A 60,948-nucleotide genomic window follows, 5' to 3' on the forward strand; every position below is an offset into this window, starting at 1 on the left:
GATTGTCAGACTGAGTATGAGCATCCAGAGTGATCAACCCATCTTCTATGGGACCATCCTGAGGGTCAGTTGTTTGAACAAGGCAAAATTCATTAGCTGATGATATTTCCTTTGTCCTCTGCCTTGTCATTCTGGCTGGTTGGTCTTGCTCCTGAAGTGCCATCACACACTTTGATGCTCTTGGTCCTCTTGGTAAATTCTTGCTAAGTTCAGAGCCCTGCATGATACAAGAAATTAAATCATGAAAAAAACTCTTGCATACTGAACACAATGAGTAATAATAGTGCAACATTGCATATATACCTTTTCAACTACTCCTTGTTCAAAGTCCCTGTCTCCAGGTTCAGTGTCCTTTCCAGGTTCATACAATGGGTCGCGCGCCGCTAGGATGTCGTCGCCCTGCCGCACAGATGCCCGCTCGCCATCACACGCCGCTCAGATGCCGCCAACCCGCCCACCCGCCATTGCGCCTCCACTCAGATCGGGTACGGGTTACCCATGGCTAAAATTTAAAACCCGGCTGCTGAAGAATCTGACCCACTTTTTAGCCGATAAATCTAACAGAATGAATAGTAGTGTCGGACAGAACACTAAGAAAATCAAATACACGATGATATGAGGAATTTTGAAGTTTTCAGCGCCATGAAATAAATATGCGAGGGGACATTTGATTCAGCGCCACAATTCGCCTAGATGTTCATTTAGTGGACCATAGACAATTTGCAGCATGTCAAACATTGAATTGAATTATATATGATGTGTTTCCATACGAAGCATGAAAAATGCAGCTAATGTGGAAAAGAATACAGATACGACCATACATGTGCCTAATCTACACAAGACACTTTAGCTGGAGCATCTTTTAAAGAGCTCTTACACAACTGCACTATTACTAGTTGATATGAGACAATCAGCTCATCGTTGTTTTTAGCAGCATTGTGTCAACTAGGGCCAACCGATGTTGTTTACTGCCTTAATTTTTTTCCTGCAAGGTCATGGTAATTCATTGAATTCAGCAACAAGGCCAAGTGATCAACGCAGTTAAGGCAGCAACAAGTAAAACTAACTCTTTCCTGAAGCAGAACAGAATCAACATTTTATTTTTCACATCCTGTAGAAATGATACCAGCAGCCAATTGCAAAGTATCATTAGAATCATCTATTCTCAAGCAAAGTCATTCTAATTTTATCAGAACACCAAACTGATCAGCCAAAGACTCAAAAGTCCTAAAACAACACTATAGTGTGAAGATACAGTCCTGGTATAGGATACTCTCGCTGCAACCATGCGTGCACACTTAAAACAGCAAAACCCTTCCAAATAAAAACCGTTCCAGTATAGCCTGTGTTCAATTTTAACCAAGAAACACAATGGCCAATGAATGAAGTTGATAGTGATCCAAGAAAATTTTATCTTGACATAAAAATGTACTGTATATAACTAGAAATTATGAAGGTGCTAGAATGGAAGGGACTGAACAAACTTCTGGCCCATTACAGAGGTTTACATGCAAAGCTCTCAGAGTCGTAATCTAATATTGCTCTATACATTGGCACCACATAGCACCACCATATACTTAGATAACATAACTATTTTCATTTTACATGACAAAGAAAGATAAGCATGGGTAGTTCAGTTACCTTGGATTTGCATTGGTTACTCGTAATCACTATCATCGTCATCATCTTTGGAAGGGTTTGTTGGAAATTCATTATCACTCAAATATTGCCATCTAGTTTCATCGTCCTCATCACTTGACTCATTTTGTTGAATTTTCTCTTCTCTTTGTCTACGGAGGTCATCAACTATGGTAACATCAACAGTATGACAATCTTCATTGATCGGTTGTTCATTTTCCATAGTACCCTCATTAAGTGACACTTGAACACCACATTCACACTCCTCGTCTTGGTAGGACAATGTCATAACATTGGGTATATCATCTTTGTCATTTTCAGCCACATTCCACAAGTGTCTATGTGAAAACTTCTGAACCACTCGCCACTTTTCATGGTACTTGGTGTCTTCTAGGTAGAATACATTTTTTTGCCATGGTTGCTAGAATGAAAGGATCATTTTTATACCAGAAACTGCTCTGGTTTATGCTTCTAAATATCCCATCATCCTTCATCCTAAACTTCTTTCCATGGGTGTCAAACAAGTCACATCGAAATAGAACCACTGTTCGGTCATCATTATAATCTGAGTTGTACCTTAGTTCAATTATTTCCTTCAAGCAACCATAAAAGTCAATATCCTCGCCATCATGTGTACCCTCGGCAAAAATTCCACTATTTTGTGTTCTCCTATTTTTCTCACGATCTATGTTGTGGAATCGCACACCATTAACAAGGCATGCTGAAAAAAATCCGTACTCGCAAATTTGGCTCACATGATAGTGCAAATAACTCATCATTTACGTCTTCTTTATCCACATAACAAAGTCTTGCAATCTGCCAAGAAAAAAGTAAACCAAGTTGACTAAAACCAAAACAATGGACAACACATAAATGGATAGGAAACCCACATGCTTCTTGAACCATGAAGAAAAATTCTTCTCAAGGGTTTTTTGAACATCAGGATAATAGTTAGGTCCAAGCTAATAATATAGTTATATGAAACAACTAAAATTGTAAATGGGATGACATACTCAATATATGGCTCAACTTCCTCATAGTTGTTTAGCACAAACCAAACCATTTTGTCATAATCACGTTCAAGATATGTAATCGTCGATGCTCTAAGAACCTCGACTCCATGGTTGAAAACAGAAATGTCACCTTTTCTCATATCAACACGTTCTCTGTTCCTTCCCGCCCGATTGTGTCGTGTCTCAACATCATCACCAAAGTACCTCGAGCAAATAGTCAAGCACTCAGCAGCGACATATGCTTCTGCAATGGACCCTTCAGGCCTTGCCATGTTCCTCACAAATCGTTTCAATGTCAACAACCTTCTTTCAACAGGGTACATCCACCCATACTGTACTGGACCTCTAAGAATTGCCTCTTCAGGTAAATGAATAGTTAAATGTAGCATCACATCAAAGAAAGAGGGAGGAAATATTTTTTCTAATTTGCACAAAATGACCGGAATTTCAGCTTTCATTCTTTCCAACACATCTAACTTCCAAGTTTTTGCACAAAGTTGTTGAAAAAAGTTACCTAATTTAGCAAGTGCTTCATATATGTCCTTGTGCATAATTCCTCGGACAGCAACAGGTAAAATCCTTTGAAGAAGAATATGGCAGTCATGTGTTTTCAGTCCTTGGAGGTTGGAGCCATCAGCAGTAACACATGTTGCTAAGTTCGAAGCATATCCATCTGGAAATTTCACACTTCTCAAAAACTCACAAAAATCTTCCTTTTGGGTTTTAGTCATCGTGTAGGGTGCATGAGGAATAGTGTATGAATTTCCATCCCGAATCAAGTGTAAATGCTTCCTAATACCCATGTCCTCCAAATCAAGCCTAGAATTTAAATTGTCCTTTGACTTCCTAGGAATGCCTAGAAAAGTACCAAGGATGTACTCATATATATTTTTTTCGATGTGCATGACATCGAGATTATGACGCAACTTTAAACTTGACCAATACGGTAAACGGTAAATCCCACAAACATGACCTTCGCTTCCAACATTGGCCTTCTTCATCCATTTTTCTCTTTTTGCTTCCAGGATGCTTTCCTGTTCTAACATCCTTGACCCTCTCGAGTTGCTCCATCAGCTCATCTGTAGTAAATTTCTCTGGCTTCTCACGGGTTTCAACTTTACCATCAAACACCTTTCTCTTCCTCCATGCATGCTCACTACCAAGAAAACGTCGATGGCCAATATAACATATCTTATTTCTTATTCTTTTGGAGCAAGGATTTTTGTCACAATAGACACAAGCATAATAACCCTTAGTGACTCTACCTGACAATGTGCTCAAAGCAGGATAATCATGAATGCACCATATTATAGCATCATGTAGATTAAACTTCTTCCCAGTAAGTGCATCCAAAGTAGAGACACCTTTCCAAAGCTCTAGTAACTCCTCAATAAGTGGTGCCAAGAAGACATCAATATCCTTTCCTGGGCATTCTCGACCAGGGATAAGTAGACCCATGATGAAGTTGGATTGTTCCACACATTCCCATGGAGGGAAGTTGTATGTGATAAGAAACACTGGCCACATGCTGTATGAGGAGCTCATTTTGCCGAATGGGTTGAAACCATCGGTAGCAAGGCCAAGTCTAATGTTTCTTGCATCTGCAAACCACCCATAATTTCTATCAAAGTCTTTCCATGCCTCGCCATCGGCTGGATGGCTAAGCTCATTATCCACTGGTTTCCTCTTCAACTTGTGCCATTGTGCCTCCTCTGACATTTTCTTGGAACAAAAGATCCTCTTCAGCCTAGGAATCAATGGAAAATGTCGCAATACCTTCTCAGGAATCTTTTTTCTTCCATCACCGTCTTTCCATCTTGATGCATCACAAACTGGACAAACATATTTTTTTGCTAACTCCTTTCGAAACAAAACACAATTATTCGGGCACACGTGGATTGAATTGTATCCTAACCCCAATGCACGAATAAGCCTCTTTGCTTCTTCATATGTTGCTGTAATAGAGCAATTTGGGAATTTTGATGATAACAACTTCAATAGTGTTGTGAATGCAACATTCGAAATTCGGTAAAATGACTTGATATGAAGTAACTTCACCACAAAAGAAAACCTTGTACTTTGAGCACCAGGGTAGAGTTTCTGCTTCATCTCTTCCAATATAATTACAAACAAAGATTTTTTTTCCTTTACCTTCATCTTAAGTCGTATACAACTCCTCTACCATATCACGAATTCCCTCATCAAGGTCATCTTCTTTATCAACATTCATGCCAAAATCCTCATTAAGACTAGTATGTTCATCAACATGGTTCTCATTTTCATGTAGTATAACCGGCAATGGTTCTCCATGATGTATCCATGTAGTGTAAGTGCTAGCCATTCCATGAATATACAAGTGATCCTTCACTTGTCCTTGAGGTCTATAAACTCGATTCAAACACTGTCGACATGGACAAAACATCTCTTCATTGTCATTAAATCTCTCGGAAACAAAGGTCATGAACTCCTTCACCCCATCCACATGTTCCTTGCTAAACATCCTACTATTAATCCAAGATCTGTCCATCTACACCAAATCATGAGATACATTGATTCAAAATATTTGACATGTAATAATTGACCAAAGTTATCTAACATTTTGACATATGCCATGTATTTCTAGCAAATCTGTCAATAGTAGGAATTATGCAAAATATGTTGGCCTACTCATTTATGCTATTGTCTAGGAATCATCTCGAATTATATTAATCTCAGTTAAACATGGGAAATATATTAATCTTTAAAATGTTCTGAACCATGTTTCATTCTTTGGTATATCGACATCTAATTTTTTATTGATGGACATTTCACGAGTATTTTTTGGTATTATATTTTGTAGTCCTCCTGTATTTTTATGTAAGGCATAGTACTATTCTTATTGTAAACATGCTACCATGTGTTAATTGCATTGTAAAATTTATGCCTTCTCATCATTGGTCTCTAATTTTTTGCTCAAGAAGTAACAAACCATGCCCCATAGCTACTGAGAAAATGGCACATTCTAGTATGTAAATTTGAAGTTTCAGAATAAATTTATAGAGAGTTGCTCACATCACGATACAGAGTTTTAGATTACAGAGAGTTGATTACCTTGCAATCGTGCAACCAGTTTGCCACACTTCCAGAGTTGCTACTCCTTGCCTGGCTCCTCCCTAGCCACTGCCGTCTGTTCACGGCAGAGGTGGCCCGTGCCCAGGATAAGGCAGCAGCGGCACTGAGCACATCAATAGATGGAGCACCAGAGTTGTCGATCGGAAAGCCGTATTGGGACCGTGGAGGTGACGGGAGGGTGATGAGAGAGGCTGAGAGGGAGCCGTCGCTGCGCCACCGGAGGCCAGATCCACCGGTGTAGGATCAGGGAGGCTACCGGGAGGGAGATGGGAGAGGCTGAGAGGCCACCAGGAGAGCGGGAGCTGCTGCAGCTCCACCGAAGGCTAGATCTGGCCGATGCAAGCAGCCACACGCCACGAGCGCGACTGCGAGGAGCTGCCACAGGGCGAATCGCGCCGCCGCAACGACTCCGTGAATGAGGAGCAAAAGACTGCCCCCGTAGATGATTCTTTTACATCTACACACTCCTAAAGAAAAAAAAACGTAAATTGTATAGATATTCACGACAGCAGCTATAGTCCAGTGGTTTGGCAAACATGAACTTCCACTCAAAAAAAGTAGCAGGCTACGTGGCATAAAACAAATTGGGACCTTCCACTCAAAAAAAGTAGCAGGCAAAAAAAAAGTTGGTCCAGTAAAAGAACTTATTATGACACACATCTTTGTCATATAAAACACACTTTGACACATCATCCATTTTATAAACTTATGACGACTGTAATTGATGTTTTTGACGCCATAGATATTGTCACAATATGAAATTGCACTACCTTTAAGACATTTTTTGTGACATTCATTTGGTTATATCACTAAGTTGAAATGCTACCAAAGCAAACGTCATAAACAAGTCACTTTAATGACATTTTGATTAGATATCATGGCATAAACGTCATAAACCAACACATTTCTTGTAGTGACACCCCTGAACCATCTAGCTGCCCTTCCTTCCAAATGGGCTAAGGCTAAATTCACCCACTGTTCAGGTGGAGTTCCAGTAATCTCAAAAAATTTCTCACACTGTTTAATCCAGTTCATGACATCCTCCCCACCGAACAAAGGAATTTCCAGTCTAGGCCGCCCCTTGATCACAGCTTCTGCATACACCCCACTCTCAACACCTCCCACAAGAATGTTCCTCTGATTGCCTGCGAACCCAGAGTACCCTTCTCCCCTTGCATGGTTCTCCTGGTTGTCTTGCCGACCAGATGGTACAGTGTTGTGCTCAAAGGTGAACACCGTACCCGATCCTCCTGGAATGTCATGGCTCGGTCCAGCCCGACCAGCATCCTCGGTTCTCTTCCCTGCTCCATCTTCTTCATGCCTTTTACACAGCTCCCTTAGCAAGTTTTTGATCTCACTCACCTCCGACCTCAGCCCCTTCAAGGAGTCCAGTTCCTTCCTGAATCCAGCCAGCTCTGTCCTCACCTCCACTATTTCGCCCGTTTCTTCCATGGAACCTTGTGATCTCGTCTTGCTCACCATAGATCTCACCGGGAAGACAGATCAGAAGTTGTTCCCTTATGCCTCGTCGGTCTGGTCTACCCCCGCCTCCAGATCGTCACAGCTTGGGATTTTACAACAGCGAGTTGCGTTCGCGGCCAACCTGACCGTGATCAATCTTCTCGCCGAGAAACAACCTGGCTCTGATACCTATGTCAGATCCCTGAGTAGAACGAAATGAACTTGGAAATATTTCGTGGACGCCGCAAGACTCAGAGATGATAACCTAAGAGCTAAATTACCCTAAGACAAATAAATTGGTGTGTGATCATGCGTTCATTCATCCAGCTCATGGGCTTAAGTAGTTTGTTACAAAATTTGGAGGCTAGCTCCGGATACAACCAAGAGTTCACAAACAAAGCTGAAAAGAAATGAAAACGGCAAAAGACAGCTATAGTGGTCCTTGCCCCGTTCAGCTGTAATCCGTCTTCACCGCTTCAGAGACGGCTTCTCGGGAATACGCCTTCATCCATAACCCGTTTTTCTTCAGAACGACAGAAACTTCAGAAAAATTCAAATAGGTTCAGGCTTCTTCTGATTCAGCCTTCCATTTCTGCCACCCCAAAGTCTGACACCGTCGGCGTCGTCGATGCGGCGGAAGCCAGTCCGGAGGTGGGACATCTCCCGCCGGACCTTCTCCAGCAGCGCGCCTGCCTCGGCCCTTGCGTTCCTCTCTTCTTCTGTGGCGGCGCGAGACGATGCCGGCGCGGTCGCTGTCCCATCTCGGCGATCAAGATCAGGGCCGGGCGCGGCGTTGAGGACGGCGCGAATGGTGGTGAGGCGGGCGAGGAAGTGTGGCTGCTCGCCACCACCAACCCACTCGGGTCAATCCATTCCTACCACTCCTGTGCTCCCCTCTCGCCGCCAAGCACAGCGAGCTCTAGCTGGCTAGCTGCCATAGACGGCGTCCAGCCTCTTCGTTTTCGACATCATCTTCCGGATCCACCACCGTGGCACTAGCAAATCGAGGTAAGGTAGCTGTTGTTCTACTAGTCTATTCCTATTGAAAAAAAAGGAAAAAAGGATAAATTTTAGTAGAATTTTATGATTTCAGCATCCTGTGGAACAAAACGAAATGTTGCATCCATCCATTACTAGGAACTAGCCGCCAAGATGGTTAATTTTTCTCAGCAAGTACACACAGAACACATCATGCATTGTTCCAGGTTGCAGCACCATCAGTATTTCCCAGCAGGCAGACCATGTAGTGCCAATCTTTTAGTAAGAAAGAACAGCAATTATAGGAGCATATTGGTTACATTAGTCTATTAATTTGAGTTTGTTTGACAACATAATCAAATATCATTAGAAGTGTTAATTACCTGTTATTTGATTCATTTGCAACCCATTGAAGTTTCAATATAATTTTTGTTCATAAAAGACATGTGCACAAAAGAACGAGTGAAGCTGCTGTAACAATCAGTCAAGTTCTAGCGCTTATTAAAAGAAGAAATGGCATACATCATTCTATTAGAAGAATCGTTAGAAAGACTTCCATTAAGCAAAGGATTATATGTAAAAACCTCACTAATCTCTTTATCTTGCTTTCACACAAGGTCTAGGACTAGATCCATTGACCCCTTTGCTCTCGAAATTGAGCACCCTTCGGTTGTTCATAAAGCAAGCTGCCATGAAAAAGTGTACACCAAGGAGGGCTCCAGTTGAAGTGGCCAACCCATCCAGTCCAGCTTCTAAAACCAGAAGCAAGAAGAAACTTTAGCTTGAATAAATTATATGGAAGAACTACTACTTTTGATATAATTTAAGACATGTATCGTTTGGTGTGATGAAAACTAGTGAACTACTACTTTTTATGTGTGGACTTAGTGTGGTGAACTACAACTTTAAATGTTGATGATCTTTTTATGTGTGGACTTAGGGTGTTGAACTACTACTTTAAATGTTACTCATATAAACTTGTTGCTATGGATCCAATTTAGTACTAATGTCATGTATTTTTTTTCTATTGTAGTCCCATGTTTTTCATAATTTACTGATTAATTTGGGCATTTTTCTGATTTTTTTTCTAAATTATCCTGATTTTATGTGAATTTTTGGATTTATTTACGAATTTTCCTGTATTTTTTAGAATTATCCGGATTTATGAGCCATTTTTTCTGAAGTTTTGTGAATTTATAGACATTTTATAATTTAATTACGAATTTTCATACTTATTTCCTGATTTAAATTAATTTTGTCATTTTTTAAATTATTTACTGATTTTCTATATTTATTTACTGATTTAAATTTGTTTCTGTCATTTAATTACTAAGATGGGCAAAAAGGTCTTTTTACATCTCCATTTGATACCGTTAAGCCTCCATCCATCCAAAATGGCGTATAGGTAAAAGAAAATTGGGTGGATGGCATACAAGTGCCTACAAACTTTTTAGTGGCACACAGGTAACCACCATCTTTTTTTAATGGCACGTAGGTAAAGGACTCCCTTGTCGAAGATGGTGGCTTAGGCGGCTTCGGCGTGGGCGAAGGAAACGTCTGAAGCGGCGTCCGGCGTGGGCGACCGAGGAAGCGATGGAGGCGGGGGCCGAGGCGGCTTCCAGGAGAGGAGGCGGCCGAGGTGGGGACGGTTGGTTGGCAGCGGCCGAGGCGGGATGGTGTAGGCGGCGTTCGGGAGAGGAGGCGGCCGACGGAGGCAACGGTCGTGGCTAGGATGGCTGGAGACGGCGGAGGCGGCGAGTGGCGACGTAGGCGGCATACGTGGTGACGGAGGCGGAGATGGAGGAGGTGCATGCAGGGAATAGATTGGAGGATGTCGGGCTGAGTAGATTGCAGGCAGAAGGAGGATCTGAGTCGTTCGTTAGATGCAGATGATATTAGCCGTTGGATCACTCCAATGAGTAAATCATGTTGGTATACTATAGGGTAGATGAGGACAAATGAGGAAACAGTGCATTCATGGCAGCATGCATGAAATACGAGCGGTTAGGTGCACAACAACAATCATGATAGAATTGGAGACCCTAACCAAAATTCATATGATTTGTTTTATTTAATAAGAAATTACTTCTCCACCACGTTCTTTCTACTAATCAAACTACAATGTCAGTACATTCATTCAAAGGTAACTCAAAAATATCCTCTCGAGGTGTAGTGGATGTGGAGATGCAATCAATTTGGAGATTTAAATTACCTTTGAAGATCAAACATTTCATTTTTTATTAGGAACATGAAAATGAGCAGTGAATACACAAAAAATGAGCAGTGGCGGACCCATCCCTGTTGGGCGACTGCCCAGACTCCGTCACCAGTGGATTTATGTCATAGCACATTTAAAAAATTATACATTGCTAGCACACCTACTGGTTGTCCAAGTTACAAGAGTCACTGGCTCGACCACTCAAAATGAGTGCTCCCCGTGTGCTAAAAATCCATCTCCAAAGGTACCTCCTCCAATGCAGATCGCAAGCTGCAGGGTTCCATGGTTGTCAGCTTTAGAGCAGGCGTCGCCATTGGAGCAGCACGAGAACTTCATGTTTGTCGGGCGGCAGGAGAAGTAGGTTGCTGATGGCCCGGCCGTCATGGGCGGTGATCAGCTCCGACCCCCCGTAGCTTGCCATTGATGGAAGAGAGAGCAGATGAAATGGGTACGAACTGCGCCGTCATGGGGCCTGTTTGGGGAGCTTTAAATTTTAAGAAATCGCTGCTTGGTAGCTAGCTTCTGAGAATCTGGAACCAGCTTCTGGATTCTTAGTTCATTTTCCAGAATATGTAACTATAGATTCTCAGAAACTGTGGACCGTTTGGAGCAGCTTCTAGTAGAAACAGCTTTTGGAAAAAGCTACAGCTGGAAGAAACTCTCCAAACAGGCCCATGGTCTGCACCAGCTCGTCGATCGGGCGCGATGTGGAGTGGTTGATCCTGAGGGAGGTCCTCATCTTGCCGCTGTCGGGGAGCAAGAATGGTGTCGTGGTCGGGGGAGACGCACGGCGGTCATGGTGCACGAGCTTGATGGTCTTCGTGAAGGCCGTGCGGCCATTGAAGAAGAAGCAGGTCCTATCTTCCTAGGCGGCGATGGCGGCGGCGGCGGGTGCTCTTCCTCCGGGCGATGTTGGTGATGGGGTTGGCAGAGGCCAAAGCAGTACCCGTGCGACCTCGCCGGTTCGCCGGGGCTGTTGATGAGCTCCGGCATCTCCTCGAGGGGTAACCGGGCCGCGACCTCGCGGCAGCACCCGGTGAGATTGTGAGATCAAGGTGTATCGGAAGTTCGGAACACTAAATTGGTTCATTTTCTGTTTGGTAGTATTATGAATTGGGATAGTATCGAATTTTATAATGAACATATTTTATATAAAATATGTAATATGTTGTGTAAATTGAAATATAATCCCTTTGTTTTAATAGATGACGTCGCAGGTTTTTTTCTACACGTTTGATCATTCATATTATTTTAAAAACTTATGCAATTATTATTTATTTTGTTGTGATGAGATTTATTACTAAATATATTATAACTATAACTTAAATTTTTACATATTTATACAAATTTTTTGAATGAAACGAATAGTCAAGTGTATGAAAAAAGTCAATGGCAGTATCTATTATAATACGTAGGGAGTATTATATGGTTTTTTTGTAAATTTATGTTTTTAACTTGTGCACATATATTCACATTGTTTTTAGTCCACTTTATTTTAAATTATGAATTTTTAAGGATAATGAAATAGTAGAATTGAGATATATACTACCTAAGATTCAATATCATGTGCAAGTGAACAGTAAGATTGGAGAATAGTATGAAGAGTCTTGGTGAGTTGCATAGGGATACATACACACATAGTGCTATTTCATGCGTTGCGTGTGGAATAGCTATGTAGCACGTCTCGGGATCCCCCCACACCCCGGTTTTCTTGCTTTCTGTCGCCCAACAAGTTCTGAGTAAAAATATTACTCACCTTCGAGGGTGGTGCTGACAAATTAACACTAGGTTCATGCGGTAAATAAAAAGATCACTTATCCGATTCCTTATTGCATCCAGAGTAATCAAATTACTACACTCATACAAAGGAAACAATGTACTCTTCGGTAGTAATACTTGGAGTAGTTTTATTACTAAGATTATGTTATGCTCCCAAACGTAATTATTTTACAATACATAAGAACATGGTGTGCATGCCGTAAAAATGTTTCACCATAAGAAAGTAAGAAACTACTAATTTGATTATACCTAAGTTGAATGTTAAAATAAAAATTTTACACACAAAAAACACATGGTCCCAAGGAGATGGTGCCACATATACTGTAAAATGTAAAAAGATTAGTTGAGGTGCATGGCATTAATTTGAGCATTATGAGGAGCGTAGTATAAGGAAACAACGTGCTATGCACATTATAGTATTATTATTATAATGCGCGTAACACGTTATTTTCTAATACCGCGCTCCATATGTTGGACGTTTCTACCAAAAAATGGTACCACCTAAAATAAACCAATATTCAATTTATTCAAGATATTGGTGCGACATAGTGGATACAATAATACAATTACTATGATAATATGATTACCTAGATATAACGTATGTTGTGAGATAAATGGTCCGAAGAGAGGTCTAGCATAGACATATCTCATGCAACTAAATTACTCATAGAGAAAAACCAATAACATGAGCTCTGACACGCCCGCCCGCTTTCATACATATTGTAAAAAAGTTACTTTTGGAGCACTATGTAATCTCAGTAATAAAATTACTCCAATTACTACCACTGAAGAGTAGTTTGTTTACTTTGAAAGAGAGTTGTTGACAATTTAGCTTAGTACTTTTCTCTGTCGGAGAGTAATTGTGTGTGTAGTAATCAAATTACTCCCCATAGAGAAAGTCACATCACTAAGTTGTCAACAACTCTCTTTCAGAGTAAACAAATAAATCATAGTACTTGGAGTAATTTAATTAATGAGATTATGTGGTGCTTCCCAAAGTATATTTTTACAATACGTAGGAACATGGGCGTGCATGTCAGAGCCCGTGTCATTGGTTTTTCTCTACGAGTAATTTAGTTACAATATGATGTTTCTACATAGCAATTTATTTACTATCTGTTTCTACAAGTATTTTTCTACTATATATTTTTGGTCACTAGGATGGATCAAAATAGGTATGATTGTTATGGCGCGGTAATCGAATATAAATATGTGGGCATATTTGCAGTAAATATATTACGATGAAAAAATGACGAGGGCACCATTTGCAATAGAATCATGAGGGAGATATGCGAGGCACATGTAAAATCAAAGTAGAAAAATTAAGCGGGAAAGTTTTGCTAGGATTACTGCCATGACCACAATACTTAACACCACTATTTCCCGTAGGGACAATGGCCCATTTGATCCTTTTTTAAAGCCTAACTACCAATTCGATCCTACTTTTTTTTAGGTTTGCTCATTTGACATCACTTTTCAAAATCAAAGATCAAGGCTGACCATGTTCCGTGAAGGGAATCCGTGCTAACTAAGGGACAAATTGTCCATTTTGTTACTCATATGACCTTGTTGCATATCTAATAAGAAAATCAATTCACTAATATATCCTTCACCCAATCGACCTAGGTTGCCAATATCAGGGGTGGTACTAAGCCTAGGGAAGTTAGGGCTTGAGCACTAGGCCTAGGTCCATAAACCTATTAAAATTATGTGAAATAACCTACAAATATTAAAAATAGTTAAGACTACATTAACTTAGCCCTCCTTTTGAAATTTTTTTGGTTCCTCCCCTACCCATGGCAGCAATTAGGGAGTTGGGGACACGTTGACCCTGCTCGCGTGGCTCCTCGCCTCTAGGCACCACCGCCTTAGCTCTCCACCTCCTCGTGTCGCTCCCTAACTCTGGTCGCCGCTGCCTCAACTAGGCAAGTCATTGCCTCAACTCCCTGCTTCATCGTGCCCATGTGCAACCCTCACCTAGCGAGGTGACGAGACTCAGCCATGGCTCCGCTGCCAAGCCTTCCTTCCCTGCCTTTGTCTGTCACACCTCCGTCTACACTGACCAAGATTGTGGCCTTAGAAGTTGAACGGTAACGCCGCTAATGGGACTGGTCCGGTTGGGTTGGGGTCCAGTTGGTCTGGATTGGATTCATGTGTACTTAGTGACATTTTGGTCACTTCGCAAACATAAAAAATATTTTTGGTGTTTCCTAAATGAAACCCTAATGTTACCTCAAAATTGGATCAAATGATAACTTCAATTTTGAAAAGTGAGGTCAGGTGAGCAAACCTAAAAAAGTAGGGTTAGATTAGTAGTTAGGCTTCAAAGAAGGGTCAAATGAGCAAGTTTCCCATTTCCACTATGAGAGAAGCTATATGTTTCTGATGATGTGCACCTATGTATAGATGATAATTTTTGCTTTTATACTACAACAATTTTTACAAAAAATGGAAATTACATGTGTATTTACAAAACATGGGTTTAAGTTAAAGTATGGTAAAAAGCTAAAGTATGGTAACAATCAAGTCCATAAAGAACTCTAAGCATGTATTGACTAGTTGCCAACTGCCAAACCAACAAAAACTAAAAAATAATAATTACAAACTTTTTTAGTCAAATATAGCAATACACTGACATGTATAAAGTGTACTCTATAACACAAACTAGCACACAATTGACACAACCTACGTTCAATTAAAGACAAAATATTTTCCAATTCAAATATTCATTTTGCATCACTTACCTTTAGCCTTGAATATAAACTAATCTATGGATAAGTTCAACGTTGGAATGCCAGTGAAGAAAAGATATGATGGATAGCCAGAACTGCACCATATTATTGATGTTCTTTCACCTTTTGATCACTGACAATTGGGTGCAAAGACTAGATTCTCCAAGTAACTACGACATTCCAAATGTGTTAAACCAGTTGAGCACTCTACAAGGCCATATATGGTGTAGTTGCAGCCATTTGTTTTAAGCTTCACCGATCTCGTGGGAAACTTTGTAGATAAGTTTGCTACTTGTTTATCATGGTAGAAGTAAGTGACAGAACAACTTTGTTATATGATTGGTTCTGAAGAGAAGATTGATCACAGAGTATTGCTATCTTGTCCGTGCCATAAAAAATATTGAATTAAATATTTTGTTTAGAAATTCTAAGGCTATATAATTCATAAAAGATGTTAGCTTACCTCTTTGAAGCACAAACAACATGCATATTACATAATGTCTTGGCAATACAACTCTTGCAGGTAGTACTATTAATGTTATCACAACACAATACAATTGCACACATCTTCTCTTTTGACTGGTTGACCATTAGCCTAGCAAAAATAATCTCGGTTCAGGAGACCTTAAGTGGCAATGTCCTGACAAAAGAATTCATGTTTCCTTTGTATATGTTCTTCGCCGTGTAGTTTTTGTCTTCATATTGAAAATTTCAAAAATCATCCGATAATCTTGTGCCATATTCAACTAATAGTAGAAATCCAAGCATAACCAATGTAGTTACTATTTTGTTCTTGATGAGATTTTTTTTTGGGGGGGGGGGGTGGGGGGCTCAAGCCCCCTACCCACGTTTTGTAGGGCGGAGGAGTCACATGCCCCCTAACTGCTGGAATGGGGAGGGGGATGATCCCCATAGAAAATAATAGGGAGGCAGTGGAGAAAAAGAGAATGGAGAACGGCAAGGAGGTGTGGGCTGAAGGCAAATAGCCCTATTCTTAAACTAGTTGGATCCGCTCTTCCAATGACTTCTACTGAATGCAAGCCTATATCACAGATAAATGTTTTCTAGTTTATTTGTTAGGACAGATTGATGCTGACAATATTTCTGAATAGACATTTTGGTAGAGCAATTGGCGAGGAATATGGTTATCTAGTAATTTACACGTGTGATAACAAAATAGAGGTAAGAGCCATTTATAGGGAATATATTTTTGAAGCATGATGGAAAATACGTTGAGGTAGTTAACAAATGGGACAATTTTGTTCTTGCCCTTGTTTTGATCTCTATATTGATTTTACCCCTATTTTTTAGGGTTTTCATTTTTACCCCTGTTTTTTAACTCAATCTAAAGTCTGTCGGTCTTTTGGATGGAGGGTACTAACGTTGTTAAGTTAGCCGTTAAATACCATTTTACCCTTAGTCGAAAAGAGGGGTAAAAATAAAAACCCTAAAATAAAACCCTAAGACTAGGCTGCCAGCGTGCGCTGCACCATGCCTTCCACATGTATGTATATAGAACATATCAAATTGAGTGTACAAGCATGCACGAGAATCCAATCATACAGTTTGGAGAAGTAGTTGTCGGCTAGCATGAAACTTCACATGACATACGTACTTCTCCATCGCCTCCCTCTCCATCCGTGGCCTTGACGCCTTCACCTTGTCATCGCTATTAACGCCACCGTGCGCACTGATAGCGGCACCAACAAGAAGACCAACGTCGACTACTGTGACGGCGATAAGGTCATTGTCTCCTACTCTGGTGAGCAGCTCACTACTCACGGATGGCTCGTGGCATCCGTTCTACCAGGTGCTGAGGAACTTGACGGTGTTCTCGACGGTATTGACCAGAAAAGGAGTGAGCTTCACAAATGAACAAAGGAAGCGACTCTTCTTTGAGTAGGCTGCTTGCACGGTGCCGCTGATGGCGAATGCGATGCTGCTGGTGGGAGTGAAATTCGAGAAGATGCTAAAGACGTGGACAGTGGATATGAAGGCAAGGTGACGGTGGACAAGTGTTAACGCCAGATTTTGGCCAATCGTCGTTATGGGTTGAAACACAGCTAAAAACCGAGTCGGGCAAGAAAGGCCGAATCGGCTGGAGATAGGAGATTGGATACGACATGGATGCAGCCGATAGAGTCCGAATCAGACAGAAACTGGAGTCCGATTGGGCCCGAGGCTTGGAGATAGATTCGGTATTAGTTGTGAATCCGTGTCGAATAAGTAAGCTTTAGCTTAGAATTTGTTTAGGATTTTATGATTAATTAAAGTCCGGACATTACAAGTTAGTTAGGGACGGGTTATTATCCAATTAGGTTAGTTAATGCCCGGGGCTATAAATATGAGTGCCCGGGGTCTTTGTAAATTATCTCTAGATCAATCTAACTTGGCGCATTGCCTCAATCCTTCGACTTGCTTGAGTTCTCGGCGCGGGGTTTGTCAGCTTCGTAATGTGAGTTCCTGCTCGTCAAAACCCATCGATCAACTAGAAAAGGACTGTCTTGGTTAAGTCCGATCTCCTGTCTAGTTGATCGGTGGGCTAAGTTCTATTATTGCTTTAATCTGTTTTAGCTTGAAGTAGTATTAGTTCTCGATCAAGTCCTCATGAGTTCTTTATTCAATCTGTTAAACGTGGTTTCTGGTTAGCTTGATGCTGTCTCGGTTCGGTCCGATCAATTTGGCTTGCCGGATTCACGTTACTAGATTGGATCGAAGGCTCGTGAGGGCTTATCGCTGGGGTTTTAGCCAACATTATCCTAAGTAATCCGTTGATTGGCTCATTAAGCTCGTCGATCTTCGCATTTCTATGATTATATCATACTAGATTGCATACTGTCTTGGTTAGATCTGACCTATGTACATTTGGTATGATATACTCATAGAAGTTTGTTCCGATCGCCTGGGTTTAATAAATTGGTTGACAGATTACGCTGGTCTGTTATCTTATTATTCTCATGTTATAATTATTAGTTGATCTCGTGTGTGATTATGCCTATATCTGTACTGTCTCGATTATGTTCGATCTTCTAGATCTGGTGTGAGAATGCATGCCATTAATTATTATTGTTTTATACTGGTAATTAGAATAGAATTCTAGTCTGCGTTTAATTCCGTACTTAGTCTCGTATCGGCTATCAATTTTACGTGCGATAAGTACTAATATGTTCCGATCGACTGATTAATCTTAAGGCTGTCTCGGTTGAGTCCGATCTTTTAAGATTAATTAGCTGGTTGGTCTATTGAGTGTTTATACTGCTTCTGACTCAACCGATTGGGCATATTTACGATTATTATCCTGAAATTCCTGTAAAGCCGATCGTTTAGTCCATCGGCTAGGGTCCTGAGGCGATATCGGCTATCCGGCCGGTAGCGGTTTTGAGGTTAACTGTTTTTCATGCCATATCTTGTTAGTTATAAGATCAAACTGACTGGCACGCCCAGTATTTCTAAGAATTAGGTCCTGCACTGGAATGGTCTAAGATTGATTCCCAAGCCTATGGGTGTGACCGTTGATTGTCATTTTCAGCGTCAACAACAAGCTGGCTAAGAAGGCGACAATGGTGAATAAAGGTCGCAGAGTCGAGGTTAGACCGTTTTGGTGGCAGTGGCACTAACGATCAGATGGAGAGTGCATTAATGACCACCGTATACTATAGCTAGATATGATGAAGATGAAGGGGTATATAGATAGAGATGGAGGGGTAGCTAGGATGTCCTCGATCAAAAAACCATCTCCATCGTATATGTGCACTATATATATCATCCACCTACCATGTAACAATGTTATTCTTATGTAAACTCATAGCAACACACCGTTATTTTTCTAGTATAAATATAAAAAGGACACCAACCATCCCACGACACATCCTTTATAAATGGCCATAAGGCCCACCCGGCCTAGCACAACCACACTCGTGCCTAATCCCGTCGAGCCGACATGACCTGATGTGCTATTCTGCCGTGCCGTGCCAGCCTACGGGCTACACCTTCCGCCTAGGCAAAGCCCAATAACACTCGGCCGTGTCGGGCCGGCCCGAAGGCGCGATGGCACATCGTGCTTATTTAGTAAATAAATCTACAATTCCTCCCTCACATCTTTGAGTTGCATAAAAAAGTCTATTTTCCTTCCCTCTTCTTTGGGCTGTATCTTGTATGGCTAGAATAAGTCTATTTTACATCTCTCCTTTTGGGCTAAGGCTTATATAACTAAATTAAATCTATTTTAAGTCCTTTAAATTTCTTTTTCATCTACCGAGCCGTGACAGACAGGCCCATCGTGCCAGGCATCGGCCCAACTATCAGGCCATCGGGCGTCGGGCCTTATGGCCATCGTCGCCCTCCGTGCGGCCCATCTCAGCATGGGCCTGCCGCGTCCCGTCGGCTCGGTTGGTGTAGGAATCCACGCTATGGACCGTGTTCACGCAGACCACTCGACCACGCTGTCGCACCGAGCCGCCTCCGTCCCCCTCCCTCCGCGTGCGCCGCCGACTCGATTGCTCGTCTCCTCCAATCTCCGACGGCGGCGACTACCAAACCCTAGCCCAACTCCCAGCCTCCACGAAAGCCCCCGCGCCCACCCCCCTCACCCCACTGCACCGCCCGCCCGCGCGCGCATCTCGCCGCGAGATCGATCGACCGATCGATCAATCGAATCCTCGCGCCGCCGCCGCAGCGAGGTACGGGACGCGATCCTCCTTGCCCCCATGCCCGCTGTGGGTGCTGCTGGTTGGTGGAGTTGCTTAGTTCTGATCGATCTGGGAGTAGATTGGTCGCTTAGTATTGGGTGGGTTGATGGTACGATACTGTGTGATTGACCCAGAGTGACTGGGTTGCGGCGCCGCTAACTAGTTTTATTGCTAGCTTCTAGCTAAGTTTGATCACGCACTATTTCGAAGGCATGTGCTTGGAAAACAAACAGCAGGGAAGAAATTGTGAAAATCTATTTGCAGGCACTTGTAGTTCTATACCGGACAAGTAAACCTACATATCAAGTGTAACATTGGCTTGCATATGTACTTATTTAATGAACAAGTTAACTTACATAGAAAACAAAGATGATTAAAGTTGCATATGGATGTTTGGAGGAGAAAAAAAATAGATGATCCAACAGATACATCAATACATCATCGGTGTGCCACTCCTGCAATACCTTGGCATTGTCATGCCTAGAATAGTTTCATGGAGCTGACAATGTGGCTTGGCCCAGACTTTTTTGCCCAATAAGAATTTGACAATTCGATGAACATAATCATATGCTGCTCATTAAGTAGAAAACTCCATTTAATTTGTCTTGTACCAAGTTTATACAGAAACAGATGATGAATATCCTTGATATGGTTTGATGCTGCAGTTAGCTTCAAAACTTACATGGATAAGGACACATTAATAAGTTGGAATTTCCAAATGTAGCCTTTTTCTGCTTTGATGTAAGGACAAGAGTGAAATTTAGTGTCTACTGTAACGAGTTGGATTTTTATTCTTCTTGCCCACTTTTCTCTGTAATATAACTGATATGGTATTCCTCTATAAGCACAATATAATATTTGTTCATTTATATTTTTCGTTATTCCTTAAGAAATTGTCCTAATTTTTGTGTGCCTTACCTGAGTATCCTTAATTATATTGTACTCATCAAGTGCAGCTAAAATCACTCTACTATTTGGAACTGCAGCTGCTTATTAGTTATTACACTGATGTAAGATGATTTTTCTCTCCCTCTGCTTTATTAGGTGCCAGCTTCAAAAGTTTAGCTGGAGTATCCTGAATGGATTTAAATGCTTCACCATGTCCTGAAGAAGATGACCAGTCTTATGAAGAGCATGTTGATTTTTCACAGAATGAGCATGCTGAGTCTGCTGTTGAGATAATGCGAAGGGTACATAAAATACTTTCTTTGTTTAAACCATGTCAACTTCTTGTGTACATGCATCTTATAGTATTGGACTCTTGGGTATATAATATGGAGTAATATACTACAATTTGGTATGATTACCATGTAACTGAGAGTTTTTAGCAGCATTAGATGAGCGTTCCCCTTGAGATGAGGACATGAAGTGTGTTAGAATATAATACTCTGCACTAAACGGCCCTGGCTTTGCGACATTTTAACATAACAATTTTCTTCTGGTTACTCTTATCTAGTCTCTGTACCAATTGGTCATTATGTGCTATCTTCTTTTGTTTGATCTTGTTTTGTGTCATACAGCCAACAGCATTTGGTTTCATCCATTCTGTTTATTTTATTACTACTTAAGTAGCTGACGCTCTTTTAAGAACAGCAATGGTGCAAAGTGATTTTAATTATTATTTAACCATTTTCTTTGTGAGTTATGGTTCATCATTGTTACCTGTATTTATGTTTCATAGGAACGTGAAGAGCGACGGAGGAAGTTAAAGAGGGAGCAGCATGATGATGGACCAAAGCCATATCGACCACAGATTAGGAATGATCATATGAATCAAAACAAAATCAGTAGACATGGACGGATTAAAGAGCCACCTCAGGGTATGTATTGTTTGTTATTGGTTTTTTTTACCTTGAATGCCCCAATGGTAATTTTTAATTGATATATTACATAGGCTAAATATATTTTAAAGTTACGTGTCATTACATTTAAATTGTCATTGCTTTCAGGCTGGTTGGATTGCCCTGGATCTGGTGAGCCAATAGATAGGATTGTACCTTCTAAAGTTCCCCTGGATGAAACCTTCAACGAGTCTGTGCCTGCTGGGAAAAGATATTCTTCCAAGCAAGTCGTTAATAAACAAAGAAAAGCTGGCAGAGATGTAAGTAATGCATGCTACCTAATATGGACGTGATAATAATGCACATGATATTAGTTGTGTCCTGTGGTCCTGCCATTTGTTTTCTCCCTTGTTATCTAGCCACACTCTGTACACAGTGGTTGCTGATTTGAAGCAAGTTTTGTGGCAAAAAACATGCATTTTTCTCAATTTCAATTCTTACAAAATGTTATTTATACAGTATTCACAGATTTAAAGCAAGTTTTGTGGCAAAAAACATGCTTGTTTCTCAGTTTCAATTCTTACAAAATGCTATTTATACAGTAATGCAGAGGCCTCACATTAATACTGACAACAGGGACATAGCTCTACTTAGATTTTAGATAATTATTGTTTATTGAATGCAATTTACAGTGCAAGAATGAGTTAAGGAGCAATAGTTGTTTGTAATAAATATCTGAAACTGAAATAATATTTATTCTGCTAAGTGCTAGTGCACTTCTTTCAATCCTTCATACCTTCTTTCTATTTATTATTGAAGGAATGAAGGGAACATCACAAACCCTAGTCTGTACTTTATTTAAATTAGTTTAAATACATTGCAGCTAATTGCCTGTGATAACATATTCTCTGCCATTTATTTATCAGATCGGTTTAGTGATTGACTTGACAAATACCACTCGGTACTATTCACCAACTGAATGGACAAGACAGGGTACTAAACATGTCAAGGTGAGAAAGAAATAGGTACTTAGGCAGTTAAGGATTAATGCAAAATAAAAGGTCTTTTTTTACCCTTTAAGGCGTATTTTCATTCAGATTGCCTGCAAGGGAAGAGATGCTGTTCCAGACAATGAATCTGTTAACACATTTGTGTATGAGGTAATCCAAATATTGATTCTTTGATCTTGACATAATATTTTTTTTGTCAGCTATGCTGTTCTGCACATTTTTTTTGTTAGACATCAATATTCAGTGTCTCTTCATTGTTCTACATTTGAAGCAATTTACTATTGTTTGAGATTTGGTTAAAACTATGAACTTGTTGGCATTGATTAAAGCTATGCGCTGTCTATGTTATGCATTATGAACTTGTTGGCATTGATTAAAGCTATGCTGTCTATGTTATGCATTCTAGATAAAAGTCTTGTGTTTGTTGCCTCCTTACCTGAAAATGTTGCTGATATGTCACCTGAAAGTGAAGAGAGTTATTACATAGGTAGCTTATGAGTTATGAGTTATGACCTTGTGTGTCTTATTACCCATAGAAATACCCTCCTCAATTAGCCCTTCTAGATTAACTCCTTGCCTCTGCTAGTTGTCACTGCTATGGATTGCTAGATGATAAATTTGCTCTAGGTTGACATAGGTTATTTAGCCTCTGAATTCTGCAGTAAATAATTGTTTGCCGACTGAGCTATCCTCAAGTTGTCGTGGTTGTTATTTTTTGTTGATTTCAATTTTGTTGTTAAGTTGGTGCAAATGTATATGAATTGCAAATATGCAATGAGTTGCATGCTGTTGTCTTGTCCTATCGATATATACTTATATACATCCATCTCAAACTTGGAAAAACCCTTTATTTGTAGGATATGACAATCTTATGTAATAAATCTGTTGATCAAACTTTGACATGCTAACTTTTAGGTGATGGCATTTCTTGATCGTCAAAAGCAATCAAGGAATCCCAAGTATATTCTTGTTCACTGTACCCATGGGCATAATCGTACAGGTTTTATGATTGTTAATTACCTACTGCGCACTCAACTATCTAGTGTTACCGAGGTAAGAAAAATATCCATGTTTCAATTAGTTTTTGTTGGAAATAATTTTTGACATTTCTTGAGCTAAAGTTTTTCTTTGCTAGGCACTGAACATATTTGCACAACGGCGACCTCCTGGAATATATAAAAGTGACTATATTCAAGCTCTCTATTCATTTTATCACGAAATTCCTGAAAATATTGTATGCCCTCCAACACCAGAATGGAAGAGACCCTCTGATCTTGATTTGAACGGTGAAGCTAAGCAGGATGATGATGATGGCAATGGAGATCTTGCGCCATCACCTGTAGGTTTTCATATAGTTCTATTTATAACTCCCGCTGTTGATTCTACCTAGATGTGTAAATATCTGACTTCAATTCAATAGTACACTATGATTTGACAACACTAACAGTTAATTTGAAAAATAAGTGACTGCATATTGAGGTATACTTCGTTTAAGCTAGATATTTGGTGTAAAATTAGTAGAACTTACCTCACAGTTGCAGATTGCCCAAAATTCCCAACCTAATGGTTGATATAAAGGAACAGATATTTAATGCCCCTGCAATTTTTTATGATCAAATTTATATTTGTTTGGGAGAAATAAAATTTCTGTTTTTTCCATATACATGTGAGTTTGGCCATGAAAGTTTTGCACTGTCACTAACACATTTCTGATATAGATCTACACCCCACCAAAATTTGAATATTTCATGGTACTGGGTGCAAACTAATGAATCTAATACTTATCAAGAGTAAGCATCACCTAGACAATACCATATGGCTTTGGCCAGGGTAGGGAAGAAAATAGCAACCGAGAGGAGTCAAAAGGGGACAGAGACATATACAGTTTATCTTCTTCTGTTTTCCTTCAATGGATGATCTGAATGCCCTCTATTAGGTCCAACTCCTACAATGCTATCTTTCTTTTGTTAGTTAAAAGGGACAAACAGATCTTGGTAACTATGTTCTCTAAGCCTGACATGTTACTGTTGCCTTGTGCGGGCAGTGGCTGGTTGTACACTTGTAGGGTCTCATGCTTCCCTTCATAGGCTGATCTAGGCAGCTCACTATGACAATAAATGTCCCTACCGGGTCAAATAGCATTATGATGTTATGGTTTAGAGTGGCGTTTTACTATTATATTGCTTTGGAGTTGCATATACAATTCTCTCTCTGGATAGGAGTCAGGAGTATATCATGATCACTGTTCTCCTAGGCTTGTAATACCGTCCTGCTCTCCCTCACCCATGAAAGGGTTCTTTCTACTTTGTCTGATATGTGATGGCAATATGGCGTGTGTCCATATATCATTTCCTCCATGTCTTTCCATGCCATGTTGACATTTTGCTAGCAGTTAAATATTGAATCCTGTCATCCATTCATCATTGTCACTTTTATCAGTTGATTGATGCCTGGAGATTGTAGGGAGTTACAGGGTATTTTTATCGTTCTCAGTTATCAAAGGCCAAAATCTTGAAAAGATTATATACATATTTTTAATGCTGTTTAATTTTCATTTAAAGCATCCGTTCTTATTGCAGACCCATGAAGATGATAAAGTCATTACTAATGATGATATCTTAGGGGATGCTGTACCTAATGACCAGCAAGATTTCCTGCGCAGTATATGTTTTCGGTTACTTGAATTAGTGCCTAGTGTAAGTTTACAATGCGTTGTTGGTTACTTTGCTACCTTGTTGTTGAGTCACATATTTCCCCCATTGATTACCACATCTTAATTTGCGGTAACACTTTGAAAATATATTTCCAAAGTTTTGTTTCAGTGTTCACTACAGTATGAACTCATAACTTGCTTTCTTGATTACAAATTCGCTGTTTCATTATTTTTTTGTAGTTTAGAACGTTGTATCTATCTTGCTTCAAATAGTTTCAGGAATCTTTTGTTCCATCAAGACTAAAACTTAGATTAATGTGTCATAATTTGGTGCAAATGCTAACTTCTTTCAAATAATTGGAAGCTGATGCAGCTGTATGCAACTATGCAGCACATTATGTTGTTACTGAATGGAAATGTAGAGTATAATTTTGAACCAACCTTTTTTTTGTGAAAACAACAATAGCCATATGAATTGATTAGTATCAAAATTTCAGCTAACCCTTGCACTCACCAGGGTAGAGCTAATGCTCAGTTTCCCGGATCTCATCCAGTGTCTCTTAACAGGTATGGCTTTCTGTTCAATTTTGATTCTTTTGGCAAAATCACAAATTATATTAGTGACTGCAAGTGCTGATTTAATAATTAATACTATTACTATGACTGTTTATATCAAATGTCATGCCAACCAACTACCTTATTTCAGTCATGTGCAAAACATAAAGTATATCACATGCCACTATGCAAATCCTTATGTAACCGTAATTGAATCCTGTGTATGTGGTTTACTTTTTTAGCCTGTGATGTTCTAGCCAACAAAGCATCGAAGGATGAAAATAAACCACAAAAATTTGAGGGTAAAGTATGAATAATATAAGTGAGAAATTAACTTCAACTCTTTGCAGGAATTTGAGCACTAACCTTGTGTACTTGTCTGTAATCTGCTTAGAATTCTAACCTTCCTTTACAGATTATTCACAGCACTCAACTTATTCACCTACCTATCCCATAACACTGTCATAATTCCCTTACTTCTTTTTCACCGCCCTTGTTCTATGCTGATGCTGGCCTCCTTTGTCTTAAATGTCCCGCTCTTCACCACATTAGGCGTGCCTCAAGTCCCTTTGTAACCCAGAATGGGCTTTCTGTGGCATTGGGAAGGATCCTGCTTTTGCTGTTTTGCGCCTGGCACATATAATTCATTCTTTAACAGTTGATTCTACTTTTTCTGGTACATGCTCATCATAGAGGAAATCCTTCTTTTTTAAAAGTGGTTGAACTATCTGATGAGATCATGAGAGGGCATACATAATGCTGCGTGTCTTTCTTATTATAGACTCTATGGGACTTATGAACATCATTCGTCCATACTTTGTATTGCAATTGTCTTCTTTCCCTCACCTTGTCCATTATATTGTAGTTTCTGCTGTTGGGCTTCTGGTCCTTTCCTCTAACTCATTTCCTTTATATTTTTTATATACAGCGAGAATCTGCAAATTCTGAGACAGCGATATTATTATGCAACATGGAAAGCCGATGGAACGCGATACATGATGCTTATAACACGTGATGGTTGCTTTCTAGTTGATAGGAACTTCTGCTTTAGAAGAGTTCAGATGCGTTTTCCTCTTCGAAATCCGAATGAAGTAACGTTCCCATTGTGATGCATAGTTCGTTTTTTTCTTTCTCCTCGTCAATTTGTAAACTTTGAACTTCCTTTTGCTATCTGAAGGGTTTCCACCACTATACATTGATTGACGGAGAAATGATTGTTGACACTGTACCGGGTTTGGGGTTGAAGAGGAGATACTTGGCATATGATCTAATGGCACTTAATTCCCAGTCTGTAGTCAAGGTAGATATGCTTCAAATACATTATTCTTAATTGGCGATTCAATTTTGTGGCCTTTTCAGTTCACACTATTCATCTAAGAGGTTGTTTTGTGTACATAGTGACATTTTTTTTCTCAAACACTCCAATTCAAATAGTGATAACAGAGCACTACAAATATTATTGGAGATGACTCAAGGATTTATGTGCTATTTTTATACATGTACTGCATTTTATATTTTAGACCTCTAGTATAATTTGTTGGGATCTTTTGCAATGCACTGTTATGATGCTACTAATTTTAAGTTCTAATGAATGACATTGCTGAAGAATTGAATAGCTTAAGAAAAACACATAATTTCATTACTTGCCACGTTTGTTATTTTGTGTTCCATATGTGTATACTTATTTTAGTTTGATTTCTGAATGCAGTTGCCTTTTTCTGAGAGGTGGAAATTACTTGATGATGAGATAACACGCCCACGCTTTCATGATAAAGGACATTTTGATAGTGGTGCAAAAGGCAGTCCATCATACAAATATGACATGGAACTATTTTCGGTACTGACATATGGAATATGGAATTTTGAACTTATTTCTTGTTTCATACTATGTTTGGTGAACTACAATTAAATTTTATCTGGCCTTTATCAGGTAAGGAGAAAGGATTTCTGGCAACTTTCTGCAGTGAACAAGATACTGAAGGAGTTTATTCCGAAGCTTTGTCATGAATCTGATGGGCTTATATTACAGGTATGGTTCTTATGTCCTATTTGTGCCTTCCAAAACTAGTGAAGCAATTACAAAGAAGTTCATCTTTTTCTCCTGATTCTGATGGGTTTATATTATTGGCATGGTTGTCTTGGGTCTTATTTGCCACTTTGCACTATACAAAAGCAATACTGTGATGATTTTGCATTGTAGTCTCTTATGCAGCATTGGAACTCCTGTCATGTAGCCATGCACAATCAACTCTATATTTCGTTGATTTTATGCATGTTTTGGAAACCGACAGTTCACAAAACATAACTTTCACCATGTATATCTACTACTACAGCCCTATTCTTTTTGGCTTTTTTAATTAGCCAATTAGCCTCATGCAAAACAGTAAATGTGATTAATATATGATTAATTGAGAATAAATATTTAAAAAGTTGAAAAATGTATTTATTTGATTTTTTAAAGAAACTTCTATATACTTTTTTTTTTGCACGAAACACACCATTTAGTAATTTGAAAAGTGTGCTAACGGGTATCGAGGGAGTGGCTAATGTTCTTGGGTAGAAAGAATGAGGCCTACCTCTATTGAACTACATGGTTGCAGTTATTATGGGACAGAGGTAATACAATATATTTGTAAAACCTCATTACATTTTGTGGTAAAATACTTAAGATCGTACAGTTTAACTGCATGTATTTCCAAAACCTACATGTATTTGTGACTGAAGGGAGCAATAAGCATTTTTTAGCTCAACTGTTACTATTAGGCTCATGGTCATCGTCCAGTTGCTCTTGCTGTGTATTTGAAAGAGATGTACCACTAATTTCTGTTTTCACATGGGTGGATTCTTACTGTTGAACTGATTCTGAAAGTGGTTTGCTCTATGTTATATGCCTCCTACCTAATAATTACAATGAGTCAAGCTTTACTAAGGGCAATAATCCTTGATAAGTCTAGGAATGTTTCATGTTTGTGTGAGGAAATTCAAGTATGCTTCACTCTACTACATGTCTCATTTAAGCAGAGACTTCTCTTATAAGCTATGTGTATCTTTTGGAATCCCAATAAGTTGATAATGTCATAATTTCATCTCTTCAGAAAGCCTTGCTAACTGCCAGAATAGCTGCTTCCATGCAGCTGATTTTCATCCCTCCATGCATGTCATCATCATATCCAAGTTACACAAGAAGGGAACTTATCTGTTTTTCTTTTCATCATGTGTCTCTGTTGCCTGTTATGTAGGGATGGGATGATCCTTATGTAACTCGTACACATGAAGGTCTTTTGAAGTGGAAATATCCAGAGATGAATTCAGTTGACTTTCTGTTCGAGGTCTGAATGCCTTGCTTTCTTTCATGCAAAGATTTTAGATGGATTTGCTTATGTATTGATGTTTGTTTCTGTTGTTCAATTGTAATAGATTGGTAGCGAGAACCGTCAGTTCATTTTCCTCTATGAGAGAGGTAGAAAGAAACTTATGGACAGTGCTCGGGTGGTGTTCCCTGGTAAGCATCCATTTAAACTTTTGCATTTGTCTTGTTCTCTGAATAATTTACACCTTATGGATGGTGACTGGATTGGTGGTCCCTAGTGAGCATATCCCTTTTCTTGAAACATCAATTTGACTTCGTCAAACAACTTTTTTCTGAACCATAATCATGACTGCTAATATTCTCATGACCACATGCATTAATTTTTCCAAAATTTTGAATATAGCCCAACTTTTACAGCTTTTTACTGGACTTTGTCCTTTAAATAGAACATACACTGATTCAATGCTTTGTTCATGTATTTGTGTCCATTATAAACATTTTCATTGTGATTTCCATGAGTTATATTAGATTCTTTGGCTCTTCATATACTTGATTGTCTCTTTTTGCAACATATCACTGTCATGATTCTTGAGTTACGCTAATTGTTATACTGTGTAGCTTTATTTTTGCCTAATTATTGCTGATGCACTTGAATTTAACGCAGATGAAGTTGATCCATCTTCAATATCAGGGAAAATCGTCGAGTGCTCTTGGAATAAACAAGAGGATTGTTGGTCCTGCATGCGCATTCGAACAGATAAATCGACTCCTAATGATATCAATACTTACAGAAAGGCATGTCTTTCTCTATCCTCTCCCACTCATTTATCCACAATATATATAGATAATAATGTAAAGGAGAATTAGAACTAAGGTGCACTGTTAGTAAGTAAAATTGTTGAATACTACTGTTAGTTGCACTGGGTACAAATTTAGAGTTTTGTTTACTCCTGTAGATCTTAACATTCATAGTCTACTCTTCTTTCTCAAATTGTTTTGTGATCAAGACCAGATCCTGACCGTGCTCTTTTTATGGGATGTAACTGCTTGCTTTGAATGCCTTAAGCTTTGAGGCTGCTGCAACGCACCAAAGGGCACTCTCATTAGCTATGGATTGAATTACCACAGCAACATTAGGGATAGCTCTGTTGGAAACACAATCGTTCCTATATTTCCAAATCTTCCAAGCAGTCAGGATGATAAGTGAGTTGAGCCCCTTCTCATTCTTTCGTTGGCCCTTCATAGCCCTTGGCCAACAGTTCGAGAAATTGAGTGTATACTGATTTGGAAACGTAGTGGAGAAACCAAGCCTTTGCAAGATTATAGACCACACTTGTCAGCTGAACACACGACACCAATATGTGTTGTATCATCTCATCGACCTGGTCGCATAGCGGGCAAGTGTCTGGATGAGGTAACCACACCTTGCAAGGTGGTCTGCCGTAACATCGGCTGTTGATGGCTAGCCACACAATTTTGCATTTTAGAGGGGCCCAGCTCTTCCAAATCCTTCTCCAGGGAGCAAATGGATGGTTCACACAAAAAAGGTCCCATAGGCGGATTGACCATGTCCCATACCTGGAGGTATTCAACAATTACTTGGACAGTCAAGGGGCCCCTGATGTAACCTGCGACCAACAAGCAAAAGGCATAAATTAAGGGCCAAATCAGCAATAGCTCTTCCTTGCAGCCATTTCTCGGTCCAAAAAAGCGTAGATTTCCCATTTCCCACTTGAGATTCAACGGCCATATTGAAGAGATTGCGCGACATACTAGGAACCTGGGCCGGTAGCCCATGCCAAGCACAGTTAATATCTGTTTTCTGAAGCCAATGGCTGCATGCTTCTTTGCTGCAAATACTTGATCCTTCCTATAAATTTGAGTTCGTGATGGTGTTGATACTTGATAATTCATATTCATTCGTGCTGAGGAGCTCCAAGATGCAGTTCTGGCATTTATTAGTTGGAGTTAGTTTGTCAGCATGGGCTTTGGCTGGCTTGATGAATTGATTTGGGATTTAGGACTTAGGGGTGCATCTCGTTTCACTTGATTGCTGTCATTGCCTTCTATTTTTGTTGATATTTTAGAACATTACAAAATCTTACTGGTTTGGTTGTGATGAATAAACTATGATTTCTGTTGTGCATGAGAAAGCATAATCACAATCCTAACTCATTCTGGTAAATGGGCAGGTAATGAGGAGCATCACTGATAACATTACTGAAGACAAGCTCCTGGAGGAAATATATGAAATCATGAACCTTCCTATGTACGCTGATAGGAAAGCAAAGCCTCATGCGCGGAATATGGCTCAACAACGAAGGAGATGATAGAGGGCCAGTTATACATATTCATCTTGTACAATTATAGAGAGCTGTAACCCTGCAACCAACAGATAGCAAAGGCCAGCTGGTCCAGGCAGTAGCTTGCTTAGATAGTGTTTATATCTTCATAGTGAGCCATAAGCAAGCCGAGAATTTTTCAAAATGATCTCCCTGTTGATCATTTCAGAATGTTGTAATTCTTCAATTATGTATATCCTCTGATGTGCTATACGGCTACACCTTCCTTTGTTTCGTGGCCCCTCCAGCAAATAGGTTCTTCAATTATGTCAACAGTCACAATGCACATAATTTATGTGCATGTAATAAAAAGTAAACATACAAATGGCATACTGGAGTACGCGACGTTGGCTGTTTTCTCTCTTGTCGTAGCTTATAGGACAATTTATCTGCATTGCATTTGATGTAGTCCCGACTGACTGACCTCGTAGTCGGTGGGTGAAGATCAGTGTGCAAGGTAATAGAAAACCCATCATACCCCTTGATGTTCTATTTGTCATCTTACGTGTCTATGGCACGTGGGTTATAGACACATTGATTAAATGACATATATAAGAGTGGTAAATAGTTAATTATTCCTGATGTTCTAGACATTGTGCGATCAAAACCTAGCATGATCACCTTGCAGGTGTCGCTGCACTAGCTCCCATTCTATTGAAATGGACAGTGCCATCGAACCCTGAGATAGCATGTAGACCTGAACGAAAACAATATTTAAGCGCATCTGCTGCATTTGGACACCATAGATTTGAGAGAGGAATGTGTCCATTTTATGTTTCGAGGTATTAAAAAAGGGTGTGAAAACAATAGAAACAAATCGAAAAGAAATGTGCCCTAATTCATTTGGAAATGCTATCTGTTGCATCTCAACTGATATTATTAGTATATGTTAGAGATATATGATAATTAGAATATATTAGGATATATATGATTGATTTATATATACTCTTTCTTTATCAATAGATAATTTCTTCTCTCATCCCTATGTATTCCTATATATACCGGTCTTTGGAGTTCAATACAATTAAGTCTAACATGTATGTATTAATCTCTCACCCTCTACTATCCAACATGATATTAGAACAGGAGGCAATCGAGAACTGCTTCTGATGCTCGTGCTGTTGTTGCCCTCGGGAGGGATTTGATCTCCTAGGTGGCGGCCATTGTTTTCGTCGTCTTCTTCACGCCATCAATATTGAATTGTCTTAGCGTCTTCATCATTGTTCATGCATTAGCGGCCCTCGTTTTGTAATAGGAAACATGTCATGTTTAGTAGTACCATTCTTTGGATCGAGTAAATGGCACACGTGAACTCGAGAAGTAGCATCACATAGCATATACACTTAAGTCTTACTACAACAATAATATTACAAATAGAGCACCTCCGTCCTCCTCGCTATTTTACAGGCGGTCCTTGCTAGGGTCTTAAAACACCTAGTAGCTAGATGCTAAGTGGGCTGTTCGTAAATTGGTCAGGCTCCCCACCAGTCGAGAGAGAGGATATTTTATAGGTGGACCTCTATCAAGGATAAAATGCTAGGTATTAAGCGGCAGGAAGGCCGCATATAAAATTGGTCTCCTCACTCCAACGGTTGTTTTTTTAGGCCTTGTCCTTGTATGCCACGTCGACTATCACACCTAACTAGTAGACGTCATATATTTTGCCCTAACTGACAAAATATTGGGAGGTTAGTTTAAGATATTTTGAAAAAAGAATTATAATTTTTTATAATAATATAAATAAATTTTCGAGGCAAACTGCACCTTAAATTAGATCGCAACAAAAATCTATTTTATGAATTTTTATTAAAAAATATATAAATAAAAAAATTCCAGGCAAACGGCACCTTAAGTTCGATCGCAACAAACCCTAGTCTCGAGCACGTGCCGAGTGCAGTTAATTTTCTCCGCTGTGATGGAGAAAACTCTAGCGGTCTAGCCTAGCATGGCAGCCTCCAAACCCTAGCAGCAGATGGAGGCGCCCAAATCGACCGCAAGCCGGGGGAGCAGGTCCGGCGTGAAATCCCCAAATCCACGGAGGAGATCGGCGTCGGACCGGCGGCGCCCCTCGATTGGGCAGATGGACCTGTTGCCACGGGGAGGAGGCGGCGGAGACGAAGCCATGGCTGCCCCCGGCAGAAAAATCCTTCGAGTCCATAGAGAAGTTTTACCTGGAGGCGGCGCACCGGCTACCCCTCGAGGAGATCCCGGAGCTCGTCGACTGCCTCGGCGAGGTCGGGTACTGCTTCGGCCTCGCCGACCCCGTCACCAACGTCGTCCTCAACGCCGTCGCCCAGCTCGGCTCCTCCTTTCCCGACGACGGAGGATCAACGGACCTGGAGGAAGAGCCGCCGCCGCCATCGCCGCCCAGGAAGAGGACCCGCAGGACCTACACCCAGTGCTGGGGTTTCGCCCCCTTCTACTCCTTCGTCGGCCTCATGGCCTTCATGAAGGTCTACTTCCGCTACCTCACCGACGACCAGGCCAGGCATTACCTCTACCTCGCCTCCTACGACCTTCTCCTCGCCATCAAGCTCGTCCACCAGGACCGCCGTCTCCCCCGACCCCGGCCATCCTTGCTCCCCGACGGTGGCAAGATGAAGACTGCCCTCAGGGTCGCCGCGCTCCAAGCGCGCCACTTCGCGCCAGAAGACCTGCTGCAGACCATGACGGCGCGGTACCCCCTCTCATCTGCTCTCTCCTATCATTGACAAGCTGCGGGGATCGGAGCTGCTCACCGCCGGCGACGTCTGGGCCATCAGGGACCTGCTTCTCCTCGCCCGCCAGTGCCTGCCGCCTAACGTGGACTTCTCGTGCTGCCCAAATGGCGATGCTTGCACTCAATCCATCAACCATGGCGGCACCGTGCAGCTTGCGACCTGCATCGGGGGAGGAGCTTTTGTTCGAATCTCGACCGAAATCGTAACCCCAAATCACGCCCAATCTCAGCCACTCCAGTACATCTCCGACCTGACGTTTGATGGCGCGGCCATGGAGACGAAGCTATCCAAGTGCACCACCACAGGCAGTGGTGGCTGTGAAGTGAACTATGATCTCTCCCCGCCATGCGAGTACATGCTGTCCCTGAAGATGTGCCTCCTCGACGCCATCCATGGCTTCTACATCCGGGCGCTCACCGTGCTGCCACTGCCACCCACCGGCAGTGACGGCCCCATGCCCCGTGGCCGCCTCCTCCGTGCCCTCCTCGTGTCCGGACACTGCTACGGCCCCTTGGATCCTGTGGCAAACATAATCCTGAATGCCATCTTGTTCGATGCCACGAACCTTCCACATGAAGGCGAAGGCGAGGCTGAGTCGTTGTTGCCACATGACATCTTTGACACCCACGCCATGTCTCGCATGGCGTCCTGTTCCCTCGACGGCCTCGTCGCCCTCCTCCGCGCCATCACCACCACCACCACCGGCGCCCCGCTCTCAAAGCATGAGGCTGTGGAGTACCTTTGGTCCACACAGTGTGACCTCACCGAGAAGCTGCAGCCGACGGCCGTGATAAAGAAGAACCCCTATGCCGCCGCAGCCAAGGCTTCGAAGCACCCACAGCACACCATGCTTGGTTCATTGCTCATGTCCCTCTCCGGCGAGACGCTTGGCCACCTGCGCTACTTGCTGAGATCCACCAGTGATGGCTCAGCTGGCTGTGTCATCTCCAGCGCTGATTGGGAGCAGCTAAACACAATGATCAAAGAACAGCTAGCCACAATGACCATCATGAGAGAACTGCTTCCATTTGATCCACAAGTCTTGGCAGCATCATCTAGAGGGTCAGCCAATGTGAACCTGCAGAGTTTTGCTCGCACCAAGCTGGAAGAATTGCTACTCAGATATTCCAGACAGCATCCCTGGGTAGATTCAGAGTAGAAACTTTTTTTTGTTGATTACTGCGCTTGCTTTCTTCCAGCGCGCTAAAATTTCATCCATCCTTGTGTTTGTTATTGCAGGAACCAAGGTATAAGCTTGATCTCATCTGCGGAGTGCAGCAGCCCAGATCACACCTCTGTAGATGCTACCATGCTAACTTCTTGGCAAGTGCCCATAGTAGTGTGCTCATATTCAATGGTGAGACAATCACAGCACCAACCATTGTGCGCACACTCTTCTTCGCTGAATTCTGGGACTCAGAACCTGGTCGATTTTATGAATCAATTGCAAAACCCATCTGTTGCCCTGTTCAAGATTACTGCACACGTTTTGGTGAGTCACTGAACCCTTGTTGTGATGCTCCTACTAAGTAGCAGACACATTATGACATCATTATTGCAATTTTCATGCATATTAATGCCCTGGATTGGTGTAATATATTGTTGCTTTGCCTTTTGTCTTGTCTTTGTGAATAGGTCATTGTAACTTCTGTCGTGAAGCAAGCACGATTGTGCATCCACCATATTCAACTAGAAGTCACCGTGATGATGGTGGTGATGTCCGCATTCGTGACTATAATGTCAACGCCATTCGCATGTATGTTTCTGTTTTATGCATTTGTATATACGGTTCTGTTCACAAAACTTAGCAAAGACAAGGGCTTGTTAGAGTTTGACATCATTGAAAGGGGTTCTAACCTCACAAAGGTTCTGAGTGACTCCTTTAATGGATAGTGACCAACTGACCATGATATAATTTGGAGGAAGCAGTAATTAGGTTAACAGAGCGGTTAACTTGCTAATAGCTTAGACCGGGGATATGCGGTTTCTTGTATTTAGGAGGTTTGTCAGAAACAGAAGAAAAAGCTGGTCTTGTCAAACTTGAAACTTGTTTTGGATAAAGAGTGGAAAGACAAATTCATAATGAGCTATTCAGAATCTAGCTTTCCAAAGTCACAATATGTAAATAGAATTGTAAATTCAAAGAGTGGGGGTGGGTTGTCATGGATATGGCTTTTATAAACGAAACATCAATGAGCATGGGAGATTGTGTGAGGAAAAGAGCGGGTATGGTAAATACAGGGTTGTGGATGTTTTTTGTGCTAGTGTTTGTTGGTTCTGTGGCTGACAAGGAATGAGAAAGGAATAATTTAATATTTGCAGGTGGTTTACAAGTAGTGAAGGGAGCTGAATCCGGTTGATGACCTTCATGCTGCTATATAGTTATAGTGGTCAAGCTGCTTTCTGTTTCAGAAGTTTGTTTGATGAAGTCTGCTCAGATGCTTTTGAATTTATGAACTTTTAAGTTTACAATCAGGGCTTCAGCGTGTATTGGGATATCCCAGCCTTTTGTGCTTTTGTTTTCCGTTTTGTAAAAGACTGTTCTATCTTGGCTTTCTATCAAAAGCTGGGTAATGGCTGCGTTCAAAGCTGCATGTTGTATAAGCCCATTAGCCACACGGAAAACGATAAACATAATTAGTATATAATTAATTAAGTATTACTCATTAAAAATTTAAAAAATAGATTTATTTGATCTTCTAAAATAATTTCTATATAAAAAATTTTTGTACAAAATACACCATTTAGTAGTTTAAAAAATATGCTAACGGAAACCGAGAATTAGTTTAGCCGGATAGGTCGAAAAGAGCGTAGCCAATGAATGATCTTCGGTCTAAATAGGATTTAAGTCAAAAAAAAAACAGACCCTAAATTAACACTAATTAGTCATTCAACATGCATAGTGGAATGCACCCATTGAAAGTTTCCAAATTCTGTGTATTGAACATTGGTTTGTGCTTTTAAACCAATATTCCCCGTTCAAGCTGGGCAAAAACATCCGCTCTTGAAGTATTTTGGCATGTTGATAACCTGGCGGGACCTCAATAATGCTTACGAGTCTCTTGAGCTTCCTCTGACTTGTTGTCAATTAGAACAAAATAAACCTTTTCAAAAATTGGTTGGCTGAAGACACAAGCTGGAGTGCAGTGAAGAATTAGTAGATCTAGGGAACAATTGCTTGGTTTTTTTTAAGGTAAAAGTCAAAATGACAATTTATAAATGAAAATAATTTACGAGTAAAAATTTTATATACGTGTTATTCATGATCTAAAAGCTAAGATTAAAAAATAAATTGCGATTAAAAAACTAAAACCTACTCCATATATAATGTTAAGATTTTGACTTATAAATATATATAGAAGAAGCCAAGAGATGGAACTGCTACTCAGGGAAAAGATGGTTATTGCGCTGTGTTTGTTTATTGCTTATTTCACCAGTAGTTTGACTATCTGAATTGTCAGTTAATTTAGTTAATTTATCTTGTACTCTTGGTGGGACCAGTTGGAGTGCAGGGAAGAATTAAGGGATCTAGTCAAGGTAAGATGAGGGTTGCGCTTTGTTTATTTATTGCTTATTTCACCAGTGGTCTGATTGTCTGGATGGATTGTGTGTTTGGTTGGTGGTCAAGGTGGGATGGGATATGATCATTTATATTTTTAGGGATATGCTGATCCTGTTTGGTTGGATGGATAGGACGATCCAATTTTTTTGTTTAGTTGGTTGGTTACTAATAAATAATAATATAAATTAATTATCATAGATCTTATCGTAATTAGTATAAATTATCAATAAAATATATCTATCATCATTAATTAACACTAATTTAATCTTGTTAATTACCAATTAATGACAAAACAAGCTAATTATCACTAAACAATCACTAATAATCACTGTTAATGAGGGTGGATGAGCTCATCCGGCCAATTTGGCTGGATACATCCATCCATCATCTTTGTGGAATATTCTCTTTCTGGGCCACCATATCCAATTTCGTCCACGAACCAAACGCATCAAAAAACTGGACGGTCATCTCCCATCCAGACATATCCCACCAACCAAACACACCCTTAGTTAACTTGTACTCTTGGTTTGTTGCTGCTTTTGCTGAAAGAAGGGAGTTTGGCAGGATCTTTAATTCCTTATATATTCAAAGCAGGGGATATACTTCTTTGTTTTTGTTGAATTCATAGGGCACGTATAAATGGCTCTAATTATCGTCTCCATCGTTGTATACTCGCTGACGTGGAAGAGAGACAATAGGAAAGACAAAATTAGTTGTTTTGCATGGAGTCAGCAAAACATTGACTCTTGGCACCTAAAATGAGGAGACAACCATAAAATCTGTTTTGTACGTGTGTTGACTCTAATTAGAGATGTTGACTAGATGGAATGCAAACGAGGAATTAATTAGTTTAGAGTCAGCTTGAGAGACTGTCCTTTGTACAAGGATTTTTTTCTGCTGACGTGGCTTGAGATAGCGCCCATAATAGACTCTACCATTGAACATGCCCTTATTTCACTCATAAATTTACCTTTTACACCTGTTTGTACAAGTGGTCCATTGCGAAAGAGCTTCTGGTGCTCCATATATTGCAATACTCTTTAGAGACTACACAGTATATATTCTTGAGCAAAATACCCAATATATATTCTTGAGCAAAAAATAGGTGAAAAGTATGACAGTTACATCAATTATAATAGTATGCCAAATGAGACAAATGAAAAAAAACAAAAAAGGATTAATGGGGCAAAGCCGTGTACTATTCGCAACAGCTCATGAAGACCAGCAGGTTAGGGATCCATCGGTTGGCCAAATATAAAAAATAGGCTAAAGGTGTATTAGTAAGAAAAAATTATGGGAAAAACATTTATATTTGTGTACTTAGCAGCTTAATCAACACTGCTAAAATGAAACTACGCAAAAAAAAAAAAAAACTCTTCCGAGCTGACCGCACACGTCGGTCCTCTTTGTAGGATGATAAGGCCAATGATATGGTGTTGATGCAGGCTTGCAAAACTGTTGCGAGGTGACGGCGCACGTGGTCCCGCTTTGTGGGATGATGAGGCCGGCGGTATGGCATATTGGCATGGGTATGGGCACGCACAATTGATCCGAGATGACAATTAAACAAATAAGAGATGGAGATGATTTCTTCACTTAACACAAATGAAATTTTGAAGATCCGATTTCAAATACGAGAAAGGATAAATTTCATTTTATTTATTGGAAAGAAAAATCAGAATAGTCACGCAATAAACTATTTCTCATATCGGGCTTAAACCATATCAAGAAATTTGAGGACGTTACATTTGTATATTCTTATCATCTTACGCTTAATACTATAATTTTGATGGTATCAGCTATTATTGATCTCAATCTTTAACTGTCTTGGTCCAATCTGATCTTCGAAGATTGTTCCCAATAAATAGCATTATTCATGAGATCTTATACTCTATTCTAGTCGATAAGATATGTTTTACATTTCTTGCTTCATACCCAAATTCTTACTAAGTCAATTCTTATCGGTTAGTGCTCCGATAAAATAATGAGCAATGCACATCGACATGATATAAACTATTTGATAAATTCAATCTAATATGTCAAACATCAAATATCAGATTAACGTAAATTACTCAAAATGGTCGACCATATCAACCCAAGTTACAGGAGTAACTCAAGCTAAAACTGATATGATAACTAGCGGTCGCACAACCAAATCAGAAGATCGGACCAAACCGAGACAATTCCAATCTAACTAATACGTTTACCGTGGCCAACGGAACGTAGGACTTACCCCTCCGCAGGAGATCAAGACGATGCAGCCCTGCGTCAGGTGCTAAGTTCTACCGGTATTGAAACCTCGGTGAAGAGGGTAGCGATGTGCCGAAAATAATTGATCTATGTATTAAGAAGTAGATGATTTTACAAAGCTGTGCGATACCCTATTTATATCTCAGGAAATAACTAACCTAACCGGATACAAATCCGTAACTAATAACTAATCTATTACACATGGACTCTAATTAGAGATAAAATCCGAAACAAATTGTAATATATAGATAAAACTAAGTTACACGGACTGTGATTATTCCCGAATCTACCTGGAACATCCTAGACTCAATTGGACTTTATTTCTTGTCCCATCAAGACTTCATCGGCTGAATCCGAGTTGTATTCCGCTTGGTCTTCTGTCCGGTTACCCTGATTCCTGTCTGATTCGGTCTTTAATGGCGATTTAATCCGTAATGGCAATTTGCTAAACTATGGCGTTAACAAGTTGCTGATTGTGCAAAGCTTGAAGGTTGCCCACTAGTTTGTAACTTGGTTGGTTAGATCTTTGAATTTATTGTTCTAGATCTAGTGCTGTCGGAAGTTCCGAAGGATTGACTGAAACCTTCGAAAGTTTCATATTCCGCATTGTTAGTTTAAATTTTTATCGTCTATTTACCCTCTCCAGGCCTTCATTTACTCTTTCAGCAACCACTTGACGACCTTGAACGCCTTGATTAGCTCGAGCCGCGACGCCGATTTCTTTAGATCAAATCAAACCAAATACAAGATTAACCAAGATTCCTATTGCTCCGGTTGATTGATCAACCATGATAGAAACACCATACCCCATGCCCGGATTGCACCAGAATCTGATACCAAGTTTTTATGCCCTCAACGCTGATGAAGTTTTCCATCATGATGTCAAGGAGAAACATGAGAGAGGCGCTAGAAGGTTCTGGAAGAAGAACAAATAAAGCAGAGTTAAGGGGAAAGGGGGAAACTCGTTTTATTGAACACCTTGTTGAACACATTATAATTCTCCGGGATTTTATATTTCCCACACACACAAACGCTCTTAGGGCCCCCTGTCATACTAACATCCCTTACATAATCAAATGTGTTTTCCCAACCTGAAGACATCTTGTGACAATTACGCCTTCCCCTGTTGATTATCTCACGGCGTATCGTCAAATTTGACAATAAAAAACGAAAATACACACTGAAAAGGAACTTTTAAATGTTGGATGAAATCGACGGTTATATTGTCTGGAAAGTTATAGCAATAATAAGTCGGTTTTAAAAAAAATGGTATTTTTAATGCTGTTACATCTAACACATCCAACTTCCTTTCTAACCGGTTGCATAGCACAAGGATGCCCCGTTCCTAGTCATAAAAACAATGGAAATGTTTGATCTTCAAATTTGCAGATTAGTAAATATTTTCACATGTAAAATCTGTCCACTTTTAATTTAATGGTCACAAAGAAATAGTAGAATCACACTTTATTATCTATGTGAAATATTGTTTGCGGGTAAAGAAACACAAACACTAGCGTACAATGAAAAATAGATAAACAGATTAGGCAAGAGGAAGCGTCATCCTATGATCTGTCCAGATGAAGACCACAGGTTGTCGATGGCTACCTACCGAAGAGACGGCGGGGATGACCAGTTTCCACCAATGCCGCCACTTTGCTTGCTATGGCAATTTGTAAGGATGCTTTCCTGTTGCAATTGAGGCCATCACGATGACATGCAGAGAAGCGAACTGAGGCCATCACGATGGCATGCAGAGAAGCGAACCGAGGCCGCCACACCCCACACCCACCCACGGCGGACACCAGAGTTGTGGATCGAGGCGGTACACAAAGTTGAGCTCGCAAGTGACCATGCTCTTTTGGGGTGCTTGAGAGCATCTTCAAGAGTGAAAATTGTTGGTGTCGTTTTACGGGAGAGGTTATCCCTCGTATTTTCTTAGCAGTGACATACTCTTATATGTTTATTCTTATATGCCGACTATATAACAGAATCTCATTTAAACGGAATAAATTATAAACCAGATGATACTAATTGGTATAATCTAGTAGTAGATGATACTAGTGGTATCATCGCTCCCGCGCGACGATGGCAGCATGAGGGCTTGCACGGAGTGTGGGGAGGCACAGAGGGTGGATGGAGATAGGCATTGGCAGCAAGGTCGACGAAGGAGAGCAGCGTGGGCCATGGGTGGAGACTCGATGAAGGGGAGCAGCGTGGCACGAAGATGGGGAGGTGCGGGGAGTAGCACAGATGACATGAGCACGAGAGAGAGACGACGGCGAAGGAGTACGGAGGAGAGCCCCAACAGCGAAGGAGCACATAAAAGCGGCACCGGAATGAAGACTCCCGTTCGAAGGACATTCTGTGCAGTATATTTTCTGTAATTTTTTTTACAAAATGGCCCATCTATCCAAGCACTCTTTTAACTCACCTAAAAAAGCCTTTTTTTTGACACTCGATTCCGCCCTAAAACAGACCCAATATAAAAAGTAGTACTGTGATACCCTTCTTGTGTAGTTTATAAAAGCCTCAATTATTTGGCCCATCGACCTGTTTCTCAAGGAATGGACCGGGAGTGAAGTCTGTTTAGTTGTAAGGATTAGATGAGATGGGTGTACCTAAGTGGATTCGTCGTCAATATGCTAGATGGATAGTTCCACCAAATTGGCCGGGGTGGGACGGGGCAACCTAGGACCGGCTGGCATTGGACATCGCGCATCGCACAGAGGGAGGGAGGGTGAGGGCATCGCACCTCTCGGTTGCTCGCGGCGGCACCGACGCAGCAGACACCATCGGCATAGGCGGCGTCGGCTTCGTCTCCAGGTGAGGTTGCCGCTGCCCTTCCTCTTTCCCTTCCTCTTCCTCTTCCTCTCCTCCCTCTGGGAGTCCTCCTCTTTCCCGGGCGGCAGAGAGAAGAGCTCGCCACCGCGGGGGTGTGAAGCAGTCGCCGCCACCGGAGGGGACGGGACCGGGGGTCGCCACTGCCGCCGCCAGAGGGGACGGGACCTGGGGGGAGGGGAGAGCTCGCCGCTGCATGTATTGGGTTGATTGCCGCCGCCGGAGGGGACGAGGCCCGGGGGAAGAGCTCGCCGCCGGAGGGGACGGGATGGGGGGAAGTGTCGCCGCTGCCGCCGTGGGTTGAAGAACTTGCAGCCGCCGGAGGGGAACGGGATGCTGTATGCCGGGTTGCTGTACTTGTTGTAGCTCAGGATTTTTTTTTTCACTGGATGCTACATCGTTCTTACTGCTTCTTAATTTTTTTCTCTGGATGCATGTGGCTGTCGCAAATGGTGGATGGTATATCGTGCTGTCATATAGCAAACTAGCAAAATTATTGTTTGTCTTAATTCTGAATTGCAAAAATACCTTGTCATACGTGTCTCTATTCATGTGAAATAACTTATGTAATTTAGTCGTGGTTACAGTGAACGGTAAAATATCCGCTCCATTTATTTATCGTGAAATGTCTATTTTATTTATTAAATTTATTTAAATATTTTAAATGCATAATTATACATTTAATTATTTTATATTATTCATATATTAATCCTAGTATTTAATATTTTATTTTGGATATGAGAGATAACCTCGTTAACTCATGGTAGAAATGTAATCACATTCAACCATTCTACATTTGTCCCTCCAACTAAACAAGTGATGGGTTTGCTTCATCCCATCTCATCCCTCCAACCAAACAAAAAAGAGAACGACTACAACACGGCATCCCGTCGGACGGGATACTTAAAAATAAAACGGTATGTCCGTCGAGCCCGAGTTCGTTCCATGCATGCATGGCTATGGCTGTGTGCTGTGACTGGTGCTTGCTAGCTGTGCTGTGCTACTCACATGAATGTGACCTAGAATCTCTTGCATTTACTACTGCACGTACGCACGCACATTGTGCCTCAGCGCCCGTTGACGCCTGCGTCCGCTCACCATCATCCACTGTCGCCGCGTGCCGCCACCTGCGTCCGCCCGCCATAGTCCACCGTCGCCGCGTGTCGCCGCCTCCGCCATCGTCTGCCTGCCTCCGCTAATGTCACGCTCTCACCGCAGCGTGTCGCACGCCTCCACCGTCTTTGCGCTCAGATGCTGTTGACGTCAAAAATGTGATCTGACGTGTCACACACAAACGCCTGGGAGTCAATCTTAAACAACTCCAGTGCAGGACCTAAATTCTTAGAGGATGCGCGGACGTGCCAGTCAGTTTGATCCTGCAACTGACAAGAAAAACAATAAAACAAACCGATCGGTTATCAAGCCGATTGGTACCTAATAATTCAGCCGATCGGATGTTGGTGCTGCGACGGTTAGCCGATAGGCAGAGCAATTGGCTGTAAAAAGCTTGGATCGGCTAGAAATGCGATAGAAATAAACTTGAAATAAATATTAGACCAACATAACCCGCCAAGTTACTTATTAATCTTAGTCGATCGGACAAGCTCCTATAACCAGGTCGAACTAGACATACAGAGATTGGATTTAACCAAGACAGTATGGAGTCAAGCATGATATGATTATAGGAAACATGAAGATCAATAAGGCTAGTAAATAAACTGACGAATCATTTGGAATAAACAATAAATCATATGTTACGATCGGCTAAAACCAATTCGCATGTAATTCTCATAAGCCAATGCAACATAAATACCTGCCGATTTAACTAAATCAAGCCGATTGGTATAGAAATAATGCAGTAAAGCGATCGGCTACTCTATTGATGTAAATGTGATAAGCATGTAGATCGGCAAAAATCATAGGCTATAGATGGCGGACAAACAACCCAGATCCATAAAATACCTAGCCCAGATTGCTAAGAATAATCATAGAAAATCAGACCCAACCGAGACAGTTCAAGATTAAACCTAGCAATGTCAGGATAGATACTAAATAGATCTAGATTGCTATCAAGCTAATGAGCCAATGACTGGTAACTTATCGGTTGGTACTCCGATAAAACAATGAGTAAAATACATCAATCTGATATAAACCATCCGACAAACGCAGTCTACTAGATCGGATCTAACCGAGATAGTACTAGATTGAATATGTCAAATAGTGAATATCAAACTAACATAGATCGCCCAAAGTGGTCGACTAGGTCAACTCAAAACACGAAAGTGATCTAAGTTGAAACTGATACGATAACTAGCAATCGCGTAACTAAATTAGAAGATCAGACCGAACCGAGACAGTTCTAATCTAGCCGAACGATTACCATGGGCCGGCAGAACGATGGACTTACCCCTCCGTTGGAGATCGAAGCGATGTAGCCCCGCGTCAGGTGCCAAGTTCCACTGGAGTTGAAACCTCGGTTAGGAGGGTGGCGATGCACCGAGAGTAATTGATCTATTGATTGATGTAGATGAGAAATAATAACCCCGGGCATACATATTTATACCCTCGGGTTGAGGCTAAACCGTGTTGGACACGACATACAACTCCTAATAGATAAAAAGAAATAACAAACTAGTCCTATGTGGACTCTCTCTAACTCCTACTAGACAAAACACACGCAAGTCCCGATCGAACTCTAATCTCTTAGAGATAAAATTAAATCCTAACTAACTCTAATTAACATATAAATTTACGCCGCCAAGCCCTTGGTCTTCACGATTCCTTCTCGAATTCGGCTTCTTGCGGATAAGATTTTCTATCGGCGATTGCACCTTTTCTTATCCGAATCCAATACGAAAATTTACCAAATTTTGATGTTAATAGATGCGCCTCACGTACTAGTGCGTGCTGGTACCATATGATACCACTGGTGTGATACCAGTTGGTATCATCTGGTATCATAGCGTCGCGTGACAAGGGAAGCTCAAAAAGATACAGGTATCACGTGGTACTAGGTGGTACCAAGCGGTATTATATGGTTCTAAGTGGTCTCATATGATGTCAGTATGTATCAATATGTATCAATAATTATCGATAGGTATCGCTTGATTCCCATATGGAAACCTGGATGATTTCGATTAGTATTAACATGTGTCAGATGATACCAAAAGATGCTAGAAGGTATCAACAATATCAATCCACTAGGTCCTAAGTGGTATCACATGTTATCGTAAGGTATCAACATGTATCACATGATATCAGAAGGTATCACTAGATAGTATCAACATGTATCATATATTAATAAGTGGTATCACATGATAATTTAGTGTCAATAGGTATTATATCTAATGAGTATATTGCTAGCTTGTCAATTCATGGTGTGTCGTCGTAGGTGTCTCTTACCGGGCTACTCAAGGTGAAGGGGACGATGTACACGCACACCAACGAGATGAAGCAGGACGCGCACGACACGTTGGTGTCGGAGAACACCATCGCCATGTACCACGACCACTATGTCACGTACCACTTGGACCTTGACGTCGATGGCACGGACAACTCCTTTGTCAAGAGCACTGTCACCGCCGTCCACGACACCGGCTGTGACCCGCCGAGGAGGAGCTACTGGACGATGCGAGAGGGAGGCAGACGGGGAGGTAGACCTCGGCACCATCAAAATCTAAACATTTTTTTAGCTATATCACTGTTTAATATGGTCAAATAACACTCTCCATGAGCAAATTATTATGGGAGTGTTCTACTGCTAGCTAGACTGACGTACTAAATTATTCAGATTAAAAAATAAATTTATAGAATTTGTCTTTTTAAGAAATTAAAGGGTGAAAAGTGACAAAAAAAATCAACATCAGTCAGTGAGACATCAGCTGCACCGTCAGGATCAAACTCGCCCCTCGCATGTGCAGCGCCACGTAGTCAAACGACTTAACCGACGCTCTAAACATAATTACGCAAAAGAACTTAATCATACGGTCGGACGAAATCCCATCGGACGGAATCCCGTCCGCTAGCTTTTTCGTATTGGGTTCAACCCATTTCTTCCAGACTCGAAACAAACAGAAAAATAAAACCAACCTATATTGATGGATCCAATCCATTCTACCCTGTCCACAAACCAAACACTTTTGACACTCGAAGTATATGACATGTGGTCCATCTGTATCTAATGGAATATAGGCCTACGGGTAAATCTGCGAAACTAGTCCTATTTTTTCAATTTTCTCCCAGGGAAGAGATACGGATGCGCCGAAGTTTAGAGATTAGTCCAGACCTCCCCATCGACGCCCATCGCATCCCCCATCCGCCGCGTACTTCGCCGGCGCCCCCCTGACCTCCATCACCTGCGAGCGAGCGAGCGACCAGCGGCGCCGGCCGCCTCCTGCTGCTTCCGCCGCGTACTCTCCCGCCCTCACTCCTTGCGCCTGAAAGTCGTCTTCTCAGCCTCGACCCCGTCCGTCGTCCGCGCCGATCTCCATCTATCCGGTGGTGCCGTCGTCCTGCTGCTTCCGCCTCCGGTGAGCACCCGTGCTGACGCACATCCTATTTCCTTCGAATTTATCTTCTCTTCTAGATCTTCGAAGCTAGGTTTTCTCTGTCTCAGTACTCCTAATAACAGCTTCCCCCCTAAAAAAAACCTAGGGCTTGAACTGTACCCCCATGCTCAACGTTAGGTCTGCCCCTGGCTCTGTAATTTGTAAGCATGAGTTGCAGCTATGTGGATCATCCACAAATGCATAATTAGTAATTTGTCAGAGAAATTTCAGGGTTATGCATAACTAGTGATTTGCTAGAGGAATTTTAAGGTCTTCACATCCCACATATTGATTTATCCGGAGGAGGTGGTTATACTGAAGATACTGACATGCACAGTTTTTGTGGTGTTATAGCTACCTCTTTGATGGCAGCTTGAGGGCATATAGAAGTATGCAAGGTGCTTGATTGCCCGTGTTTTGTCTGTGCTCGATGACCACATGATTGCTTAAAGTTCACCTTGTGTGAATGATGAACATATGATAGCATAAAGTGAACCTTTGCTGGGACATATGATAACAAGGAATGTTGATATTGGTGTGTAATGTTTTACATTTGACATTATTTATGATTCAACCTTGTCAAATTTTCGGAATATTTTGATGGTTGTTAACCAATACTCAGAACACAACTGGAATATCAAGTCCTAAGGATATTTTTGATATTTCAGCCTACAAAGTAAGCAACTATCCACCCACCTATATACACCCAAGCTAGCTAGCTAATACTTACCCAGGCTACCTCGATACTCTATAAATCCCCAAACAGGGTGTTCAGCCATTATAAGGATTTGCAACAGTTTTCTGTTAAAACTAGTGCTAAACCTTTGGGGGCATTTGATAGGTGAGGAAAGAGGGAGGTGATTTGATTGGTTAGGAACATGGGAGGACAAGGATTGCCTCAAAGCTTTATCCCATCAGGATTATTTTGACCAAACCCAGTAGACAAAATAGCCCTAAATGTGTTGAAAATCAAAACAGAGGTACAGTTTCCTTTTTTTTTTCACAACTCAGTAGAAACCAGATGTTTTGCGAATTCCTGAGAGTAAATATTCTCATGAACTGTCCTCCCATCCTCAATCTATTCCCAGGCTACCCTGTTGCACTCATCATGATTTCTCTTACAAAGCCCAATTTGTATTTTTGCTGAATCCTCCTACATGTTTTAGATGAATTCTTCCTATCATAGACAGTGGAAAAATGAGAAAAATAACTTATTTTTCATGTTGTTATTTCTCCACCGTTTTACAGTGCTGGCAGCAAGAACTGGGAATTGAGATCCATTGATCTCAACATTGATTGGTTTATTTCTGAAACAGACTATAGCTTGTTCTGATGTCACAGATTTTATTCCTGTGTAGTCATGCAGTAAGGTACTGGTAGATACCATTATATGTTACACAAAAAAATGGGCTTAATTGAAAACCTACAGACTGGCCATGAATATTTATCATCACTTGTTAGATTGTTGCCACCACACTTCTAGCATCTAGAGTTAGTTGTGCCAAAATTATGCATTTTCATGGTTCACAGGGTAAATGTTCTATGGTTTGAATAAATTTTCTTTTTTAACTTTGGTAAGATTATGAAAGTTTTGGTATCCCTATTGGCTACTAGTGCTGCTTTTTTTGGTTAAAATGCAAGCACTGACTGCATGCTGGTTCTTTTGATTACTAATTGTTTTCTGAATCAGCAAGTGGTGGACTGCTTTATGGGAACTCATTGAATGTTTTGGTATGTAGGCCTTTTGGCATCATTTCAGTGTTGAACATATATTCTTGTGGCATAACTTGTGCCAACCATGGTATTATTTTTTGGTTTGTCAGAAGGTGTTGCCGACCTTTTTAATGCAAAACAGTAGGATTCTCCTACTGTGTTGCAATGCCTTGTCAACATTATTTGATTTTATTTCATATCCATCCTTGCAATATTGTTTAATTAATGTATGTTCGTTACATGCTGCTAGTGATGAGCCTAAGTAACTGTATTTACTTTTGTTGCTTCCAGGACTAGGCATCAGGCATCATGTCAGGAAGAGAGCGCCATCCACGTCGTTTTATTGAGGATGGCAGGGGCTATGCTGACATTCGTGTAGTTGATGAACATAGGGGCTATCGTGACATCCGTGTAGTCGAGGATTGTAGGGGCTACCCTGGCATTCGTGTCATTGAGGATCATAGGGGTTATCCTGACATCCGTGAAGGTCCTGTCATGAGGGTGGCACATCGCCCTCGCACACCTATTTTGGAGGAAGAAATTGAAATTCAGGAGGCCGAAATCAGGAGGCTTATGGCAGATCACCGTGCTCTTGGCGATGAACATTTGGCCTTACACCGAGAATTACAAGCTGGAAAAGATGAGATCCGTCACTTGAACATGATCATTGCGGACATCAGTGCCAAAAAGGAAGTTTATATCACTGAGCTCGTTGACAAAAGGAGGAAGCTTGAAGCTGAACTTAGAGCAAATGAGTCTTTAAGAGATGAGGTTGTGCAGCTTCAGGGTGAAATTGATAAGCACATTGTAGTTAGGAAAGAACTCTCTGCGAAGGCTGCATCTATTATGCATGAACTAACAAGGGAAAATTCTAGTAAACAGCAGATTCCTATGTTGAAAGCAGAGATCGATGCCCTTCGACAGGAACTTGTTCATGCAAGGTGTGTCTCCTTTGCCACCTCTGATTATCAGATACCTTAGCAAGTTGTTCAGAGGATTTAGGGTCATTGAATTTGTCCTTTTGCAGGACTGCATGTGAACTAGAGAAGAAGGGAAATTTCGAGTTGGTTGAACAGAAGAAAGCAATGGAGAAGAGCATGACTTCGATGGCACAGGAAATTGAACAAATGCGAGCGGAATTAGCTAATTCTGAAGGGAGACCATGGGGTCCTGGTATGTTTTGGAATATTTTACAGCATTTGTTGACCTCTCATTTCTTTTTCATGCATGATTCATTTCTTTGACAGTAATCTGTGAGTGTTGTCCTGTGTTAAGAGAAACCAAACAGAGTTTTTGATTAAAAATTGTGGCATGCTGCGTGTAGGGCCTGTAGGTTAAATCATGATGCATTCACTGTGCATTTAAACCTTTAATGACTGCATGAACTTCTGCATATTGCTGCATTTCGATTGACCATATATCTGCCATCACCAGTAGGATATTAGAGACTCATTTGTTTTTCTGTTTTATGGGAACACTATTGTCATTATATTATCTGAATTTTGTCTGCATGGACAATACTGCACTGATCCCCAACTCTATGTTCTACCCATAGATGCCTTAAATTTTAAAATGTAGATCCCTTGCTTGAAGTTAATTATCAGGTAAACTCAAGCCATCATGAAGTGCATTTTAGCATTTGGGTAATTGCACAATTGGAGGCCTTATATTCCAACACAGTTTAGTAATTGATACTATGTTCTGTTTTCTACCATCTTTGCATAGCCTAGGTATGGAGTCTGACTCATTTTGTCAAATGTAGCACATAACCTAGTCATAGGTTCAACATTAATAATTGACCATTTATTTTCCAGTGTCTCATCATTTAAAGTTTTGGCCTCCTATATGCCCAACATTTAGCATAGTTTAACTGTCCAAAGGGATGATGAAAAATATAAGGTATTTGCATGCCAAAGAAGGGTAAAAATCAGGACTGTTCCTCATCAACAATGAGTTTTTAATTTCGAAGACTTGTAACAATGTTCTGAAAGCACTAAGCGAATGGCAGAATGGCACCTGCTGAACGACCAGTCAGACTGCACATCCTCCCAGGCAGGCTATACAGCAAATAGGCATAAGGCAGGGGACCTAGGAGTGCTAGACAGTTGTCTTAGCCTAGAGGCAGTAGAGGGTGATTTTATCCAGACTAGATTCATTGAACAGTTTTTCTTGTTTTTTGCATTGACAATTTATATTTATGTGGAATAATGTAGACTTTTCTCGTGTGTTTACGTGATGTTTAAGGTGTGACATATGGGATGAGGATGGGAAGCCCTGAAGTGACCTTCGCTACTCCATATGGAGATAACTACAATATCCACGCGGTACGATAATACGCAATATAGCAGATATGATACTTCCCTTATAAGTTATTAAGCTAAAATGACTCCTACTTGTTTTTTCTAATTTACTATTTTGTTACCAGGGAGCTTCTGAGAAAGGTTATTCACATATTCCTGAATCAAGCTCATGGGGTGCATATGACAACAATCGCCTTCAATACCGTTAAGTTCGCAGCTGCTATAAAAAATGTCCATGAAGAGAGAACCCTCCTGGGACCAATGGTCATATCACATGGTTTAAGTTGTCGTATCTACCTCCTTGTTTGCGGTACAATCAAGAGTTGTCTTTGCTAATTAAAGTTTATATTCTTCTAATCCTTTTGTTTCCTGTGTTAGTCATATAAAATATGTTCCAATGGTATCCAAGTACTACGTACACTTTGGCTTGTACCTATATCCATATTTCCTTGGTTACATGGATCCATGAAACAGTTATTTTTAATATGACTTGGGTATATAGGATATAAATTAGTTAGTGACTGTCATGCCACATATGGATCATGAAATCTGAATTTGATGTGGAGATATAATTAAGCATCTGAATTTGATGACATTCTGGAAAACAAACCACTGAGCTTTTTATGAGATGAATATGCATTGTTGATTGTGTTTACTACTATTGTTCTATACCACAATAAGTAATTTATGGTTTCTATCATGTTAAGTTTTGCAATGATATTTATGTTAAGGATGTTAATCTCTTTATGCTAGATTATTTCAAGCATTAATACCTGTTACCAGATTTTTTTCATTTACATGGGCGACAAGCATTTTTTGGTAGAGCTCTCTTGCCACATGCACAAATGATCTTTTCTTCACAGACCATGCTTTTCTTATCTAGGTTGACAGTGACGACTAATAGTGAATATGATAAATTGATGGTTAAATAGTGAATTCTTGACTTTTAGTTTTCCTAACCTTGTGAATTGTTATACGGATGACCTTCCATACCTTTCATGAGCCTTACTAGAAAGTGCTTCTCATTTATGATGTTTAATTTTGATCAGTAGGTCTAATATTATTCAGACCACTTCTAGAATATTTTGGGACTGGTGTGTCCTGAATCTCCTGATCAGACTATAGTTTCAGTCTTGGGTTATATTAAAGAGTAGGATTAGTTGCAGACTTGGCAAATACTAGGTGTTCACCATTGTAATGATTCTCAACAGATCTAGTTGTTAGTTGGGAATATATTTGATCATGTAGTAGCCTACAGGCTACAAGTAATACTGACAAGGAATATACATGTACATGAGCATATCACTTTTCTCTTGTGCTCGCTCCCTGAGGCCAGATTAGTGGAGTGGCTGCAATTCTGATCCACATGCCACTTTGGTGACTTTGCTACTTGTCAAGTTGGTCCTGTCACGTATTGGATTGTCTACTGAGGAGCCCAACTTTAACATGAATTAGCAGTTCAGCTTTCTGGAAATGGAGTTTTGATGCCAATAGTTTGTGAACTACCACAACCCAATGTTATTGTTTGAGTTCCTGCTGCAAGCCTTATTTTGTGTTCATGGTGGAACGCCTTAGATGATCTTAAGCTGAATGTAGTAGCACATCACTGTTGCTAAATTTCTCCCTTTACCTGTACTTTTGAAATCATGATGAGTAAAATAAATTCTTGGAACGGGTAGGTGGTAGTATGCATGACTACCATCATAGTCCTATGTCCTAACCAGGTGTTAGAGATTCATAGAGTAGTTCCTTCTGAGATACATGCCTAAGTTGCAACTAGATGATACAATACCTGCCTCCTGTCCAAATGTGATACCTTCAAGACAAGCACTATGACCACTCTACTGGGCATCTTGGTCCATTTATTATGTTTTGGAACCTCAGCATTGCTGATTGACTAGCGAAACGGTCTCCATAACCATGTTTGGACGTTTGGTTAGCATTTTCAGTGTGTCATTTGCCTACCTGTATCATGCCTCAGCATGTACTGTGTCAATCCTGAACTGTATGAGTTGTAGCATTCAAAAATGTGCTGAAGAGAGAGATATGTTTCATGCGATACAAGTTGAAGCCTGACACCTTTATCAAAATGCTCAAAAGGAATGCAAATGTTTTGAACAAGTTGGATGAGTCAGAGTGCATTATCTGAACTGCATGAGCTCTTAGCACTGGGACACTGACTCAGGCTGCTATAAAGGGAAAAGATATCAGTGGTTTTGTATGGCTGCAGTCAATAGAAGTTTGTTGTGCTCTGCTTGTCTGCCGTAGATTACTTAAAGTGGTGCAGATGCGAATACAAGGTGGCTGAAGAGGATACTTTTCAATTGGAGTGCACCCTTTCGGATACAAAGGACCCTATATAGTTCTGTTAGTCTGGACTTTTTATCCTATGTAAAGAGCTTCAGGATATAAGATTATGTTGGTGTTTCCTGGGGTACTAGCTTGTGGAGAACAGGAGATTATAATTAGATTGGTCAAATGTTAGAGATCATCTGATTTTTTCAAATGACACAGACAAGCCAGCGATGACTTAGCAACCATGAGGCAAGTAGTACTAGCTTGTGGAGAACAGAAGATTATGATAAGAATGGTCAAATTGCAGAGATCATCTGACTCTTCCAAATGATGTGTACAAGCTGGTGATGACTTAGCAAGAGGCAAGTAGTTTCTTCATCCACAGCAGAAGTTGACTAAGTTTTTATCTTTTCTTATAAATGATCATTCTTTTATGCAACTTAATCTTTAGTAAAAATTACCTTGCAGCTTGATCTTCGGATATTGTATCAGCTCTTCTACTATAGAGTGACCCATACTTTATTTATCGTATGGAAGATATCATTTTCCGTTTGAGAATTGGTGGTTTTAGATCCTGCGTCATTGGAAATTTGGAACCATGCCTATATTTCTAAACTATCGTTCTGGTTGATACCTTTTGGAACTTAGTGAAGCTGTTAATTAATATGCCACATGTTGAAGAAGCCTTGTTTGTGATTAGTCTTCTCCTTTTTCATGTTGATAGCCTGTATATGGCAATTCATTGCCATGAATAGGCTTAGCTGAATGTGGCATTTGTACCATTAGGTTAAGACATATGATTTTCATTTTAGCAAGTATATGTCCATGCCGTAGCATGTCCAGCGCTTTCAACTCTAAAACCACTCATCTGACCCTTCGTATTACCCATATCGTATTATAGGATGATGGTTTTTCTGCGTTAACAAGGTGGCCACGAGAGAACAATTATCTGCTGGGTTTTGAGCTGGTGGTAACATGTTGTCTGATATGTCCTTTCACGTATCGTAGCCAACTTATAAGTCCTAGTAGCCAGGTGTGGTAGGAGGAAGTGAGAGGTAGTGAAATCATGGTGCTCTAGTCTAGTACTCCAGTGAACAGGCCGGTGATGCGCAAGGTGGCGAGAGCCCCCAAATAATGTAACAAGTGAAGGGGTGGTGTTATCAGTGATCTTGGTGATGATGCACCATAGAAGGGACAAACTAAACTACACTGCCTGGCAAACCACTGAGAGATGACGACATGAACTCAATAGGTTTGTTCTGTGAGATCCAAACGAATAGATCCATGCATTGGCAGTGGGGATGCAGGGATAAAGATGATTGGAGTCTTGCTAGGGAGAAAGGTGACAGCAAAATAGTGTATCTATTGGGGTTGAATGAATGATAAAGTTTGATTGAATGAATGATAAAGATTGTTCAAGAATGCAGTTTGGTGCAAGTAATGGACATTTGGACTCACTAGGCAGAAAGATGATGGCATGATGAAGCCATCTGCTGGAATTGAGGAAGACTGTAGTGGCACGGCGTTCCTGTGGACAAGAATTAAATTTGATTAAGTGAAAGCTAGATGGTGCTCAAGAACACAGCTTGATGTGAGATTGGGGAACCACCTTGGTGTGTAGCATGTCCATGGTGTCAATGATGCTTGTGCAAACCATGAACTCATGAGGGCATGGAACTCTGAGTGATGAGTAGAATAGAAAGCAGCTAGCTTTTGATTGTTAATGCTGTTTCTTGCGTTCCTTCATTAAACATTACAATATTCTGTATGTGTGAACTGTGATGGATACGGATGGAATCAGGCGTAGGGCAGTTAGGGCTTGAGCCCGAGGACTAGCTCCATAATCATTTCAATCAAGTGAAAATACTATCAATTTGTGAAAATAGTTAAGTCCATATTAGCTCAGCCCTAGGTTTGAGATTTTTCTGGCACTGCCCTGGTGATGGAGATGAGTTGTTACAGAGAATAGAACTACTGAAGAAAATTTAGCACTTTGGAAAAATGCTGTTAAACCTGCCATGAAAATGAAATAATGTCTGTTTTACTCACATGATTGGACTTTATTGAAGCAGAGTTTTGTTGAATTTGCAAGAGGATTTTTGAAACGATAGGCCCAGATCTCAAGAATATTATGATTTGGCACACATAAGGTTGATCTGCTTTACTGTATTGCTAGATACAACAATTGAATCAATCGATAGCATAAGTCAATTCCTACAATTTTTTGTTTGAAGATTGCTCATCTGTTTCTCGAGATTATGCTGATCATTTCAAATTTCGGCTGGCTGGAAGTCATCCTTGTTGTTACCTCCAAAACTTGTATTGAAACTACATTAGATAACTTGAAACCTTATTGTACTGTTTTATCTTTTATGTGAAACCGTTGCATGCATGCTGGGTACATGGTAAAGGCTACAGTGTAGTTGGGAAATGGAAGTGAAACAGCCTTGATAAAACTAAGATTATAAGCTAATGTGTAATCTTTGATCTAAATCCTGGTAACTTAATACTAATACTTTTTGCTTGTAAATAATTGCAAATTGTATTCTTCCTGAACGACTTAGCTACATACGAGTTTTTGTTCTGCTATTACTCTGCTGGTCTCCCCTTCTGCTTACTGTCCGATTGATGTGTATTGACATGTTTATGTACTAGTGATCAAGTGGTTTCTGTTACAATTGACTCATCAAAGTATAATTTGTATAGTGTGTGCTGCTTTTCTCCTAATAAAGCCTAATGCTGCTGTTGTTAACCTTGCAGGTTGAAATCCTAGTTGGTCATTCCCTCTTGACTGAAGATACGTTGTATTCATGCGAGAACAGGGAAATCTGCTTCAAGAAAACAGTAAGATGGGGTATGCTTTGCCCCTGTTGATGCCAAAGCTCCTTTAGCAGATCAATTAGGCTTCTAGGCATGTGCTCTTTGAACAATGGACAGATCGACATATCTAAACTCTCTATAAGCACTCAAGACATGAAATGTTTCAACAACAGGAGACATGAGCAAAATGTTAATTCAACCAGAAATGCATTAGCATGTACAGTAACAATGCTTAATGGACAAGAGTGTGAAGGATAGTAGATCTCGATTCTGTACCAGGAAGCTGAAGAAACTTGCAGTTGTTTTGTACCCATTGCTTACTGTTGTGATAGTTTCCTTATATTGACGATCAGAAGGGGGTTCTGTTGCAGAACATAGGTTATAGCTTGTCAATTGTTGATTTGAGCAGTGCCTGGCCTTCAGGATTCCGATTATTGCATCTGCAAGACATTTAGCTGCTGGCACTTAGTTCTGATAAGGGGTAATGTGGTTGTTTCTTGTTTGGATTTTGGAATGTCTCCATGTAGTCACCATTTTTATCTAGCAACAGTTCCGGTGATCAGTACAGCTTCAGCTGCCAGCTTATAAAGATTACAAGTTTCTCTCATCGTGTGCTGTATTAAGGAAATATGAGGCAAGAACCGTTGAAGGGTTTGAACTGAAAGCTTTGTTTTACTCTATTTGATCGAAGCCAAGTTGCAGCGCTATTGATGGTGATGGTTCTTATGGAAAATAAAGGGACTAAGATAAGTCTCATCAATATTCTTGATAGCAAACTGATAGTGTACTGTTCACCATGCTTATGGTGCTTCATTTTGGAGTGGGGCTTTGTTGTAAGTGTTGTTTGAAGTGAAGATCTCGCAGGCCACCATGTGATATCACTCAAGCATATAATACAACTGAAATGAAGCGCTGTTGAGGTGGAAGGAGTTACACAGAAAGCACTTGGCAGTGATTCAAACCGACTTTTACAAGATGGGACCACATTGTTCATCCAAAGGAAACCAAGGTTTCTCCATCTGCAGGACTGCAGATACCACCTTGCATGCAGTGTCTGCCTTACATCAAATGCAATTTGGCAAGTTTTTTTTTTTTTGGGTGACTGACTCTATTCAATGGCTGGTTGTTTCCTGAATCAACTAGACAATACTGGTTTGGATGTTTGCCAGAAGCAGCATCTGGTGTTGCAGAGTGAGTGAGAATGCCAGGTCCAAATCGATAGACTGCTATTTGCATGGTTCCAAGATTTACTCTACGCATCGCATTTTTGCATATGACTGTTCCTACTTTTGATACAAAGTTTGTGCGAACGTTTTGAATTTTGATGTTACATCTGTGAAACCAAGTCACGGTGAGGACGAGTGAAAGTAGAGGGTTGGTAATCCTACGGCGTAGTGTCGTTTTAGGATGTGTGAGGAATTAGTCCAGTTTCCACTCGAGTGATTTTTTCCCCTTGCCACAAAGCTGCCCGGTAAATTAGCGCAAGTTAACTTGCGGTTAATTATTATAGACGCTTCCAAGAAACGAAAGGCCCATCATATGGTCTGATCTTATCTGATCGATCTTTCTGCCGGTATGAAAATTGTAGCTGGCGCTTTCATCTTTTTTCGTTTCTTGTGTTTCTTTATGTGCTTTGTGATTTCAGAAACCTGGGTTAGGTGTTAACTATGCGTCATTAGTTTATGCATGCTACACGATAGGTATATTGTATTCTGCCGGCTGGTCGGCTAAGCCATTTGTTGCACAGAAATTGAGAGAAAAATAAGAGAAATTATTCATTCATCGAGGTGCCATGTGTCGACTGTCCATGGCGTCGCCTCCAACATTCCATCGGAGCTCCCAAACTCTTTTCTGTCTCGGTCTATAAAATCCCTTCTGCAAGTCTCCGTTCTGCAATTCACACGTACACGATCTCCCTGTCAATAATGGAGAGAGGCGGAGCGGCCGCGGCAGCCTGTGGAGGCGTGGTGGTAGTGCCGCCGGCGGCGGCGGCGGTGAAGGATTCGTGGCCGGAGTTGGTAGGCGTGTCGTCGGAGGCGGCGAAGGAGAAGATTAGAGAGGAGAGGCCCGAGGTCGACGTGCAGGTCGTCCCCGGCGACGCCTTTGTCACCATGGACTACAACGCCGGCCGGGTGAGGGTCTTCGTCGACTCCGACGACAAGGTCGCCAGAGCTCCCAAGATCGGCTAAGCTACCCTAATTATTTTATTAAACACTTTTGTATTTTCACTTTCACTTACGATAGAAGCATAAAAATACATGTATGCCTGCTTTCCTGCCTGCCTTTGGATTGGAAGAATTTTGCAGAAATTTCACATACTTCCTATGAAATTCTTGTGTTTCAAGCAGGCTCTTATTTTTTAAAAGAAAAAAAAGATGGTCTACAGGATTTAGAATTAATTTAACATGCACAAAAATTATATAATTTTCACGGACACTAGGTTGTTTCCTTGCAAAATTCACTAGTAAAATTCCTCGAAGAATGAAAGGATTGCAGGTGATTGATAACTCACTTGGTTAGTGGCACTAATCTCATGTCGTTTCACTTGTAACGGTGATTTGCAGCAGAAAAAAAATATATCAATTTGACTAGTAAAATTTGTCAGAATTGTTATGGAAAATAAGAGCTCAGAAAGAGTAGAGGTGGTGCAGCCTGCCCTTGTTCTCCTCCCACCACACTCTCGCCTTCACCTCCCCGAACATCTCGCGGCTGCGACAAGTCAACGGTTGCACACGTCAGCACGACACGCGTCAACGACCGAACACGTCAGCATGACGCAGTCAAACGCCATGGACACGCCGGCCGGAGATGGGGGGAGAGAGACATGGTGAGAGGTGCGGCCAGGGGTACCTGAGCTCGACGCACCGGAGCTGGAGGCGGTGGCCGGGGTAGGCTCGGACGGTGATGAACACGCCGGGCTCGTACTCCTCCACCCACTCACTCCACGGCGCCGCCGTCGGCTGGTGGTGATGGTCGCGGATGGCGTCGTGGTCGGCCCCGGCGGCGGCAGCCGCTCCGGTGCTGGGCGCGGTGATGAGGCCAAGTATCGGCGAGCCCAGCGTGCCGGCCGACTCGCCGCCGCCGCTGCCGCTGGAAGGGCCGCCGGAGAAGGTGGACGTTGACGGCGACCGAGATGACTGAGACTCTGCTCCGGCGCCGCCATCCTCCTCCTCGGACTGGCATGGGGTGGCCGGCAACATGGCCTCCGCCGCTACGGCGTCGTCGTCGTCGTCATCGTCGGTCTGGACGAGGCTGTAGAGCTCGGCGATGCTGTCGTGGTTGTCCGCCCACCAGCACTGCGCCGCCCACGCGTCGAACAGCTCCTCCCTGAACCGTATCCTCCGGAGGCAGTTCGTGGTGCCGTCGGGCCGCGGCGCCAGCGTCAACAGCACCCCCGGCTCCGGCTCCGCCACCCACTCCCGGTCACCCTCCTCCGTCATGTTCGCCGCCGCCTCCTCCTCCGCGCCGCCGGCTTCCATCAAAGAGGAGCAGCACTTGTCGCAGAATCCTTGTTCCCTACCCCCTCCTTGCGCCGCCTCCTCTTCCTCCTGCAGCTGCGCCGGCGCGATCTTCGCGGACGCGGATGCCATCGCCGCCGGCGCGGCATCTTTACATCGCCGCATCTGCCGCCGCCGCGCCCGCGCGTTGCTCCCGCTTCCACGACTAATCAAGATCTTGGTGAAGTCCCGGATGGACTTGGCGATCCTTCCGCCACCGCCGCCGCTGGCGACAGCGCCGCCATGGAAGCACACGTGCATCTCCACTGCTCTGCTCGTGAGCTCGCTCGCTAGATTCGTGGAGAAGAAGAGGAGGTCGATCGATCGATCGTTCGAATTCAAATGCGTCAGCACCGCAGTGAATGCGGGGTGGGTGTACCGTGTACGCCGATAAATACGTGCGAAATTTATGGCGAAATATTGGGGATTTCGAATTTAGTGCCATGAGTGTACCGTGTACGAGCTAACGGCTACCGCCGAGTTCACCGCCGGAGGCGAGAGAGACGCCGCCGCCGCTGCCGCCGCGACGTCGGCGCGCAGCAAGGTCGGCCACGCTTCAATCAGAACCGCACGGTCAGCATCGAACGGCTATCAGTTGGCCACGTTTTCGGTACATGCCAGCAGATTCAGAATTCAATGGGTCTTTCTACTGATCAAATATTTTAAAATTTTAATTCAATCAATCAAATCCGGTCAGTAGCTTTTATCAGGATCACAATATAAAGATGTACATAAAAGTTAAAAATCTCATACACGATTTCTCCTCATCTTCCATGCATTGCACGGGTTTAATAGAAAAACAAAAAATCATACGTTTGATCAATAGCAAAAAGTGGAATTCAATCCCGTTCTATATCATTTAATTTTGGATACTGTTGAGCACCCAACTTGTGAATCATGAGCTATACTCAACTGTACCCCAAAACATGTAGCGGGGGGTTTTCTACCTTCATGGTTTCAATTTATTTTCTGAATTTTACCCTATCTTTTGGCTTATACTTTAAAATTAAATTTTTAACCTTTAAAATTAAATTTTTAACCTTAAATTTAGAGTTGATTTTATGTTTTTTACCGAAGGTTATTTTTTAACCTTAGCTTTTAGATCGCAAGAACACGTATATAAAAATTTTTATTCAC

The 60,948-nt window shown here is 41.2% G+C and overlaps 3 protein-coding genes and 1 pseudogene across 5 annotated transcripts; 3 read left to right on the forward strand and 1 right to left on the reverse strand.

The window, feature by feature from the left end:
- Positions 1–19,552: 19,552 nt before the first annotated feature.
- On the forward strand, positions 19,553–31,616 carry LOC102702516 (mRNA-capping enzyme-like). Its single transcript, XM_006663833.3, has 18 exons — positions 19,553–19,609; positions 20,663–20,808; positions 21,300–21,438; positions 21,568–21,719; positions 22,326–22,409; positions 22,497–22,559; positions 23,325–23,462; positions 23,545–23,748; positions 24,989–25,105; positions 25,580–25,629; positions 26,546–26,708; positions 26,795–26,917; positions 27,326–27,454; positions 27,548–27,646; positions 28,857–28,946; positions 29,035–29,119; positions 29,592–29,722; positions 31,120–31,616. The coding sequence occupies exons 2-18, from the start codon at positions 20,698–20,700 to the stop codon at positions 31,255–31,257; spliced, it is 2,016 nt and encodes a 671-aa protein (XP_006663896.1). The 5' UTR covers positions 19,553–19,609; positions 20,663–20,697; the 3' UTR covers positions 31,258–31,616.
- Positions 31,617–33,180: 1,564 nt separating this feature from the next.
- Positions 33,181–36,576, forward strand: LOC102702805 (annotated as a pseudogene).
- A 5,790-nt stretch (positions 36,577–42,366) lies between these two features.
- LOC102702801 (protein FLX-like 3) lies at positions 42,367–57,626 on the forward strand. Of its 3 annotated transcripts, XR_423970.3 has the most exons (6): positions 46,888–47,168; positions 49,191–49,840; positions 49,927–50,072; positions 51,144–51,223; positions 51,325–51,509; positions 56,255–57,626. XR_423970.3 is itself a non-coding variant. In XM_015843249.2 (5 exons), the coding sequence occupies exons 2-5, from the start codon at positions 49,209–49,211 to the stop codon at positions 51,406–51,408; spliced, it is 942 nt and encodes a 313-aa protein (XP_015698735.1). In that variant the 5' UTR covers positions 42,367–42,624; positions 49,191–49,208; the 3' UTR covers positions 51,409–51,700. The 3 variants fall into 3 exon arrangements, 2 of the variants coding, with proteins under 2 accessions (XP_015698735.1, XP_006663897.1); XM_015843249.2 differs by lacking the exons at positions 46,888–47,168; positions 56,255–57,626 and adding an exon at positions 42,367–42,624 and having other exon boundaries at positions 51,325–51,700; XM_006663834.2 differs by lacking the exon at positions 56,255–57,626 and having other exon boundaries at positions 51,325–51,700.
- A 1,158-nt stretch (positions 57,627–58,784) lies between these two features.
- On the reverse strand, positions 58,785–60,072 carry LOC121056045 (putative protein Brevis radix-like 5). The gene is made up of 2 exons (XM_040529794.1): positions 59,165–60,072; positions 58,785–59,023 (listed from the first exon to the last, which is right to left on the reverse strand). The coding sequence occupies exons 1-2, from the start codon at positions 60,070–60,072 to the stop codon at positions 58,942–58,944; spliced, it is 990 nt and encodes a 329-aa protein (XP_040385728.1). The 3' UTR covers positions 58,785–58,941.
- Between the last annotated feature and the right edge of the window lie 876 nt (positions 60,073–60,948).

This window comes from Oryza brachyantha, chromosome 12 (genome assembly GCF_000231095.2).
Source record: "Oryza brachyantha chromosome 12, ObraRS2, whole genome shotgun sequence".
Classification (NCBI taxonomy): Eukaryota; Viridiplantae; Streptophyta; class Magnoliopsida; order Poales; family Poaceae; genus Oryza; species Oryza brachyantha.

Coding starts and splice junctions, on each gene's coding strand:
- LOC102702516 (XM_006663833.3), top strand. CDS start 20,698: ATGGATTTAAATGCTTCACCATGTCCTGAAGAAGATGACCAGTCTTAT. Junction 20,809..21,299: donor CTGTTGAGATAATGCGAAGG/GTACATAAAATA, acceptor TATGTTTCATAG/GAACGTGAAGAGCGACGGAG. Junction 22,560..23,324: donor TTAACACATTTGTGTATGAG/GTAATCCAAATA, acceptor GCTAACTTTTAG/GTGATGGCATTTCTTGATCG.
- LOC121056045 (XM_040529794.1), bottom strand. CDS start 60,072: ATGCACGTGTGCTTCCATGGCGGCGCTGTCGCCAGCGGCGGCGGTGGC. Junction 59,024..59,164: donor CTCCGGTGCGTCGAGCTCAG/GTACCCCTGGCC, acceptor GACTTGTCGCAG/CCGCGAGATGTTCGGGGAGG.
- LOC102702801 (XM_015843249.2), top strand. CDS start 49,209: ATGTCAGGAAGAGAGCGCCATCCACGTCGTTTTATTGAGGATGGCAGG. Junction 49,841..49,926: donor CAGGAACTTGTTCATGCAAG/GTGTGTCTCCTT, acceptor GTCCTTTTGCAG/GACTGCATGTGAACTAGAGA. Junction 51,224..51,324: donor ATAACTACAATATCCACGCG/GTACGATAATAC, acceptor TTTTGTTACCAG/GGAGCTTCTGAGAAAGGTTA.